General features: G+C 40.6%; 2 protein-coding genes across 4 annotated transcripts; both read left to right on the top strand.

The window, feature by feature from the left end:
- Positions 1-24,547: 24,547 nt before the first annotated feature.
- Positions 24,548-34,703, top strand: sall3b (spalt-like transcription factor 3b). The gene is made up of 4 exons (XM_041052535.1): positions 24,548-24,965; positions 29,405-32,383; positions 32,508-32,845; positions 33,862-34,703. Exons 1-4 carry the CDS (start codon positions 24,884-24,886, stop codon positions 34,252-34,254), a joined length of 3,792 nt encoding a protein of 1,263 aa, XP_040908469.1. The 5' UTR covers positions 24,548-24,883; the 3' UTR covers positions 34,255-34,703.
- A 1,247-nt stretch (positions 34,704-35,950) lies between these two features.
- On the top strand, positions 35,951-71,351 carry atp9b (ATPase phospholipid transporting 9B). Of its 3 annotated transcripts, XM_041053396.1 has the most exons (30): positions 35,956-36,035; positions 36,477-36,509; positions 40,119-40,292; positions 42,462-42,612; positions 43,670-43,783; positions 44,099-44,207; positions 44,863-44,921; positions 45,641-45,692; positions 46,860-46,954; positions 48,427-48,507; positions 50,287-50,362; positions 51,789-51,865; positions 54,677-54,837; positions 55,100-55,242; positions 56,528-56,640; positions 58,103-58,354; positions 62,052-62,213; positions 62,502-62,594; positions 63,771-63,854; positions 64,258-64,428; positions 64,510-64,608; positions 64,716-64,805; positions 65,162-65,306; positions 65,884-65,948; positions 66,200-66,355; positions 66,579-66,643; positions 66,791-66,899; positions 67,025-67,082; positions 68,264-68,467; positions 69,465-71,351. In XM_041053396.1, the coding sequence occupies exons 1-30, from the start codon at positions 35,956-35,958 to the stop codon at positions 69,599-69,601; spliced, it is 3,408 nt and encodes a 1,135-aa protein (XP_040909330.1). In that variant the 3' UTR covers positions 69,602-71,351. The 3 variants fall into 3 exon arrangements, with proteins under 3 accessions (XP_040909331.1, XP_040909330.1, XP_040909332.1); XM_041053397.1 differs by lacking the exon at positions 36,477-36,509 and having other exon boundaries at positions 35,951-36,035; XM_041053398.1 differs by lacking the exon at positions 35,956-36,035 and having other exon boundaries at positions 36,487-36,548.
- Positions 71,352-72,089: the final 738 nt, after the last annotated feature.

Genomic DNA, 72,089 nt, shown 5'->3' with positions numbered 1-72,089 from the left:
GTTCACACAAATTACAAAGCACAAATCCTCACACTTGACCTCGTAGTTGCTGCTGTTTTTCAGATTTCTGCCTGAGTTGAAATGACATAGATAATATGTGTTTATGTATATATACATATGTTTATGCATGTATGTATATATACATAGTCTCTTGTTCTAGACTTAAAATTGAAACAGCCTGTGAATTTGCTGTCAAGGCCCCTAAACTCACTGGAAGTTTTCCATTAAATCTATAATAACACTTGCTTTTCTATAAATTTTCATTCCTGTGTTATTTGGTCTGTATACTCAGTCCATTAACTTTTTTTTTGCGTACTTTTGAAAAGTTATTTCTATCATAGTTATTATTATCTTCACTTAGCACTGAGTTAGAATTAAAATGTTAACTTGATGTGTCACTTCTCCCTGTTCTCATTTCTCTGGTTTTGCATATAAAGCTTCACTAGGTGGCAGTGCACCTCTATGCAAATCATCTCCAGTTTCCCTCTGCTGTGTTTGTACTGAGCGGCTGAACAGATAAATCAATGAGGTTTTAGAGAGCCTCTGTGCATCCATTGCTCGTCGTCTTGTCCTCGATCCCTCGACGGAGCAGCAGCTTCACACAGACCCCCCGTCAATTACGCTGAGAGCTCTTTGAGTTAAAGTAAAACTAACGACGCTCATTTCCAGCAGCACACCTCAGCACTCTGTAGACCGTTTCCGTCATTTATCAGCGTTTTCCTCTGAATGTGTGGAGTGGGCTCAAAAGTTTAGGTTTTGGACAAGCAGAACTCTCATTTGGTTGTTTATTTGTTTGTTTCTTTTTTCTTTCTTACCTACATATTTACAGCTTATCTGTACATACAGGTCAGATGCTGGGCTGCGGACTAATCACTCTGATCACTTTTTCCATTATACTTAATTGATTTAATGTGTAGCACCAGATTTTCCCCCTCCTCTGCCTCATTTTGACAAATGAGTGTCAGAGGCCAGCAGCTCTCAGCAGCTGGGTGTGTTCCTATCAAAACCAACCGCGAAACGCAAGGACAACGCCTGCAGCACTTAGTGTCCTTTAATTGCCATTTACATAGTAGGCTAATCATTATTTTTTTATGTCCCCTATTACCCACTATCACCACTCTCTGCTCCCTCTCTGTCTCTCTGGGCTAAAACAATAAGCTGTTTGCAAGAAGAGATGCTCTGATGGTCGGCTCACAGATGGATGAAATGATACTGAGTGAAAGACAACAGCGTGTTTTAGAGGGACAGTGTCAGAGCAGCCAGTGCTTAGATAACAATTCCACTTTCATTGCTCAAAACGTAGGTGAACAGTGGATTCTGCATGCAAGCACTTTTATTAAAATCATATCTGCAATTTTCCTCTTATCACCACTCATTTCCTCTTTAGTTTCTTTCCCTTCATTTGGGATTTGGGATTTTGTTTTCTACTCCAGCCTAATTCTAGACTAAAGTGTAAAAATTTGAGAAAAGTAACTTCACTCAAACTCCTTTTCCAGAGCTTCCACCACACATCTTAGGATCTTCCTCTGGGTGTGAAGTTTTGACAGCCTGTGTGCTCTGAGTCATACTCACTCGTGTACTCAGAAACAGTACTGGAGTAAACGTATTTAGTTACTTTCCAGCACTGGTTAAAACTAAATGAAACTAAATTTCCTCTGCGTCTGGTCTGAGTTTGTATTTGGACTTTCAGCGCTGTTTGATCCTCACTTTAAACGTTGACAACCTGTGCTCTGTGCCAGACCTGACCCCGGGTTTATCTGCCTTTCCACGCATCACAGAGTAGTAATGACAAATCGGGCCGATGTTTGCTAATGATTAGTAGAGATTGTTTCAGATCACTTGTAAAAGCCGTGTTTAAAAGCTATATTTATTGTTCCATTTGCACATTTTGCGAGTGTGTTTGAGAGAGGACTAATCGTTATTAATTAGGGTCATTGTTCTTGTGTGTGTGTGGCGGTGGGGGGGTGAGAGTGTGTGTTTGCGTGTGCATGTCATTTGCTTTTATGTGTGTTTCTTTTGTATGCAGATGCATTTGTGTGTGTGTGTGTGTGTGTGCGCGCAGCCCTGAAGCCATACTCAGCAAGCTGTGACAAAGGTCCATTACCTTGTCTGATCACAATGGCCTGTGATCTATTAGCATCATCTAAAAGCTACATTAGGATGAAGTGGAGACACTCATAAACAGAGCGCTCTGATCAGGCCTTTTAATGGGTTCACTGGTTTTACATGGAACCTCTCTGGCTTATTCCCCCTGGTTTGTAGGTTAATGCATTTTCAAGTACCCACCAGACGACACTCAATTGACAATGAGGCGTATACATCAGCCATTTAATCCGAAACGAGTGAGGATCCACCAGTGAATTCAGTGGGAAAGCGAATAGCAGCTGTTGTTGTGGTATTGAGTTATTAATTCTGTATGTGCTGATGTGCAAACCCAATTAGGCAGTTGGAGAATAATGTGTGCACGTATACCTCTCTGTAAATACGGACACTGTACCACTTTATCCTTCATGTATTTTCAGTCAGTGACTCCCAGACTTTGTGGCTTGTGACTCAGTGCCACTATCTGTAGTTTTACAGCATCTTTTACTTTTTTGATGGCATATTTGTTTGATAGAAAAAAAAAATAGATGATTAAATTATATATGTTGTGATAGTCATTAATTTCAAATCCTTGGGTATCCACTGCAGGTGGATAGCAATGAGCGTTTCTGTTTGCCGGGGCGTCTTTTCTGGTTCTTCCACTAGGAGTCAGCAAGGCCAGAGAGCAAAACCTGGTTAAATCCCTAATCACAGGCTAAATTTGAACTGTTAAAAGTTCAACCAAAACTGTGTGGTTGCAGTTTAGCTGGCAGAGAGAGTCAGCAATTAATTCTAGGCTTGGTGGTTCAATCCCGTCTTCTGTCCACATGTGGAAGTGTCCCCAAAATATTCCGGATGTACATGAAGTGAAAGGAAATAAATGTGGATTGCTGTGGGCTAAAGTGTCTGGCAAGTAAATGGAAAGAAAAAGTGCTTAAATTGTTTTGTTTGAGACATTTTTTTTGGGCTAAAAATGTAAAATAACTTGGAGAAAAACTTACAGAAAAGCCTCCCACAGCCTCTCATTCATCTTCTGATTCTTTGGTTGGAAATGGAAAAAAAAAATTATGTCACTCAACAATTCAGTTTCAGTTTCCATTTACAACATTTATCCACATGATCCAGCTCCTGAGCTGCTGCGGCGCTCTTAGCGGGCCGTTTTACTGGAGCTGGTTTTGAATGGGCCTTTTTATGACACGTCAGGTGTAAACAACAGAATGAATGGTGGCTGAGTTCCATTTAGCTGCTTCATTTTCAGGGTCGTGGTGTCGTGCATGCTGGCTCACCGTCGCACACCGTGAACGTAAAGGCCGTCGTTAGTGTTGTTAGCAGCACCTCTGCTTTTCCTGCTATGTGAAAAAGGACTCGACATGATCAGTCTTCATGTAGGAGTTTGCATGAGCAACATTGTTTTACTGTCCAGAGAAAACTTTCTTTCTTCGTTAATTCAGATTTAAAGACTCACCCTTTGATACAGGATGAGATTTCTACCTGTCTGAAGCCTTATAGAGAAAACTTTATGTTCCTCTATCTGTAACTGTCTAACGCTGTCTGCCTGGTACTTGTATATTTGCGCTGAGCTGCTACATTGGCCAGATTTTTTTTCTTTCTTTCTTTCCTTTTTTTTTTTTTTGAAAAAGATGCTCTTGAATTCAATAAGACTCCCTGGTTAGGAAAAGAAAAAAGCTGAACTAAAATGAATAAATCATATTCACCTACTTCAAAGGTTTTATCATGTCATTTGTGGAGCTTTAGACCTGAATGTAAATGAGACCCACAGACTTATGCATGAGGTCTGACAGACATAAAAGAAATGTTATTGAGAGGGAACAACAGTGAAATCAATAGAGTGAACTTGAAACACGATGGAATACATTTGCAACAGTACGATAATTAGCGCACAGAGCTCATATCTGCAGCGTGAAATCCCTTCATTATTTTTTTTTTGCATGATTTCTGAGATCTTTTTCAAAACTATAATGGTCGGACGAGTCTTCAGATGAGAGATGAGATGAGTTCGGTTGCGCGGTGTATAAACGGTTGTGTTTTTGATATGCAGAGAGGGAGCATTGAGGCCTGCTCATGTTATAAGGGTCACAGCAGCAGCCTTATTGTGTGTGAAATTATCATAACCTCCTGCTACCTTTAGAGTCCTGGAAGATCAGGCTTTGAGCAGTTGCTAAGAGCTTCACTTTACAGGAAATGCAAATGGCCGTGTCTGCAAATTGGATTCTCGTAAAAATGAAGCAGGAAAAAAAAAAAGGTGTCAGAAAACCCGGACGACACCTCGACACGATAAACAAATAAAAGATGACAAGTCCGCAGTAATGAAAATAACGGCTCTGGCAACAATATCAACAGACATTTTGAAAATGTAAAACCCCGAGGACTTTATGTACGACTGCGTGCTTTCCATTAAGGCCTGTCTGAGCGGAAGAGAGGCCAGTGAGCGGCTGCCATATTCTGCTGATTGATATACTACAGTGAACCATATGGACACTGTGTTAATCGAATGAGGGAGACAGCTGCGAGATGATTTATGACTTTGTTGTGATTTGTAAGCCGTGGGTTGCATCAATGACATCATGAGCATTACTCAGCCCTTTGCCTGTGATGCCAGCACATTTCCTAATTGATGAAGAAAGACGACCCGCGGAGAGTGAAGATTCACAAAGGACAAGACAAAAAATACGGATCACTGAACTACATGGAGAACATGACACTCTCTCTGCTGTGGTTTTGTACCTTATTTTTCAGTTTGTCTTGATTTTAGATTTAGACTTTTTTTTAATCTGCCAGTCACCTGAAATATATAATTAACTTTCCTGTGTTTCGGTTATAAGTGCATGTGGTCATTTAAAAAAGAATAAAATGAAATGAAAGGGAAGGAAAAAAAGGAAGATGATGAAAAGTAAAGGAATGAGCAAAGAAGGGAAGGAAGTGAGAGAAACAAGGAAAGGAAAGGAGGGATCACATACATATCCACTGACCCTGAAAATGACGTTCTGGTGGTGTTGGTGTGACCCAGCTGTCAGGAGAAGCAGGTTTGTCCTGAACCCCTCCTCAACGTCCGTCTCCCACTGGGACGCCGTCACCTCAACTTTACCCTGCAGTGATCTGACGGCTGGAAGTGGACAAACCCCCTCCCCACTCCTTAACCTCCCTCTTTTAACCTCTTATTTATTTATCTGGTCAGCTGAAATGATGGATGGTGGCTGGGGCTTGAACCTTCTATACAGTTGTCTGACTGAGGGACTGGACGACCACTGGGTCAAATGGACGTGTCAGCGACAAACAGCAAGATTACATTTAAAGTGACGTTTTAAATGGCTCCTTTTTTCTAATTGGTTCACTCTTTAAAATGACTGCCACACAGACTCTCCATGTTAACAGTGTGAAGGATTTTACCTTCCACCTACAGCAAGTAAATCATCAGTAAACGAACACTGCTGATACTCGAGAAGGATGTTTACCTGCTCGTTTCACGTCTGAATATCTGCCAGGTAATATTTTACTAACACAGCTACTATCTGTTTTCATGGATCTACTCAGACATCACATCATAAGAAAAGAATTTACTGTACACGTGAGATGATCCTGCAGTGAACCGAGACGAAGGGCAGTTATGCTGTTACCACATACCAGCATTAAAGCCGCCTGCGCTCAGGCACTGACTCATCACCACCAGAGGCAGCAGATACAGTTGAATCACAAGTAGAAAACTCCTGGTTGTAATTCCACTGCACGACAGAAATAAACAACACCTCTGATTTCTTTAAGCAGATCCAAATGGGCCGTGCAGAGTCTGGAAAACATTTGCCGGCAGAAAAAAGACAAAGTGATGTTTATATGTTCAATGAAAGGACGTATGTTTCTACAGAGGCAACAGTAAGAGCCTCTCCATGGGTCTGACAGACTTTCAGTCAAACACACTACAGAAAACAACAACAAATCTCTTTGTTGATCCTTTTCAGGCCTGGGTCTTTATAAGCAGCAGATCAGAAACATGACAACAGCATCAGCAGCGGCAACATCTCCCACTGACAGCTCAGAGTTTCCCTGGAGGGAAATCCTCTTTGTCTGGGCGGTCCGAGCCCGCCGCGTCTTTCAACAGGATATCCCAACAGAAGGTGAGGTCAACTATGAGCAAACTCTGCACAATGGGATCTGGAGCTGGATTTGATGTTTCACAAAGCAGTGGACATATTCTTTGAAGATTTCACCTCCTCCCACCGTCAAGTCTGTGAGAGTTAATTAAACATTGGACAGCTTGGGGTCAAGCCTCGGCTCAAAGTGAAAAAAGAAAGAGACTTTTTGAAAAATCATCCCGTCATCTTGGCTTGATGTTGCATGAATTATTTGTTGTTATGAAGCGATTGCATAATGGAGACTTGAAGGCTGCAGCTCAGTGAAAGCACATCACCATCCACTTCTGCTGCAATGCTACGAACACTTTTTATTTGTTTTCATGTAAAAACACATTTAAGTGATGGTAAATGTCGAACAAGGCTTTTACCACTTACGCGTTAATTGACACTTCAAGGCTTGAATCCTTTCACTTCAGCTTGAGTCAGTTCATACTCTTCAGTTTACAGGTTTAAACTTCATTCAGTGCTTAAGCTGAAGCTTCAGCTTCTTTCAGCATTTCCATTTCAGCTGCTGATTCAACAGCTTTCACCTGCGAATTAATCCACTTTTTCAGAACTTCGACAAATTCAGTTAATCCCATTTCAAACGGTAAATTTTCAGCAACATTTTACAAACATTTTTTTCATGTTGCCATTCCAATTCAAAACCGAAATGAATATCAGTAAATGTTTGACTGTTTGAATCCGAGTTATTTTTCATTTCCCTCTTGAATGAGTTTGGCAGGGCGTTCGTAGAAGCTGAGCTGTTGGCTGCCCTTCCATGTCTTCTGTTGTTGTTTTCGGGAGGCCTCAATGGGATGGGTAGTTTGTGAAATGACGGGACATGCCAACAAATTGCATCACTTCTGGCTCAGCGGCCAAGGACAATGCCATGCCATATGCCAATCGGGGGGGTTATGGGTAGAGGGATGAATGGGTCTCATTTCCATGTGCTCCCTTCGAAGCTTGACCCCCCCCCCAACACTCACACCCACACCCCCTTCACCCAAAACCGCCCCACTCCAAACTCTCTGTTACCACCACACACAGCCCCAAAAAGCCCAGTCGGGAGGCTGCCTTGGCCAGTGGTGTGACACAGACATACGAGCTGACACGTCAGCCATTAGCCAAAACAAAACATCCAGAGATTCATTTCAATACACGAGCGGGCCTGAGGAGCGTCAGTGTCCCTGCTGATCTCTGTCTCTCTCTGCCTTCAGTTGACAGAGTCATCAGAGCCACACACACTGTAAACTGTGACTTTTCCCAGAGATGACATCCTCTTATTCAGCATCTCACCAGGAGATCACACCACACATCATAAGTTTTGTCTTGCAGCTCTAAATTTTATTCATTGAGATTCTTTCCTACTTTATGTCTGTTTTCGTATCAACTCTAGCAGCTTGTTTCTATTTAATATCTACTTCATAATTTGTTTTTACTTTCCACTCGGTCTCTAATTTTCTTTCTACTTTTTACATAGTATTTTTTTCTACTTTGAACTTTTTATCAGTTAGGAATCTACTTTGTATCAGTAGCTTATTTTTACTTTGTATTGATTTTACTCACAATCATTTTGTTTCTACTTTGTATAAACACGTAAACACTTTCTACTTTGTAGTTTGCTTCTCCTTTTTTGTATCTACTCGCTTCTTGTGTTGATTTTGCATCTTTTTACATATGCTCCTCTACTTTCTACTTAGTGTTTATTGGATTGCAAATAACTAAATTTGGCCGGTAGCATATTTTTTTAAGTGAACTAAAATGAAGCCATTGTTCTTTAAAATGACTAATTTGTTCTAATTTGTGAGCTTTGACTTATGGTTTGATGTGCTTTAAGATCAAATTTAATTGATTTCCTCGTTGTTATTGCTCTAGTTTATGGTTTTGGGCCACGCTGGTTCTGTTTTAACACATTTTGGAAAGTTCACTCTTAACTGTGTCTCTTTGCTGTGTCTTTGGGAGCATGGATTTAAATAGTGCGAGGTAGTTTGAGCAGGGAGTGAGGAGCAGTGATTTAGGAGCTGTTTTTGCGTTGACACGATACAAATGAGAATGGTACTAGAAGGTCAAGCAGCCTGTGCCATCGCCATAATTGTGCTAATTGAGACAATATGTGCGTGATAAATCACCTCAGCCTGGCTCTGGATCCTCTAATCGCTTTTATTTTGTAACCAAAAGAAAAAAAAAAAATCATTGCATTTACCACTTTTGGTTCAAAGTGTGCGTTTTCAGTGTTTTCATTGATGAAAGAGTTGAAGTTTTGTTGCTGACCATATGTTTTTAAAGAGCATATGCTCTGTGCTGCTGAGGGAGGGTGGAAACTGTGAAAGGGTTTTAACCTTCTACGTGGGGGGAAGTTGTGCAGTTAATACTCCAGCCACCTCTTCACTGGGCCTGTGCCAAGTGTTCCTCCAGCCTCGGCTCTACAAGGGTGGGGGGGGGACGAGACCCCACAGATGCTTTCTCTCGGTCCCCTCTACCTCACAGCCAGATGCCGAGAGGATAAACTCTGGTAGCTTCAGGACCACAGCATCAAGGTTGTGTCCAAAACCGGAGCCTGTGTTATTAGTCACTGAGAGGGTGTGATCTGTGATACCAGTTTGTGTGGCTGAACAACATCTGAAATCACAAAACAAAAAAGATATATAAAAATAATAATAATAATAAGGATATAATGTAGTATGAGGTAATTAACCAAAATGTAGAGATCACCAAAATGTTTTACTAAACTTTTACTCAGGTAGAAGAATGGTTACTGGTGTATAAACTGTAATTTAATATAGACCTTAACACAGAGGTGTTTAAGTTGTGAAGTAGCAATAAAGTTTGTTAGAAAAGAAAGAAAAATAGTCACAAATTTTGTAATGTTTTGTAGATATTATTTCAAATGTGGCAAAAGTTGACTTAAACCGCTTCAATCAAAAACGCCTTAAGTACTGTTTTTTAAATTCATCTATAAAAAAGAATAAAGACAGTGGACTGGCTCCAAACCACCAATTTATTTAAAGAGACAGTTCAAACGACTATGGATACAACAATTTTGATTTTGACCTGATGAAGATCTGACTCAAAAAGTCTATTCACATCATTTTGTGGTTTGGAGTCAGTGTGCAGGTGTCAGTATTCTCATTAAGGCTGTAGCCTTGCACCTGCATGTGATGTGCATGTTATTACGCTCCTGCATAAACAGAATTTGGTTAAGAAAGTAATTGGAAGCTTCCAGCTTTGCTAATTAGCAGTTTAGAGACGTCTGCCCAGAAATTTGCCGCTGTGTCCTGTTTGCAGAGACAACATGAACAAATAGAGAAACACGTCAAATTAAAAACGGCAAATACATTTTTTTAGGTATAGAGAAAGTGTTAGAATTGAAATACCATCCTCGTTGGTGGTTGAACTTTTTCCTTTTCTTGGCAGTTTTACGTGAACGTATGTTTCCTTTGGCTCAGAGCCTGTCCGAATGTAAAAGCGAAGAAATAATTAACAGTCGTCAGAAAAGCTGTCTCACGAATGAAGAAACAGCACACAAATGTGGGAACCCGTCATAATTATACATGCAGATTTATTCTATCAATCTTACATAATCTTTTTCTCTCTTGTTTTTTTTTTTTAGAGATAACTATGGGGAGGGAGGGAGGGAGGTAGTGGGGGAGATGGGGGGTGGGGGGAAGGGGACCTGTGGATGATTAGCTTCTTTTTGTCCTCTGTTTTTTCACTGCTTTATTTTCCCTGAGAAGATTAAATATTTCTGCTCGAGAAAATCTTTTTAAACTGCCACTGACTGCTGTCCTGGCCCCCTCTGTCACTGCCTGAGCACACAGGGTCCCCCTCCAAAAAACCCACAGTTCTCCCCCATTTTGTCATTCCAAAATGTGGTGAAAAAATGTAATCTTCTAACAAAGAATAGAAAAGGGAGGCTATAGAGGAATTTTTTTTTTTTTTCTGCAAGTGGCCTCTTTATTGGGTGGGGGATGGGAGACGGAGGGCTCCTTCACAGTATCCACACACAACAGGGCTCCAATCTGTCAAATAATTAGCCAGTGTGGAGGGACAAAGGTTTTTATTTGCCCGAATTTCATACATCACTGCTTGAATACATCATCACTGTATTGTGACGGGTCATGGGAACTTCTGCTTGGAGACAGAGAGACGGAGACAGAGACTGGGATGTCTAGAAAACTGATAATGAAAAGACTGAAACTGAATGAAGAATTTATAAGGGTTTATGCAGATGCCCCAGATATACTGTAGACATATGACGGGCATTTTTATGTTAATGAGAAATAGCCATAATTATACCATAAAATGTATATACACAAAGCTGAGAATAACGAGGTACATGAGAGTGGATAGAAGCACTGCACCTGAGCTGAAGCAATCCATTGATTGACTGATTGAAACCTTTATTTATAAAGGACAAACTCTCTGAGAGAAGATCCATTTTACACGTCTGTTTATATGAGTTATACAAAACTACAACGTTTTATAATGCAGGTCGCGTTTTTATAAAATAGTTCACAGTTCATTGAATTATAAATAATTTTTAGACAGCTGTATTAAAGCATGGTGACACCTTACAGTGTGAATATGGAGGCAACACCTGAGCTCATTTACACACTGTTGTTGAGAAAATCTAACACTGTTCGCTGCCAGGTGTGTCACAATATTAATCATATTGTCAAAACATTCAAAAACTCTCAATATGTGGACTCACTGCTGAAATGAATTCTAACACTTTCTCTGTTTTTGCAGATTTTGTTTTGAAGGCGCACAGTGACAGACACAACTGATTCAAGCTATAGTTTGTGTAATTCATCACAGAAACACGGTTTTACAAAGTGAAAATTCAAGTTCTGCCGCTTCGTTCTGCAGCGTTTATGTGAGGTGTCTGTCAAAATAATCCGTGTTCATCTGATATTTGGACAAGAGAGTTGGGGATTGAAATGTAATTGACCCCCTGGCGAAACTCTTCTCCTGTGGTCGCTGGAATCAGAAAAGAAAGGTTATCAGGTGCTTGATATTGTCTGCTTTTATAAAGTAACTGCTCTTTTCACCTTTGAGTTCCTGGGCGAGGGGAATAGACCTCTGTATGGCCATTGTTTGGCATGATTGCACCAGTCCATCACACATTTCTCTGAAGGATTAGATTGATCCACTGACTGAAGTTGGAGCTGAGTGTCTGTACCACAGTGAGCAACACAGGAACCAGGAGGGGTTTGTGGGCCTAAAGCTGTTTTTTTCCTTTTCTTTTATTCAGAACTAAAATTACTTACTGGTTTTAAGCAACTGGGAATTAGTCTGGAAGTGGTGATGATTTTTTGTGTTAAGGGACTTTAGTGTCTTTAGCCGTAAGGTTAAAAATGTTGACTCTATAACCCTGACAGATGATCCTATAACAGGGGTGAAGGTGCAAGGCTGAAAACGGTCAATGTCCAGAGACATTACAGGCCTGAAAACAAATACGTAAAATGAAAGAACAGAAATACTGAACAAAATTAGACATTGTTTAAAGATACAGCTGGTTTTCAAAAAAAATATTTTTATATTTGTGGATAGGATTTCACTATAAGATTTTACTTTTCAGTTTAACAAAAAAAAAAACCTTGAGTGGTTGCTTTTTTTTTGTGGATATTATACCAACACATATTATCAATACACAAAATGTGAAAAATGTTTACAGCAATACATGTTATGATTTTTTTTTGAGATAATGGGAGAATTTTTATACTATTACTTATGAAAAAGTAGTATTTTGAGCCCACACCTCTTCATCAGGTACAAAGGTATCGAAAGTGGCTTGAAACGTTGTGGTTTTTCTAATATTATAAAGCTGAATTTAAATAAAACGTACATAGAAATTTTACAGGAAACACTCTGTAGTGTTGCTGTGAATCTCACAGTTACTGTTTTGTACTCAGCACCTGGACAAGAAAGCGTGTGCGCATGTGATTTGCACACTGATAATATCAAACATGTCCCAGTTACCAACTATTTCACTATGTTCTGCAGGTTGAACTTATTTTTTATTTATTTAAAAACAAGATCTAACCACAGTCTTTTGGGGTTTGATTGCATTTTGAATGCAAAGCAAAAAAAAAAAAAAAAAAACAACAAAAAAATTCTGATTATTTACTATTTTTTTGTATTTTCTCCGAAAATGATTTAAATAATGACTAAGATGAAGAGCAGAAAGTGGACAAATGTCACCGTGAAATCAGAAAGTTAAACACACTCCTAATTGTCATGTGTGACTAGGTGACATTCTCAAATCTCGTCTTGGACTGAATGTTTTACTTTCCCCCTCGTCCTTTTTTCTCTCTCTCTCTCTCAGACTGTGATTTATACACACAACATGTTGCACAATGGGAGCCTTGTTTGCTAAATGGGATAGCCTTAATGGAGACTTATATTTCCAGGATTATATCTGTATTCAGTTGCAAATGATTTGGAGGAGGGGGGTGGGGGGGGGGGCGTTTCAATACTCTTCCTCTTTCTATGAATAATAGTATCATTTGAATTAAGTGGACACCTGGTGCAGTGGGTAAGGCTCTGAGGCGCGCTGTTGACCCGCTACCACTGCCAACTTCCCTTTTTCCCAGCCTGTCCTTATCCATCCCTCCGAGCCTCCGATTTCATTCTCCCTCCACAAAATGCCACACACTTGTAACTTTAGTCTCCCTTCGGCAAAAACTTGCTCTCCTCTGAAAGGCGAAGGGGCGGAAAAAAAAAAGAACTTTTAAGAGAGGAGGGAGAGAGGGGGAGGGAGGGAGAGAAATTCTTATCAATCTCCTCTTAGATTTGGGCGAAGTCATTTGAAAGTGCGGTGTAACGTTTCAGGGAAAACTTCCAATTAAATACTGTAAAAAAGATAAAATAACAGTATCCTGGACCTGTCCGTTGCTGGTATTAAAGCCCCCTTTTGTTGATTTATTGTACATTAGCCACTGAGCCATGCAAGGAAGGGGACATTTCAGAAGGGATTCTATTTGTATGCATCCTGCGTCTACTCCACACACAATCAGGCCTGTATTGCGTTTTGCAAATTTATACCAGGATGTAGGTTTAGAGTGTTCCCCCCAACACACACACACACACACACACACACACCAACCCCCTCCCCTGAAAGAAAAAGAAAGTTTTTCAAGTAAGTGTCTGCTTTCATGAGCACAAGTGATTTAGGCTCACAAACAAAGCTTTGTTTCTAAACTCACAGATGTACAGCCTCGCCGTAGCTTTGTCCTCTGCCCCTGAGAAGCATTCATAGATTTCTATTAGAGCACAACATTGGATTGTTTGGAAATACTTTTAGAGTGGACGTCCAATAATAACCCAAAGCTTTCCCAGGGCTGTATTTTTCCCCCAAGAGAGGGAACCAAAGGAAGTCTTTTCTGTCCATATATTTAATAAAAAGGAAGTAACCTGCTTTTTTTTTTTTAAAGTTCTTCTTTTCGTTCTTTCTTCTGCTTTGTAAAACGTCCTGAGAAACTAATGAGACTTTGAGTTGAAGTAATAATATTTGGCACTTTACATTTTGAATGAGATCCTGGGAGACAACACGGGATAATATGTACATTTCTAATTATTTCTACGTTGCTTATTTCTTGCACTTGCCGAGGTGGAAAGTACAATTTACTCAAGTACTTTAGTACTATTCTGAGAGACTTGTAATTGAGTATTGCCTATTCTGCTGCTTTTCCAAGGCAAAAATGGCAGCTTTTACTCCACTTATCCTTTAATGCGACGGCTGTAATGACAAGTTACGTTTCAGATTAAGATTCTACACAAAAACACACGATGAGCTCATGAAATACGAAACACCGTTAAAGATTAAACCAGTGGTTTCCCACCTTTTCTCTTCATGTTTCAGGTGTCTGGTCACTCTTGGTCAGTATAAGTGTGAAAGACACAGACAACAGATGAACCTCTTAGCTTCAATAAAGTCCTAATGTTTATCGTGTCTTTGAACAGGCAACTACAGCACAGACAAAAGACACACACACACACACACACACAGAAAGTTAGATGTTAGATGACAGAGGGACAATTATCCCTCTAATTCTCTTGTCGATACAGTTATGTCTTATGTGGTCGATGGACATGCAGTTGTTATCCCTGATCGATACCGAGACACTTCATAACACATCTGAGCGTGATAGAAGTTGATATCCTGCGTGACACCTCCTGATCCCCATTTAGCTATGATTGCAGGCGTTGGCATGAATCTGTTTGGCTGGTTATGGATTAGCTACTTTGGCCCTGAAGTGGCTGCAGTTGATGATGTGATTAAATCAATGATCATCTCTCCATAGGCTCTTTGATTTGTTCTCGTTTGGCTGCGCAGCAGAGCAGACCTGACTGTGGCAGCAGCAGAGGGACAAATTACACAGGTTGTACCTCAAAGGCGTGACGCATTCACTGTCCAAATGTAAGGCTGGACAGGAGACTATTTAACCAGTAAATAAAAAGGCATTGAAACATTAAGGATTTTTTAGCATGGTAGTTTAGCCTGAAAATTGCTATAGAAAGACTATGTATGATAAAATAATCCAAAGTTCACTCACAGGATTTTAAAATAGATTTTTCTACATTGGCCGGGATTTTATTTATTTATTTATTTTTAGGATTTCGGGGTTTTCTCTTTTTAAGACTTCTAGTGGAGGTTTGGGGGATTTTTTTTTTTGCGGACATTCAAATTATCTTGTGTGATTGCGAGTTGTGGGGAGAATCTTATGATGTGTTGTATTTCAAGGATTTTCTAGAATTTTGATTTGATTGTAGGTTGTGAGGGGATTTTGGGTTTTGGGGGATTTTTTAATTTTCAGGATTTTCAGAGATCAAGATAAATTATGTTTTAGATATTTTTTAAAGGACTTTAAGGGGGATGTTTAGGATTTTTGGGGTTTTGTATAATTTTTAGTGTTGCTGGATGGTTTTGTATGATTTGGGGAAATTCTGTTAAGGACTTTGAGGGATATTGAAAGAAATTTCAAATGTTTTTTGTCTTTCTTTGACTAATTTGTCTCAAACTAAAATTTCTTCTCTAACTCGTCCACTTCTTTTACCTACATCTCCTCTTTTGTGACCAGGGTTTAATAATGCAAATCAGTAATGTTGCTAAACCTTACTGATAATCTCAGGACAGCTGTTAAACTTTTCTTGTCCTCCACAGACGACCAGTGAGAACTGCTGCAGCTCCGTCCTCAGTTGTGTCTAGACTTCAGGAAATGCAAAACTGCATTTGTTTACAGCCACAAGGAGCTCAAAGCGGGTGGCGGTATAAAAGTGCAGCAGCCAGTGAGGATGGCAGAGAGCTGGAGAGGCTGCAGCGAGCAGGCCGGATATGAAAGAGGGTTTGTCTGCAGGCAGCCAGTGAGGCTCGGCCCAGGATGTGCTGTAAAACTGTTGTAAAGCAGATTGGACCCTTTTTTACTGTTTGCATCGCATGACATTTGTTTTTCTCTCTCCCCCCCTCCCCCTCATGTCCCCTCCCCTCGTCTCTCTCTCTTTGAATGGGCCGTTTGACGCACATGCTACCATTTTGTGCCACGGTTTGCTGCATCGTGGCTGCGAGAGAACAAAGGTGTGAGGCAGGTAAAAACCAAAACATTTACATGGTTTAAGTGAGGTCACTGTGAGAAAATCTGTCCTCTTCTTTTTCTTCTCTCTCCTTTTCGTTTCTCTGTAAACACCAGCCTAGTCAAAAAGTGACAGCAAACCTCGGCAGTATCACGATATTTGCCAGTTCCTTCGCCTCAGGACCAGACATAATACAAACATAACCCTGACGACAGCTTTTGTCAGCTGTCTGGCTGTCCGTCCATCAAGCAATCGATTATCCTTCAACAGGAGGTAACATAAATGACCCGTGATCATCTGGCTGAGAAACATATTCCCAACATCTGACCTGTCGCTAAAGGTTAATCAAATAAACCACCCTGGCCTCACGGAGCATGAGTGATTATCCGTAACTTGCTCCTCCTGTACTGCCTTTTATTGCATCATTAATACATGGGAAAGTCGGGCTGACAGTTGAGGATGACTGCAGCTTTAATAAACACTGCTTGGTGTGTTTACTTCCATTAACTTACCGTGGAAACGTTGTAAAATGCAACAAAAATCTCATCCTTTAAAAGACAGCACGAACATCACAAAGGTTTAACGAAGAAAAACTTAAATTACAAATTTATCGTCTATCTTCACTCAAATCCTGACAGCAAATATGACGATGGAGACGTTTATTCAGAAGCAGACAGGGAAACACTTCACTTCATCATCTGCTGTGATGGATGGGGATGCTGTAAGCTTTAGGATCACGTCAAGAAGAGATGTTAATATCAGAGGAAAGAGGATGAGAAAGATGGATGGAGGACAGCTGTTTACGTCTGCCACTGTCAGAGCCACCTCCTCAGTTTGTTTGGATGGAATTAAGGACGCTAACAAGAGCAGGAGAACGTGTCGTTATATCAAACTCTATGAAACAGAGGCTGCATTTTGTGTGTTTCATCAGAAGGCCGTGAAAAATGTAGATAGTGAAAGACTTATGGAAAGACGAGACTGTAAATCTGTTAAATGTGGACACTGGGAAAATATCGGGTTCAGATTTCTTTTCAGGGCCCGTTTTTGATTAGGTTAAAAAAATATTCCCATATTCAGTGTAAATGTTGTACAGATTTATATCCACTGAATTCATATCAGTCCAACTTTCTGATTATTATATGTACAAAGAAATATATAATGCAACCTACTAAAATAATTAAGAATGAAAAAATAACTAAACGTTTGAGAATGAATGTTTTTATCCACAGTTTTTTAGACCCAAAAATGGACATTCAGCACACATCTGCATTTCAGTTCTCCCTGTTTTGTGTTGCTAACAGGTTTAGCAGAATGTTGGGAATCTGGAGGCTCAGGTAATTATTGATTAATTGGTAACTGCCATACGTCAACCTGCAAAATTAAAGGACTGAAACAAATTTAAGCTTCAGCCTGCGATAACCGGCTGAGTCAGATGGCCGACGACCCAGAACCCAGATCAGCTCGAGGTTTCTTCCTCGCCACTGTGACCAAGTGCTTGGTCACAGTGAATGCTGGCTCCCTGTTAATATTATAACGAATACGGTCTAAATCTGCGCTCTATAAAAAGTGCCAGATTACTTCTGTTCTCTCTCTTCTGTTCCTCTGGTGCAATGTAAATAAAACTGACCAAACTTGAATAAAACGAATTAATTACCTTAATTGTAAGTAAATAAAGACATAAAACCTAATCATTGCGCATTAAAACACTGAGAGTATTGTAAGGTGAGTAAACTCCCTGTTACATTCACTCCTCTGGAGTGCACAATATCTAAACCATCTTTGTAATGTCCACCATGTCTGTAGCAAGCCTGGCTGTCTGCTGTGGCTTCGAAGAACAGAGTAAAATAGGAAACAGTCTTACCTAAAACTCTGAAAACCGGCTCCTGGTATTTCTGGGTTTGAATAATGTGGCCTCTCTCAGCAGGCCAGAGCCAGAATGGGAGACCAGCAGCAGTCAAACTGTAACCCTGGGAATGTGTGCCATCTTGCATGATAAATATCAGTGATTTGCTCCAGGCTTCAGCCTGTGACTCACAGGAAGTCACTGTTTGAGTCGGTTTACACAGATGGAGACCATTCTCAGTCAACATTCACATAAAAATCAGTCTGGGCCCTTTTGCTTCCTTTTTTTTTTTTTTCTCGCCTCCTTTTCATTGTGTGTAGACAGTGGCAGAGCTTTACTGTTTTACTGGGCGGGAGACAACACCTTTATTTGTTTGCAGGATCTTTGTGAGCTTCAAAGCTGAACTTCAAATTTCTCAAGGATCTGAAACTTCACACAGACATGAGTAAGTCTGACCTCGTCATTCATGTTTTCACACGAGTCAAAAGATTTTTTTTTTTATCCCATCTGTGAGTTACAATCCTGTGTAGTGATGCAGTCCTGAGGTTATCATGCACACAACTGGTTTCACGTTTTTCAGTATTGTGCTCCAACTCTGATGATGTGGCACCGTGAAACGTAGGCAGTCGTTACCAGCAGTCATTGGCCTTTTGCTGTAAGATTTGACTTTAGGATGAGGATTGGCTTTAAGATGAGTGTCCTGATCATTATTCTGTCCTACGACTGTCTCCTACCGAGAGCCACGCTGAAGGAGGAGGCTAAAAACTCTTCACATATGTTGCTTTAACGTGTCAGAGATGCCTGCAGGGCTCTTCTCTTACTGCTTCAGTATGTGTTTGTGCCAGTGATGGTTTCAGACCTGTGACAACACAAAATAAAAGTTTACTTAGATATAAAGAAGTATACATAGATTAGACTTTTATATTAATTTATGAATTACGTTAGAGGAATATTATTTTTAATAAATTAACATGTAAGCAGTTTAATGCTGGTGGTGGTGGAGGAGAAGTTCATTTCAGCATTTGTAGATGCTGTTTGGTAGTTTAATCTATAAAAAACGCATCATTATTTTAAGTTGATCATGCTTTTATATGTTAAGTCTTTACTAGCAAAGCAACTGGTAACTTTTGATCAGGTAAAAATTACAACAGATCCCCTGAAACGTAGTTAAGTAGACGCAGAAAATTGAAGCATTACATACTGATTGTATTTTTGGAATTTTTTTATTCTTAAATTGATTTTTTTAAAGGATTTTTAATTTTTGTTTTATATTTTTGGAAATATTTTTCTTCTGAGACCATTATCATTATCATTACATTAAGATTTGTTAATGTAAGTCAATTAGGATGAAACAGACCTATTTTTGTCATTAGTGGACTTCATGAAAAGACAAAGGTGTCTCTGATATTTTGTTTGTAGTTGACTCTTATTTGCATTTACATTAAATCTTGATCGTGGAAAAACTTTTGACCCAATGTACTAACTTGCTCTCAATTCTATACGGTGATTTCTGTTTGTCAGGTCAGAAGAGTCGATGTCTCTAAAAAAATAAGTTTGAATCTTGGATTTCTTTAAACTACGCTTTAACTCCAAAACAGAAAATCATCTAAATGGTTCCCAGATTAAGGGTTAGCTCGTTTGTCAGAGCTGATATGAAATGCTGCTTCTGCTGATGCTGGAACTGAAACAAGGGGCTACCTGTGGATAGTCTGCTTTGTTAGTCAGTCCTGAAAAGATTTCTTACTTTCACTTTGATCTGGATCAATCTATTCTTATTCAAAAACAATTGTGCTGTCTAATTGTTTCTGGGATAAGAAAGGGCACCCTGCTGGTACATTCAAGACTTTTCTCTTCTTCGTTTTAAGAAATCTAATCTAATGCCGAAAAAGTTTGGTCTCTCTCTTAATTTCAAATTAAATGCACTTGGCTAAGATTTCTCCAGTAAATTATTTGCTCCAAGATTTTCGGTCATAATAAGGTCTGGTGTATTTCATTTACAGAAGGGGACTACATTATGTTGTACTGTGAGATTTGCTTTGCCAGCCTCAGATGTTGTGTGCTCAAAGGTTGTAATTAACTACTGTTTTATTGCATCTATTGTTGTAATTGGCATGCAAGTTTGTGAGAAGGAATAATTTCCTTTTTTTTTTTCCTGAAATCTGCAGTTTTTTTCACCATTAGGTGGTTGTCATGCAAGCTAGCATGTCAACAAAGTCCAAAACATATCATTATGAAGCTTTTATGTGCAGGAAAACAACAGCTGTGGAGGTGTTTTAATCTGTGTTCCTGTTCCTCCCATGCTGCTATAAATGCAGAGATTATTTCAGCACCTTCCCAAAATTCATCAAAAGACAGAACTTAAGCTCTCACAAGGAAATATTTTCTTTTTTTCTCTTCTGTGCTCCAGCAAATATTTTCACTATACCATCCAGCACTTTAAAAAAATGTATTTATGTTTTGTCCATTTCTTTCTACCTCAGCCAATTTCCTCCTTTTTGATCCCAGTCCATTGGTATCATCAGCTTCCTCATTTACAGCTTGAAGGCGAACCTGACACCCGGGACGTCATGTGAAACCATGAAGGACAGGAGGCAATAAGCCAGAGAATAGCAGCAATCTTCAGGAAAGTTCTCTATTCACTCTCGCTCCCGTAGTTCTCTGTCCTCTTATCCAGCCTTGAAGATAAAGAAAAAAAAAATCAATACAGAAACACAGTGTTAGATAAAAGCAGAGAGGGGGAGAGAGCTGAGCCAAGTTGGGTGTAGTGAATTAAAGCGATCAGAAATTTCCCGGCCACTCAGCCTTCAGTCTACATAACCTACCAGCCCTGTCTCTGTGCTGTCTATCACTCTCCACTCTCCGTTCCTTTGTTCACTTTTGATTTCCTTTTGGTCTATTCTCCGTTTGCTTTGTGTTTTGGGATGAAGGACCTGCTCTCAATCAGCTGCAGTAACTGTTGAGTGAAAGTTTTGGATATTGCGAGGGTTGATTTGCCATTTTGGTCCAGACTGAAATATCTGACAAACTATTGGATGGATTGCCATGAAATTTTGTACAGACCTTCACAACCTCCAGAGGATGAATCCCTCAGACTTTGGTGACGCCCCCTGACTTTACTTCTCTTGATACAAGCAGGTCAAAGTTTTCACTCCATACAGGGAAATATCTCAACATCATCTGGCACAAAATTTTGTACAGACATTCATGGTTCTCAGATGAGACATCCCACTGACTTTGGTGATCCACGGACTGATCATCTGGCACCAACATGAAGTTGACATTTGTGGTTTTGATATAAGATATGATATGTTACAGTTTTTGGATGGATTGTAGAGAAGATTGGCACAGACCTTCATATTCCCTCTCGGGATAAACTCGTGACTTTTGTGATCCCCGACTTTTCATCGAGTGGCGGTAGACTTTTAGTGTTGTTTTACCTGTTTCTGGTACAAATATGTGTCTGCTCAGTTCTTTTTTTTTTTTTCTCACCCTCATCCCCTCGGTTTCTCCTCAGGTACCAGATCACATCGACATCTGATGAGCTGTAGCAGATATCGGGTCCTGTGAAGCTCTGCAGGGCGTATTTCAAAAGGGGTTGAGGTCATATTTCACTGTTTCAGGGCTGAGGCGCTGTCATGTATTAATTAAAATCCAAATACCCTGTATTGATTGTGTTATCAGGCTAGTGCAGCCCAGGCCTGCTGTATTGATCCGGTCTGTGATTTACGATCATTTTCAAGAAAAATCCTTTTGTGTGATTATATGAGGAAACAGAGTCTGAGTGGGTGTAATTCTTTTAGATCTATTTTGTGTTGTGCCGGTGGTGGAGGTCTAAACAGACTGCCACCCTGAAGCCCCTCAGAGGACAGATATTTCCAACTAAAAAATTGTTATGATCCCGCTGGTTTCATTGAAAAGTAAATCAAGTGAAGAGGCAAGCTCCACAGACTCATGAGTTTCAAAAAGAGGCTGCAGCCTGTGGCTTTCAACCCTCGTCTTCTAACTGTTGGATACTTCTAAACTTGGCATTTTAAATCGGCCCTACTTAGGTTTTGACTAAATCTCCTAAATATACTTTGAAGGGTCCGATCACCCAAATCTCAAAATGGAAAACACGTTTTCTCACTTATCATCGGTGGTATCAACTCATTCACGTAGTTTAGATTTTGCATGCCAAGGTTTTGAGAAATCCACCTCATAAAGTCGTACCGCAACCTCACCGGCATGTTTTCTATCTTTGGAAACTTTGCGATCTCCTCTAGCATTGAAACTAACTTCCCTCATCTGCCATGCAGACATTGACAAAACAGACCACCAATGGAAAGTTTACTCTTACACAGTAAATACCTTGGGTAGTCTCAAAGTCTTCACCAGTAGTCTTGTCATGTCTTTTGGTCTGACATATCTCTGCAGAGCTTTGCATTTTTCTCATGGCTGATTGCCGTCTGTCTGAGCAGCAGGTCAGGAGTCATTAGCTTGTCATATCTCCATCTGAGGCCTCGTGCTCCGTACAGCAGTGCTCGCATTCCTCTGCTGGCACTGGCTGACAGGACGCTGCTGTATCTGCTCCTCCATCCAGCTGCCAGTAAATCACAGACTGTACCGTAATCTTCATATGGACAGAAAGTGGTCGCAGGGAATCTTCTTAATTCTGCAAACTCAATTTTCATTTTTTTGCAGATGGTACTTCATCCTCTGTGAAAGACCAAGACAAAGATTTACACGTATTACCTGTAGTCACATTTATTTTTCAGCTTTTAGGTGATTTAAACACCAGTTAACCTGTGCAAATTTAATTTTTTAATGGAAAACAGATGTTGAAATAGTTTTCCAGAATAATGTTCACTGACCATGTCAACTTGTATTTTGAAATTTAGGCCTTCTGCGCCATTATGTTAAACTTTGTGGCCTGTACGGTCTCATACACACAAAATGCAGCCAGTTTATTGATTAATAAAATTAAATCAACATTATATGAGTCAATGTATACGTATGCTTATTTCACATCTGTGTTTATATTTTTGCAACACTCACTCACTTAAAAAAATCCCCTTCTTATTCATAGAAGCCTCATTCAGAATTTATGACCTCAGCATTTCTAAAATTCTGCAGAACAATGCTGCAAAACAATTGCTTCAAAATTAACAATACAGTTGAAATAACACTTCTGTGGAATAATGTAAATAAAAGTCAATAGTTCAAGCTCTTCATCATAGTATTTGTGATATGACTGCTCATTCAGATAAATATATTACTATGCAAAACACCTGCATGTCTTTTATTTTGAAATGTTGAATGTCTATGTTTGGTGTAATTTCATGTAGTCACTGACTTCCTGCAACATTTGGACAAGTTATATTTAGAATAATTTATTACTGATGATAATGATTTACTGAACTTAAATTGACCTTGTTTAGATACATTTTCATATTAAACAGTTCAGACCAATACCTTTGTTCCTCTAACAGATGTGAACAATAATTGAATTCAAGCAGTGCTTAATGCCGTGAGTGGAGTCTGTGTTGGTGTAGGCCGAGTTAGAATCTGGTAGAGATCATGGTCAAGTAGTTGCTCGTTTGATTTTGTGTGCTGACGCTGGTTACAAAGAATCAATATCGAATCAAGGAGGGTTGAGTTTCCAGATAAGCACTCTTGGCCACTCCGGCTATTCATCATAAGTCTGTAGAAACCTGATAGGTCAGAAGAAATTATATTCCAGCAGGAGTGGGGTCTCCTTATCTCTCCATAGCAGGGGAATAGGAGACATACCAATCAATACCAAGCTGTTGTGTAGTAGCCTACTTGCAATTATCAACAGCTGATTCTGTCCTCCCCCAGCTGCATCTTTTAATACCACATAATTACAAGTTTTGGAACAATGCCTGAAAAGGGATTACAGCTTTGGTGAAGTATGCTTCATTCTTCCCTCAGCTTTGAAATAGCTACAGTCTGTGGAAGGGGAGAATCAAGCAACAACATCAAAGGTTTTATTATACACTCCATGCTCTGATATTTGGCTTTCTTAACAATTTTGATGCAGCTGTGGGCACAAATTATAGTTTTGAGTGAAAAATATGACCTGTGTTTGGTGATTGTAATGTCAACCACCAAAACATGGACAAAAACTACAAAAATGGACGCCTAATTTTCTTTTTTAAAATTTCAGATCCCTATCCTACTTTAACTTTGCTCCTTTACATATAAAGTGAGTTCAGGTGGGTTTGTCCTCTACACATCTCTGAGCATCACTTAAAGGAAGAAGGCTTTTCCAGTATAGAGACATTTTTCTGTCTCTTATGGCGCCAAATTGTGGGAGGTCGTTAACAAATGAAGCAGGAGCTCCAACACCTCCTGTGGTATCCTGGCAGTAGCCTATCGCAGCCGGCTGAAGGGCATCTAATGATGAACCGGAGGCGGAGGCAACAAGGAGAGCGCCGGTTCCTCGGACAAACCAGGGAGTCTCACTTCCGAGATCGGACCTATCTGCGACCTGAGCGAGCTTTTTACGCACAAAGTTTGACTTTACGCACGTATTTAATCCGCCGAAATCTGATCCGTGAGGGGTTTCACCTTTTACGTAAGAATTACCTCTTCTAAACCGTCGGTTCTGGACTTAACGCAGTTTTGCTCAACACATAACCTCTCCTCCAGTGGAAGGATAACTGCTCCCGCTAGTGTTGCTCTGCTGTCTTAAGTGTGTGTGTGAGAGAGACAGAGACGAGAGATTCTACCGGGACATCCATCTATCCTCAGCCTGAGCAGACAGGTCAAACTGGAGCGTCTCTTTGGACACAAACTCATCCTGAGCACAGAAAGTCGATTTTAAGCTTAAACGGACTTTACCGAAATGCAGCGTTTGGCCACGAAGTTAAACCAAAGAGTGCTCCAAAACGCATGAGACACTCACGGGAGTTTAGGTCGGACTGAACCATGTTGGAAGTGCTCAGAGTTGTGCGTAAAAGCAGACGCACACCGGACAGGAAGTGAACTAATTATTATTAGACCCCATCCCTCATTTCCATATCTAGCGTGAGTTGGCTGGACCGCAGCCAATCACCCAGCGAAGGGCAGCAAGAGTCGTAAAAGCATTATCCTTCCTCCATCATAATTACACTGACATGCGCAATCTGCACACGGGCATCAACACCAGCCACCGTTCGCCTATTTCACCGACCCCGCTCCCTCTGACGGGTCCCATTCGCTGCTTGTAGATGGTCCGGCGAAAGGCAGCAGCGAGTCGCAGAGAGAGATCAACATGTCCCGCCGCAAGCAAGCCAAACCGCAGCACCTCAAGTCAGACGAAGAGGCAACACAGACCGGACTCCTCTGCAATAATGGTAGGTGTCCGGGAGGCTTTATACGACTTTTACTGGGTTTAACTTTGCTGTTAATGGATCACTGGTTAAAACAAGAGGAGCTCTCATTGAAGAAAAACTTCGTTTAAAGGGTTTTATCTGAAAGAGCATGTTTAAGTAGGAGTATGACAAAAATTGACGATGATGGTGGTTTTCTGAAAATGTCTAAAAATGGGGGACAAACTGTTCTGCAAATTAAGCAGACGGCAAACCGACTCAGGTTGCTGCACTTTCCTGTTTCCTAATTATTTTATTTTTATATTTTAACACTTTAGTTATCAAAGACGTCCACAAGTCAGAATCCTGCCGAATGAAACTTTTCGATCTAATAACACTTTAAAAAGTCTAAAGGAGTTCAACATGGGGATTTATTGGTACATATTTTATTACTTCGTTATCAAATTTCAGATTTATTAACTCTATATAAACAGCAAACAGTACTGACAAATCAGTGGCACCTTATGAATTAACCAAATCAAAACTATGATCAAATTTCAGTTTCGTCCATGTTCAACAGCTTTAGAGGGCGATGGGTAGAAACGGGGCCTGCTGTGAAGTACTGGGCCGACAAACTCCACCAAAATACGGAATAAACTCGTGGAAACATCCACCTGGTGATATATTTTAGGATTTGGATTTGGTTCTTCAGATTATATTTGAGGTTATTCTGCCTTTTGGTTCGAGGCCTTCCTGACAACTGTCTACTCTTAATTTCAAGGAGAAACACTGATCACAAGCCAGGAGTAAATAATGTGAAATGAAAATGTGGCCTCAGCGAAATTAGGAGGTTAATGTAATTATTTTTATGATTATGCTGTGTATTTACAGGTATCAGGACGTATGTATTTCAGTGTATTCAGTACAAATCATTTCATAAATATTAAAAAAAGGTATTGTAGATAGTGAAGATTTACTTTCCCAGTGTCCAGTCTTTCTTACGCTTCACACTTTGCCAGGAGTATATAGAAAAAATATTAATAATTATCAGCATTGCCCTTCGTATTTGCAACAAGATCTCACTTATTCAATCACATTACCAGGCTTTGTTATGATACACCAGAAGCCTTACATACATTCCAATATTTTAATATTTAATTAAACAGTTTCATTTTCTCCTCATGTATGTGCAGCACAGCCTGCATGTTATTTGAACCTTTTAATCAGCTCTAACAGCTGAGCACTAACTCATATCAGCACTAATATTTTAAACATAAATTAACCTTTGAACTGATGGATCAGATGAAAATGTTTATCCAAAAACAGACTGAATTTTAGATTTGAATTTGGCCTGCGCTCAATAAATTTGATGCAAACCCTTAAAAAAATGGGTTTACATCCTACCAGATGCCATTTGATAGTTTATAAATCTAAATTAATTTAAAGTATTCAAGTGTAATATGATTCAGTTCACATCTGTTCGTTTATTTATATTAATGTTGACTTTATTAATATTTTATGGCTCTATCCTCAGTTTTTTCTCTGTTGCAAAAGGCCTGTAAAAGATCAAGCCATTTTAACGCACTGATTAAAAACTTCACCAACACAGCTGTTGTTCCATGTTTTTAAAACATGTTATGTTACTATATTATTATCTGTGGCCGTGAAAAGGTGTTGAGTGTAGAAGAGGCTCTCCCCACTCAGGCCCTCCCACAGCTCTGCAGCCAGGCGGGTGGCTCTGCTGCTCTGTGATGGGCTTTGATTGAGCCTGCTGACTTAACCTTTGTGAGCCTCACCCTGCGAGGGGCAAGTGCTCCGTGTCTGGATCATAATACAATTAGTACATCTGAACCAGTGACCTCTGCAGCCCAAAGGTCACACAGAGAGGCAAAGAGGCACTAACGCTGGGCTGAGAGTCTGTTTGCTTTTCAGCTGCAGCGTCATGGTTTTTTTTTTTCTTTCTTTCTCCTCTCATCGCCAAACCACACAGCAAGAAACAGACATAAATCTGTTTTCTGCTCCTGACATAATGGATTGAGTGAGGGTGACATTTTTAAACAAATTTCTATCTGTATTATTATATTTGGACATATATTCAGAGCTTTAAATCAAATCTGATCCTTCCTTTGTTTTCATTGGAAATAAATCTTACAAAACATAATCCCGAGCTAAAACAGTGAAAGTGTTTTCGCTCCTGTGTTTGCTGAATCGCCTTGGTGATCTTCAGACCACCCACTTGGTGAGCCAAGGACTCCGATTATTTACTTGTGATGAGTTTGACTTTCAGAAAGGTTTTACCCACTCAACTCTCATTACAGTTTCTGAAACATGTTAAAATCAGTTTTTATTGTGTCAGACGTTAGATACTTTAGATCTGAAGCTTGTGATGTATTAGTTAACTTATTCCATCAATAATACAGACACAGCTCTGTGTGTTTGCCTGAGGATTTGTGGAGTGTATTCGTATAATTGTAAATATAACAGACGTCTCACTCTTTGTTTAGCTTGAGCACATCATTGGCACTAATTCTTTTAGGAGGTGAAACATGGTGATAATTGGGGTGTATTGACTACACTTGGAAACACAACCACACACACATACACAGAAACTACGTGCACATACACACATGCGGGTTTAAATTGCTTCGTATACACATTTATTGTGTTTAAAAACAAGGTGCAGCATGTATGTAGACCAGACACGCACACACACATGTGCACACACACACACACACCCTTTGGTGTCCTGTTTTATGATTCATGGTTATGTGGCAAAAGGTAAACAGTTTTTCATAAAATAAGTAAATTATTGTCAACAAAATGTTTGTAAATAAATCAAATTTCGTACACATACCGAAACCTCTTCATTTCCATCTTTCTAATTTTGGTCCTTTTTGAATTGTTATTCTTAAATTGGTGTGTGGAAGCCTGAGTGTGTGTAACAATAATTTACTATTGATTTCCCCAGATCTTTCCATCTGGTATTGCTGTCTGTTTCCTAATGGGGCAAAACCTGAACAGATGCAACACTGATTCTAAAGTCTAAAATCTTTTCACAAAGAACGTCAGACACCAGCTACTGAAAGAGGACAAAGGGAAACTGGGTGTCTATTCTGGAATTTTTGGAGATACAGCTAAATATAATAATTGATTTAATAAGTAATAGTGAAGTGACATTACAAAGCCACACAGGTTCAATATAAGAACAACAAATCTATGCATCTCATCCTATTCACATCAGGTTATTCTGAGTCTTTTAGTGGTTTCCTCTACTTTTATTTTCCTGTAAATTTAGAGCCCGGCTACATGTGAAACTGACAAACTTTGCACCCATGCCATAGTGTAGTAGACTCACCACCATGCTGTCTATTGAAGATGTGATATTATAGATCAGGGTCTATCATTAAGATAAATACATAATCGATTGCTTGTAGTTGTTTAAAATGTCAGAGTCTGAACACAATCACTAATTCAGTAATAATAAACTGTTTCAAGCTGATTGAAGTATGGCTGTGATTTACTGCATAAAATGAAAAATCACGCGAAAGTGTTCAAGAATCAAATGAGTGATTTTCAGATTAATCCACAGTATTTGAGCTGCCCGGGTGAAGTAAACTTCTAGTTGAGGACAAAATGTTGTACTTTCTGACGAGCCTGTGTTAAACCCACAATTGTTTTTGGCTAAAGATGAGACACATTGCTGAAATGTATGAATGCACAGAAAATCAATATGCTGTATGGAATTTCATTATCTGTCTGAATGCACAATTGAGAGGTCGGATAACTTCATCGAACTTCATTGATTTTTCTGAAAGATTGTTAACATCTGAAGGCAAGGGGTGAGAGTTGAAAACCTCCATCAACACTTTAAAGCGACACTTTTATTAGGCCTGTTTGTAAATTTTATGTTTTAAGTGGGATCACAAAATAGGAATTTAAACAACTGCGCTCGCAGTCTTAACATCTGTAAACATTTTAATAATTGGGAAAACTTTTGTTTTTCTATAATCTAACTTCAGATATAAATAGAGACAAATAAAGACGTAGTTATTACTTAACTGGGATTCCCCTTCAGTTTCTTCTTAACTAGCTTCATAGTTAGGAAAAACACATTTTCCACATCCTGTGACAGTGTTACGTAAATGTATTTACTCTAGTTGTATTTGGTGAAATACAGGAATCTGATATTTTCTTTTACTTCAAATAGTCTGTTTCTAGATGTGTTTTTCTTAATTTTATACAAACCATATTGTAATTCAGCTTGACATGTTTGTTATCTTGGGACACTTTGGGATGGAATTTGAAGTTCAGTGGGTTTGAACAATGCTTGTCCACACAACATTTGTTATTTGGAAAGATGGACTCAGCAGTGGGTATGTGGGTTCTAATTACAGCATGATAAAGGAAAATTGGTCCCTCTGGTGAAATATCAGGACAACAAATGATCAATTTTGTTTCTTAATCTTGTTTTATTTCCTTTTCAGGCATCATGGAAGGCATGGAGAGAGAGGAGACCAACGGGGTCTGCCACAGCAGTGAGGAAACACACATCTGTGACAAATGCTGTGCTGAGTTCTTCACTTGGACTGAACTGAGCGAACATCAGAAGGTCTGCACTGAGGATCCCTTGGTGCTGATAGTTAAGGACAATGAAGGGATGCCTGTCCCTGAGGAATCTCCTGTGGGACCCTCTCCGGTTCCTAGCATTGTGTCCAGTGACTCATCCGCAGCGGAGTCCACAGACGCCGCCTTTGAGCTGGGAGAGGCGCTGGTGAATGACAATGACAGTCTGGATAATTTAGAGGAAGGCAGGGAGCAGGATGAAGCCATGGAGCTCGAGCATTGCCCACAGGACAAATACACTACAACCTCTAGTCCTCAGCCTCCAGACTCAGCTGAGTCCACTTCCCCCAAGGTGTCAGCAGCTGGCAGCTACAGCATGCCGAGTACAAATGTGACGCTGGAGATCCTCCACAGCACCAGAGTGGCTGTAGCCCAGTTCTCCCAGGGGATCAGCGGCAGTGGTACAGGAGGGAAGGCAGCTTCAGCAGCCATCCCAGTGATCCTGGAGCACCTGCTGGCTCTGCAGCAGCAACAGGTCCACCAGCTGCAGCTCATTGAGCAGATCTGTAGCCAGGTAGCCATCATGAACAGACAACCAACACAAGCTGCGTTAAACCCAGTGTCTAGATCCCTGTCCCTGGCACCTAACCCTTTCCCCTCTCAAGGCGTCATCCCTCCTCCCATCCTGCCACTGTCAGGAACAATGCCCTCCACCGTTAATGGACAGGCTGCTGTTTCTCTGTCATCTGTGCTTGAAAAGTCACAAAACACCCCTTCACAAACTGCATGTGGGAAGTTTAGAGACATTACATGTACCTCAGCTTCCTCGGAAAATTCAACTCCATCTCTCTCCAGCAGCAGCCTCTCCACGTTACTGCCTGCTTACACAGGCTCACACACCAGCAGCATTAGCTGTACTCAGACACTGAGCTCCTCCAGCCCGCTGTCCCTGGGGCAGAGCAGCCTCCTCAGTTCATCCTCCAGCCTTCCATTTCTACCTCAGAGCCCACCCAGCAGCGTAATTTTCCCCAATCCCCTGGCTAGCATCGCCGCCACAGCTAATGCACTTGACCCTCTTGCAGCCCTGATGAAGCACAGGAAAGGGAAACTGCCTAACGTCTCCTTGTTTGAAACGAAGCCCAGCCCAGAGGAACCCTTCTTCAAGCATAAATGCAGGTTCTGTGCCAAAGTGTTTGGCAGCGACAGCGCTTTGCAGATCCACCTGCGCTCCCATACAGGAGAGCGGCCCTTCAAATGCAACATCTGCGGCAATCGCTTTTCCACAAAAGGGAACTTAAAGGTGCACTTCCAGAGGCATAAAGAGAAGTATCCTCATGTTCAGATGAACCCCTACCCGGTGCCAGAATATCTAGACAATGTGCCAACAAGTTCTGGGATTCCCTATGGAATGTCTGTCCCTCCTGAAAAACCTGTCTCCTCATGGCTGGATAGCAAACCTGTTGTAGCAACTCTGCCAGCCACCATGGGTCTTCCGCTTTCCTCCACTATTACCAGTATCGGAGGCTCAAATGACCCTGTAAGTGTAACACCATCCGTTAAGTCTCCCTACCAGCCAGCTCCTGGTGAATGTGTATCTTTGTCACCTAACCACAGTGGCAGTGAGGCTCATTTCTCTCCTGTTTCAGAGTCTCCACAGTCGAACCGTGAGACAGAAGCATCCAATGTACTGAAAACAGAGGGAGCACACCTGGCCCAGAGCTGCACCCTGAGACTGAGAGCCAATCCAGTCACAGAAGCAACCAACACTAGAATCCCCTCTGTGGCCACCACACCCGAACGTGTCACCTCAGCATCCCCGGTCCCCAACTCTCCACCGCTCTCACTCAACTCAGATGAGACTAAATTCCTATCAGGTGGCCTCCTGGATTCTATGCAAACATCTGAAACCTCAAAGCTTCAGCAGCTGGTGGAGAATATTGACAAAAAGATTACAGACCCCAACCAGTGCGTCCTCTGTCATCGAGTCCTCAGCTGTCAGAGTGCGCTCAAGATGCACTACCGCATTCACACCGGGGAGAGGCCCTTTAAATGCAAAGTGTGCGGCAGGGCTTTCACCACCAAAGGTAACCTGAAGACACACATTGGTGTTCACAGAGAAAATCCTCCAGTTCAGGTGCAACACTCGTGTCCTATTTGCCAGAAGAAGTTCACCAACGCTGTTGTCCTTCAGCAGCATATCCGTATGCACATGGTTGGACAGATTCCAGACTCAACCCTTGCGGACGGGCTGCAGGAGATGGACAGCGATATGTCTATCAACGAGAGGAACTTTGACAGTCTCAGTAGCAATGGCAATGACTTTATTGATGACATTTCAATGGAGGATGATAACGAGGAAGAGGAGGAGGACGTAGAACATATGAAAGAAGACATGAGTGCCTCTAAACCCTTGAACTCTGATTGTAATTCTCCTCTTAAGTCCTTTGCCGTTGTTTCGAGTTTAGCAGCTCTGGAGAACCAAATGAGGATGATCGACTCAACTGTAAGCCTAAACCACTCCTTCGGCATAAAACCCCTAACAAATGGTTTTAATGACAGCAGCCAATTCAATATTAAATGTGCTTTATCAGAGAAAAGGGTGGAGAATTCCAGTGTAAACAGCCCAAATGTGTCAGAATCCCCCAGTTCACCTCACGCATCTGCGTCTCCTATTCAAAGCAACTCAGAAGGCATGACGATCAAATCACCTGCAGTGAACAATAACAGGCCAGAATCCCAGGAGCCTTTGGCAGCCTCAGTGAAGAGAGAGCAATCTGAGTCTCCTACCTCTGCATCAGCAGCTGCAGCGGCTCAGGAGCGGAGAGGAATACAACCCAGCAAACTATGTGTGAAAGAAGAGACTCCTTACAGTATGTCGTTCCAACTCAGCAGAGACAGAGGTACATTTTCTTTTCAAATATATTTATTTTTTTGTGGAGGTTTCGTTTATCTTTAGAAAATGTGATTAATGTTGCGTTTAAGGGAATAAACCTTCACACGTGTTCACTTTGATTTCATCTGCAGGTCAAAGTATTCCCAGCCTTGCTACCAGCACATCGTCAGGCAACATAAAAACCGAGGTGAACGGTCACAGTCAACCAAACAACCCAAATGAAGGTCAGCACCCAGCGTTTAGCATCCACATCCCTGCGGCTTATCCATCAGTGGGCAGCCCAGGAATGACCTCCCTGCTCGGCCCTGCGCCTCCTCGACGAACAACGAAGCAGCACAACTGCAACGTCTGTGGGAAGAACTTCTCATCTGCCAGCGCTCTACAGATCCACGAGCGCACACACACTGGGGAGAAACCATTTGTCTGCACCATCTGCGGCAGAGCTTTCACCACTAAAGGCAATCTGAAGGTAGATAGTGGACTTTTTTTCCTCTTGTGTTGTCTAGATTCAAGCTCACATATGCTTTGTTGAGATATTTAGTGGTAAATAACAGCCATATGAAATATTAGATATTGACTAGTCATATGATGATGGAGGGTCTTCCAAAACAACAACTAAATAAAAAAAGTGAACAATTTATAAATCTTAAAATTAAAACTTGTGCTGTGACTACAGGTGTAGTGGGTCAAACTTTGCATTGTGCTGTGTAGTTCAGTATTTTAATACAATGCACCAGACATGGTAACAGCATAACAGCCTCTCTGAACTTGTAGAGAAGCAACATACTCACAGGATTTATCTTGCATAAATGCCAGGGAAAAGTCAAGAATGAAAAAAGAAAGTAAAGCCAGTTTGTAAAATAAAACATTTGTCAAACTTCCTATTAAAACACAGAGACTTGCAGTGTCCCATGGCAGAGGCAGAGGGAGACCCTGAAGACTTTCTTTTCTTTCTTTTTTTTTTTTTTTGCATCAATGCATTGGCAAAAAAGTCTGTTATTGACAACTTAATTTTCAAAATAAATCTATCCAAGGCTACAATTAACAATTCTTTTCCTTATTTATTGGTTTGCCAATATTTTTTGGATTAATCTATTGATCATCTTGTTTTTTTGTGTGTGTTTAAATTGTGATAACTGTCCATGAAAATTTAGTAGTACAGGGGGCAATTTTAAAATTGCTTGTTTAGTCCAACCAACAGGTCTGAAACAGAAAGTACCACATAAGACAACATATTTTTAATATAATATTTGAATATGAATTTTGACTTTATAAATGATTGACTCTTCAGAATCATTGCTGATTCATTTATAGTTGACAAACCAATTGATTAATCAACAGATAATTTCAGCCCTAAATCATTTATAAAACACACACTATTGTTTTAATGTAGGGCACTTGATACTCACTCAATTTACACTTAATATGTTTCCCTTTTAGAATAAGAGCTTCCACCAAATTTAATATCTTACGTATCATTTTCAGGTTCATATGGGGACTCATATGTGGAACAATGCACCAGCCAGGAGAGGCAGGCGGCTGTCAGTGGAGAACCCCATGGCCCTGCTGGGCGGAGAGGCCGCGAAGTTTGGGGAGATGTTTCAGAAGGACCTGGCAGCTCGAGCGATGAATGTAGATCCTGGATTTTGGAATCGCTACGCAACAGCTATCACCAACAGCCTGGCCATGAAGAACAATGAGATCTCAGTGATTCAGAACAGAGGCATCTCTCAGCTTCACCCTCTGACTGCCGGCATGGACAGAGTGAGCACTGCAGGAAGTCCAATAACCAGTCTAACCAAGTCGGGCATGGATCTGGGAAATAACAGACATTTTTCTATGCTGATTGATGACAGCAAAGAAATTGGAATCAATTGAATAAAGCTGAATGGTGATGAAATACTTATGCAAACTATTGTGGACGTTAAAGTATTTGTAAAACATCTTGTTTGTTCTTATGTATTATATATAGACTTAAAAAGAACTTTTTATCAATTGACAGAGAGTAGTAGGGTATTCACATTTTGCTATTTTACTTTGCAGTCATTTGTGAATGTTTTTTTCTATACATTAAAAATAAGTTGTTTAACTTGTACCTGAGAATTCCTACGGTGCTTAGACGTATGGTTGCTCTGAAGAAGGGAACATATGTTCAAATCAATAATGCAAAGAGTCTGCTATCTCCTCCGGACAGCTGCCCAATGCTGCTAGCTGGTGCAAAGCACAAAATATGTTCATAAATACCCACAATTACAGTCTGCAATGGTCTGTTGTCAATGTCACAGTGAGAAATTGTCATTCTTAAACAACAATTGGACCGAATAAAAAATCGAACAAATTGTCTGTATGCTGAGTTCGCTACCTCACTTTGTTTAAACAAGAGATTACTTGTCTCGGTGTCATTTCACACATTACTTCATACATATTACACCAGAGTTAAATGTTCAACATGGATGGAACTATTTCATGTCATATTACTTCATCTGCAGAAACAAACTTTGCAAACTTTTGCATTTTGTGAACAAGGATTTTTTTTCTCTCAAACAAATGACTTCTATATAATAAAACAGGAGGGATCAAGCATGTACTAATGTGCACAAAATGCATTCGTTAAAATGTTGTTTCTGTGTCTTTTATGCTCTTGTTGGGGGCTAAATCTGAACCCGTCTCAAGCTGCAGAATTTTCCAAAACAATGCATTCTAGATGTTAATAATAATAATAATAAGAGTTAAGTTTTGGTGCAATCAGCTTTGTGTGTATGTTTGTATGAGCACAAAGCTGTCTTTTTCTTTTTTTTAAAAAATCATCTCTTTCAAAACGTTATGACTTTATGACCTGCTGCCAATCTCCACCGAGAGGATGAATAGTTTTCAAAGAGCCAAATGAATTCCTTTATCAGGAGTACATCAGAAAGTGGACATTTTTCAGATTAATCAAGACTTCCTTGGAAATGGGTGTTGCAAATTATTTTGGGAGACACGCACATTAAAAAGTCATTAAGGCTACATATCTGGAATATTATCAGGTATTTAAATGAAAAATAAAGCAAGTAAAGACAAAGTCAGCTTTAGACTTGATAAGGAAAGTCTCAACTCAAAGGTTCACTTACTATCGCGGGCTTTATCAGCAAATAACTGCTCTAAATTGGTTTTCAACTATGTGAGGACAGTTGATGGTTTCTCGATGGCACCGTTTACAGCGTTTACGAGTTATATTCTTCATAAACGCTGTAAACGGTGCCTCACAGTCATTTGATCAGAAACTACAATAATGACAGTGATGAACGCATGCTGCCTTCGTGGGCTCTTGGGAAGCGCACACTCCACGATCAGTCGGGGCTAATTTTGTTCAAAAGGACCATTTGCTTCCTTGCTGAACTTTAGATATGAGGTACGTTGTCACAGAATTACTGGGGGAGAACGGAAAACACGCTCTCTGTGCTCACTAACCGTGAAGCTCGCACCACAGTGCGTCGTCTCTGGCCATGGCTTTCACATTTACGACATTTTCGTGCAGCAAGTGAATGCAGCATCAACGCTTTTTCAGTGTGACGTCTGGACGTGTACTGGCCAGCCAAGATGGCTGACAGCATCCCGTTAAATCCGGTGCGGAAGAACTCGAAGACAATCACATATTACAACTCAGCCAGGCGTTCAAGGTATGGAGGGGCCAGCTGGGCGGTTCCTTCGGTCGCGTATTGAAGGAGGCAGCCGTTTTTCTAAGATGTTTACTTTCGGCTGCCTCGCTTGCTCCCGGCTTCCGTGTCTGGGTTCGGGTCGTGGCTGTTAGCTTGTGTTGCTAGCACTGCTACTGACGCCTCCTTCGCATTTTCTCCCTTGACAACTGCTTCCTTTGCTCACACTGTCATCCATAAGGCTAAAGAAAATCCTTGTAATGTTTAATGTTCTTTTTCAGTAGTCCAGTACAACCAGCTTTACAAGCTCCCAATGTGCGTTAGCGACATATCTTTGTTGACCACAGCAGTAGCATTTAATTTAAAGTCACATGACGGCTCCTCTGCGTTATCCAAGTTCGTCACATGTTATAAAAGTGTTACTGCACACTGTAGTCATCAATCAACAGTTTGTTCATTTTTCAGACTGGACGAAGAGGAGCTTATAAAGCCCTCAAGGTGAGGACTGGACAGAAAATGAAGTAGGCGCATGACCAGGTACTTTTAGACTCAGTAGCAACTTTAGGCTGTTATTGTTTTATATAAGTAAATCTGTTTTGATTCTGATTTTGATTCTCGGCGTGACGATTAGGTTCAGAAACAACTCTTGATTTAATATAAAGAAAGGGAGAGGGGAGGGATGCATTATATGTTCAGGCTCTTGCTCCAGTTCACTCTGTGCCAAACCATTTACTCAGGTCCTCAAATGAAACATAACAGACAGTTAACTGATTCTGACTAACAGGAAAAGCAGAAAAAGGTTTGTGAGAGTGTGCAGATCTGTTTAACTGAAGTAAATGCATGAAGTTCGAAGTATGGTAAATATTGACATGACCAACATCGGTGGTGAACTGTTTTTTTTTTTTTTGCTAAAACAGAAGTTGGTGTGTGCGTTCTGGAATAGAAGGAGGGCACGTTGATGCTGTGTTGATGTTAACGTTTTAGCTCCAGTGCAGAATAGCTTTTCTGCTGCAATGCTACCACAAGAGAAAGCCATCATTATCCAGTGAGTGCAGAGTAGGGGCACAGAGCTTTTGGAATGAAGCAGACTGAGCTATTTCCTTCGCCCACTAGTGCTGACTGAAGTATTGTAAAGTGCTGCAGTGTGTGATGATCAGCAGGTCTAGTTTGTTAGGGCTGAAGTCCTTGCTCCACTCTGGTAACATTAGCCTGTTGGTGATGGGGTATGAACTGTTAACAAAGTACTTCACCTGTGTTTCGCAAAGCTAATTACTAAGTCTATAAATCCTATTTTTTTTTTTTTTTTGGGGGGGGGGGAATTAACTGTAAGATGGCTCTAGTATGTGCATACTGTACACCATCTAGATGCTGCACTGGCCCTTGCAGTTGAATTACACCTTTTTTTTCCCCCATCACCATATTGCCATTAATTGACATTATCACAGAAACAGATTTTTGGCATTTGTGAATCAGTTCAGAATCATAGAAGATGAAAATACTAATTCTAAAATGAATTGATTTTCTTTTTTACTTATTCATTTTCCATGCATTGCTGTCTACCAGAATTGGCTCTGTATATATGTAGCTCTTTTTGTTGTTGTGATAGTGTTTACCCACTCTCTGGCAAAATCAGATTCAAATGTAGATTATAAGGGGACCACCTCTGTCGCTGTGCATTCCCTTTCCTTGCTGTCACTGATGAAATTCCTTGCAGTTTCTTGAGCCTGTGGTTAACTTGCTGGGCCTCATTGTGGAGGTCAGACTGCACCTACAGAGCAGCGGTCCTGAAGTCGGTAGAGAATCACTGATGGAGCTTTTCCACTGACACTGTTGACAACTGCTGGCAATTGTGCCTGTGCTGCACTAGAGAGCCAACAAACCTTTTTTTTTACAAACCAACCCACGTTTTCACTGGATTAAGAGTTGAATTATTATGTAATCAGATGTGGGAGTTCCAAAGCAAGAAACACTGGGGCTATTAATGTACCTTGTTGGCAAGTTCCAACAGTGTGTAAACGAAACATAAAAAGCAAAAGTTGGTGGTTGCTGGTGATTCAAACCTTTCCTCAAGCACAGGGGTTACTGAGGTCAAAGCCTCAAGAGCTGATTAGCGGGTTTAGAAAAAAATCTAACAAAATTACTAGATCTGAAAGTCCTCTTAATCACTAGAGTATCATTATCTCTCCGGTTCTTAAACTAAGGTTGCAGGAGCTCTCAGCTGAAACAGAAAGGCAGGCTGCTCCAGCTTCTGCATGTTTTGCTTTGGCATATTGAGCTGCTCTGGGGGGGTCGTATCAGTGAGAACTAGTGTGGCTGGTTGATCTTAAGCTCATAATCCCGCTGTTGCTAGTTTTATGCTTGTTCTCATGTCCATGTTTTTTTTTTGTAGGTACAAGACAAGTCAGTGGAGTGACCTTTTCTGGATGCTTATAATCCAGAGTTTTCCAAATGTCGATTGTTTTTTTGGGGTAGTATTCCCAGATTGATTTGCCTCCATCCAAAAAAAGATTTCCTGTCTTCCTTTTAGAAGTCTGGAAGTGAAAGTTAAAGTGCAGACTGATTGAACGACCTTCTCAGAATGCTTAATTTGCATTTGCATCCAGTGGAATGAAACAAAATATAAATTTAATTATAATCAGAATTTGGTTTGTGAATGCAGAGATGTTTGCACTCAGCTTTCAAGTGTTGGGTGTTAAATCTCCTTGCCACAAATAACCAACCTGTGAGAAACACTGTATTTGCCCAGCAGTAATATGTTAATTCAGTTTTGTGCAAAATCTACAACCTGTGTACACGTCTGTTGTTCATTTAATTACTTTGTCTTTGTACATTAAATACTGTGGTGTTATTTTTATCATCAGTCCTCGGCTTTTTCAAATTCTCACACTGTGCAAATATTCAGCAAGTCTCCACACCTGCAGTTATCGTCCTCTCAGACTCTCGCTGCAGGCTTTACAAAAGCAAGAGTCATTTGTCTAAGAATAGAAAGTGATATGCTTAGAAAAGAAAATGTTCCCTCCCTAGTAGCCTATTTGTTTTTTCTCCATATGTCTATCTGGGTTTTTCATTCAGCAAGTGTTTTCTGGTAGTGGATGTGGTCAGGTATTGTAGATAGACACTACACTGAACACACTTAAATTGGTAGCATGCACTGAACGGTGACAGCACTGAACTGGATGTCGCTTTAGTCTATTTTTTAAACTCAGAGAAAACTGATGATTTTTTTTTGTGTGTTCTCAGAAATACTACAGGTGTGAATATGGCTGGTTTTTAAGCAGGGTATTGGCCTCGACCTTTCAGTAACCAATGGAACTGCCCTTCGTATAGTGAACCTGATATCCCTGTTGGTACCCAATACTCATTGTGGCCTACAGTAGGTTATATGTTACATTTAGTTGTGTTTGAATAGAAGAGTGTTCTTTTTAAATTTCAGGTGCCTCCTTCCTTGCCATAAAAAGTTTGTTGTGGTTTGATGGCTATGACCAGTTTAACATTTATATATAATTAGAATCTTCTCTTTAAGTGCTTTATTGTTCTGCTTTGTGCATTGTAAATCTCTGTACATGCATGTAGTACATGCAGCCTGGGTTTATAGTGACATCTAAGCTTTTCCTGTCAGGCTACAGAGGCTACCAATTCATTAGAGGGGCCTCATGAATAAGACATTATTTGCCTCTCAAGAGTGTTTCTTTATAATGTGAACAGGAGACCTACTCTACAGTGCTTAGTGATAGAGGAACTGAGCCAGCTGCTCTGACTAACTTAAATGTTGACTTTTCTTCAGTCCTTCTCTCAAAGTTGCACATCTGGTACTATGAATAGCATTCCCTCACTCTTGAATCGTAACAGTTAAGAATGTTTATTTATTTTTTTAAATATTGTTTTGTATTTTTGGACATCTAATCTTCACCCCAGAATTATGCTTGCTTTGCTGTCTATTCATTGGAAGGGAATACTGTCACCTAACATCTAACTTGTAATGCAGAAAGTGTTTCTGTATCTTACGCCAAGTAATGTCCTAATTCCAAAATAGTGGGTGCTTCTTAGCACTTACACTGCCTTTCCAGTCTCAGGTTGTTGACGTGTTCCTGTACTCTGTCCTCACAGATACTCTCTAGAAGATGAGCCCTCCAACCTGGATGAGATGCCTCTGATGATGTCGGAGGAAGGCTTTGAGAATGATGAGAGCGACTATCAGACGCTGCCCCGGGCCAGAGTCAATCAGAGGCAGAGAGGCCTCGGGTGGTTCCTCCTGGGAGGGTGGAAAGTCCTCTGTGGCAGGTATTTCTGCACCACAGCATTGCTGTTGTGGATAGTGGGTTTTTTTTTTTTTAAATCTGTGCATGATGACTCAATGAAGTGATGCATTAACCACATTCTAGTCCGATTACCTTTTTCTTTTATACAAACAAACTTGGATACAAGTATTCTTACAAAATGTGTATATGATTTATACTTTACAGCCTGTTTATAACAGATTTCTAGCAGAGAGTATCTGTTCAAGTTTTACTGTGGTGTTAGTGATAGCCCAAGAATGGTTACCAAGTCAGGTATTTTCAGAGAAAAGTACACTGATATCTACTGCTTTAACCTTAAATAAATTACTCTGCTGCGCTTCTAAGTCTGTTCATTTTCTGTCTTTACATTAGAGTTATTGCAGATCCATTTGGACCTTAACACACTCTGAAAGTTGTCAGCGTTTTGTCATTCAGTAAATGTATGTGTAGTGTATAATGTTAGTAAGTATGCTTGTGATGATCAGTTTGGATTTCAAACGCACCGGCAGCTGTGCGTGAAGTGAAAAGAGAGGATAAGGGCATATTTTTGGTCGAGTTCCTTGATACGCACCATCAGTCCAAAAAGATTTTCAGGTCGAACAGAACGGGGAGGGGGGTGGTGCTTATCCAGCTAATGATTAATTTGACAGGTTTTGCCCTCTAAAGATGCTCCTTTCTGGCAATGAGAGCAGTGTTTGTTTATACTAGAACAATAAAGTGTCACACTTATAAACAAATGTTTGTGCAGCACTTCAGTGCCCAAAAAGAAACGTTTACTGATGTGGGAATTTCATAGAATATTCTGCTTTTTGGTGTGGTTTTGTTGTTAGCGGTGCGTCTCCAGTTGCAGCCACATATTGATACCCCTCCCCACCCCCCCCACTAATGAACAAATCGGATTTTTCACAGCTGACCAGTTTGATGCTTTCCAGTAATTTTATGTGTGCTTAGTGTGGGATTATAAAACACAAATAATTCACACTGAATAAGCCCTGACTGTTCAAATGGCATATTATTTGAATAGCATTCATTTGCTCAAATAATCGCTCTTATGAATCTGGACTGGGAGTGCACAGAGACAGGGAACATCGGGGCCAATACAAACAAGACTTTTTACCAAAGTTGATTTATTTAGTTTTATGTTTTGCCAACTTGCTTAAAAAGTGGAAAAGCCAAGTCGATCAGCATGACGGTATACACTGACACTCTCCCCTCTTTCCCCCCCCCCAGGTGCCAGTTTAGGTCATGCTCACATCGAGCTTCTCTCATTGTAATTTTCCCCCACACTACACTGCTGTTTGCATTTGATATCAGATATGCTAGATAAGCTCCAATGTAGTCATTAGCAGGTTGATAGAAAGTCAAATACTTTTTAAAAAGTAAATGCCAGCCTACAATCTATCTCTTCTATAACCTCTTTTTAGAGTTTTGATAATATCTCATTAATAAAATGTTTTGTTTGTTTTTTTTTATTGGAAAGAGCTGAGGCTCCCATGTTAGAAATGTTCAACATGAGGTAAAACTAACAAGGAAACAAGGACAAATGTGTATCCTCTTATGTCTCACAGTGCAGCGTTATTCGCCTCTGAAAGTGTCTGACTCCCACAGCATCAGCAAGGGAATTCCCTCCTGGAGAGGCACTAACATTTTCAGACCGTACAAAGGGCTATATATATATATATATCTGTAAAATTGTGTCGAAAGAAGCCTTGAAGATCTAATTAACACTGACAAGACCAGGGATATAAATAACATCAGTACTGTAGGATGTAGCGGGGCACAGCTGTGGTGCTTAGTGGCCACAATTGATTTAACAGCTGAGAAAATGAATGAGGAATGAAGCTGTTGAATTGAGAAGTCTCGATATTTGTTAAGAACATGGCCTGTAGTAAGAGGTCATTATTTTCATATTGGCATAAATGTTACAAATGAGATGAAAACCCACCTGAAAAAACACTAATGCAAAAATCTATGTTGTGATTATGAAAATATAATTAGCAGCAAAATCATTTTTTCTTAACTTCAGTCGTCGGATGTGCTAGGTAATCAGTTGCTCTTTGGTTTTTCTTCCTTTTGAGGACTCTGTTTACTATATAAAATCACTTTGTTCTAAGCAACATTTGGTTGGTGTAATATGTTTTCACAAAATGCTATTGGTGTCCTCCTCCCTCAGCTGCTGCGACTGCCTGGCCCATGTGTGTCGGAGGAAGAAGGAGCTGAAGGCCAGGACGGTTTGGCTCGGCTGCCCGGAGAAATGTGAAGAGAAGTACCCCAAAAACGCCATCAAGAACCAGAAATACAACATCTTCACCTTTGTGCCTGGGGTGAGTCACCTATATAGACTTTGTAGCTGTGCCTGTTTTAACTTACCCATCTTATGTAACAACATTCATATTTTGATCGCTAATCTTTTCTGCAGTAGTTACGGCTTTTGTTGAGTCCATGTTCCTACCCTTATTAACTTTTACAGTCCCTGCAGTGACAGTTCATCCTTTCAGTTAAATTATGTTGATTGTCTCACAGATTGACCGCATGTAAAGCACAGAACCATGCACTGGATCTAATTGTTAACTACTCTGTCATTAAGTTAAGGGTTTACACTCTAGGGGACATTAGGGATCCATCAGAGTTACTTATTAAAAAGCAAATGGTTCCATGATTAAGAGGGCCACCTTTGGCCCAGGCCATAAAATGTCAACCGTCTGTTAGAGACGTAGATATTCTCATCGATGGTGAACAGGACGGCTCTGTTTTTCTCCCTCCACTTTGAATTATTAAATACACACAAATTGAGTTTAGCAGTGTGCATTTTTCCCTAAAGGTCAGGGGGTTCATTAACTGTAGAGCGTCATCCATTGATCCCATTGTCTCTGATAATCTGTGACTAAGACACTGGACTCTCATTATTGCAAACATTATTCAAAATTTGACCTTGGATGAATAAAATATTAAGGGCCCCCTGTTGATGGACAGCCCATTAGCTAAGTTACAGGTGGCACTTTGGTATGTGTGAGTTAAGGAAGTTGGCCTTTTGCTTCCTTCTTCATTTATTATTGTGGTTATCAGTCCTGTTTGTCTTGAACTATATGTTTATTCTGCAAAGTGTAGGCCGCAACCGACATGGTACCTGCGACGTGAAACCCTGAACGCCATTTGAAACAAAAGTTCTCAAACTGTCAGAGTTTCCATTAGGTTAATGTAAAGTTAACAGAATTAACATGTATCTTATTCCACCTCGGAACATGTACAGTAACCCATCCTGCCCGCTTTGTCGTCGCCGCATCCTCTTTGTCTTCTTTGGCAGCTGTCGTCGTCTTTGACTCACCTTGCTGACATGTTCACTCACCTCGCTGAATCATTGTCTCCTTACTCCCTTCTCAGGTTCTCTACCAGCAGTTCAAGTTCTTTCTCAATCTCTACTTTCTGGTGGTGGCCTGTTCCCAGTTTGTGCCATCGCTGAAAATTGGATATTTGTACACGTACTGGGCACCTCTGGTAAATCCTCTTCAGTTTTTTTTACTCATTAACTAATTTGTATGAAAATTAGTTTTTGGTCTTCTCAAAGAATGTTGGACTAAAAATCATAAAAAAATTCTTTTCATCCTTGGAGATAGTTAAATTAAACGGTTTCAAATTGTAGTAAGTATCAAGCTGTTAGTTTTCTATGGGAAAAATACATTTTTGCTCATATTTAACAAAAAGTATATTATGTTAATATATTCTGGTATAAATGAGGTTTTCTAAATAAGTATGCTGTGGTAGGTGTTTTTTTTTTTGTTTTGTTTTTTTAAATACTCTTTTGTTACTCAGGGATTTGTGTTAGCTGTTACGATGGCGCGAGAGGCCGTGGATGAAGTGCGGCGCTGCCAGCGGGACAAAGAGATGAACTCCCAACTCTACAGCAAGCTCACAGTGAGAGGTTAGTGAGGTGACTGAAGGATGGCTATCCGCTCTCCTCCTCGTGCCAGTAACTGTTTGCTGACATTATGATAATGGATATTCCAGTGCATAGTCAAGCTGCTCCCCATGCAATTTACAGACAGCAATCCACTGGATCTACACTTGTAACTGAAGTCATTCATCTCGCTGTAATTGCATTGATTTTTTTTTCCTCAGTCACTCAAGACTGTATGATCTAAGATCTGTCCCTTTGTTGGATGTGTGGTAAAATCCCCCTGTGTGATATTTGTGGCCACCGCTGAGGACGTAGCTTTCACAGCCCTCATGTGCTCAGGTACACAATCATATGTGCTTGTGAGCACAGTAGAAGAAGAAGAAGAAGAAGAAGAAGGAGGGTTGTGGCGGATCTTGAGGCAGTATAATTGACAGTGGCCCTCTGTGCCATTTTTTTTTCTGTGCCTCATACCAGAGATGAAAACAGAAGAGTATTACATTATCATGCTGCAGGTAATCAATCTGTCAGAAGGTGACAGAAAAAGAAGAGCTTTAACAAAAAGTGGGTTGAGGTTTTAAGAGTCAGCATGATTTTCTATGGCCAGAAATTAACACCTTCATTTTATTCCATCACAGTTCTTTTTTTAATTCACAGCACTTTTTTTTTTTCTTTTGTTTAGGTAAAATTCAAGTGAAGAGTTCAGACATACAAGTTGGAGACCTGATCATCGTTGACAAGGTAAAATTTTCTCTCTCCCGGTCGATGTCTTTCATTTAAAGGCACCAGTTTTAGGCAGGTAGCTCCAGGTTAAGCTTCATAATGAAAATAGTATTAACATCAATTTATTAAATAGGGAGTAGGCAGTTTAGAATTTATTACCTACATTCTCCAGTTGCCCAATCGTAGCCAAGTGCCATTAAAAGACAACATGTTTTAATTTATCTGAATGGGGCCCTATTTTTGAACTTAAACACCTCTATGCATTACTGGTATTAAAGTGTGCTGACTGCACTATCCCATTCTAATGTGAGTTACTCAGCACAAAAAAGTAAATGGGTTACTACTTCATATAGAGTATTTGCCTCTTCCACTAATTATTTTTGCAAAGGTTTTCAGCATAATTTTGCTCTCGTCGTGATGTGATTTTATCAATTGCACATTCTCCCCACCTGTTAAAGAAGAACAATGGAATTTTCAGTAGTTGACAAGCTGTTTTAAAGTAGACAGAATGACTGTCTTGAGTTTCAACTCAGCTGACATGACATCTAACTGCTGCTGGAAAGTGGACAAGTTAAATTTCCATTACTGCGTAAGACAGACTTTAAAAAACTGATTCTCCTTCACCCTCTGGTCAAGGTATTGACCTTGTTTAATTATTCAGGAAGATTCAAAGGGCTTTTGCCACAGTGCTCAATAACACACGGCCACTCCTTTTGTTTTTTTCTTTCTTTTTGTAGAACCAAAGGATTCCTGCAGACATGATATTCCTGAGAACATCAGAGAAAAATGGTGAGCAGGCAAAGTGTTTGTGCATTTCAGTGTGAAGAAGAGATGTGTTCATGCTCAGTAAAACTTTGTAAATAATTCTAGATGAAATGGTAATCCTAAAATAACATACTGTGTGTTAAACAGACAGGATGCTGTACAGTTGAACTTCATGTGTCCTGTGGCACTTTAACAAACTGTGCCAAGATCATTTCTGTGAGAAATGTGACTTTTCCCCACACTTCCTGTCCTTTGACATCATCTGATCGAGACGGCCTGTGATTCATATGATTTATGTCACATCGTTCAAGTGACTGATGATGCAAATTCCAATTAATCAATGAGCTGCGTCAGATCCTGCCTCTTTTCTGGGGGGCATCGGGAGGAAATGTTCTGAGGACATCATTTCCATCCATCTTTGATGTGTCAATATGCTTGGCGGGGATTTGTTGATGTCTTTATGCCTCTGACACACTCACAAACATACATAAATGCTCTTTCACACACACGGTCTCATATACTTTGTCTTTCTCTCTCTCTCTCTCTCTCTCTCACACACACACACACACACACACACACACACACACACATACTGCAGTAGTGTTATGTGAGAAGCTGAACTGCCATTTCAGCAGAAGGAGAGCATGAATCATCCTCCTTGTGTTAATGTTTTCCATCATAGTTAACCCTCTGGGGATGGTTTATAGCTGCCCTTTACCCTCTCTGTCAAATAGTTGCTCTCATCCATCAGTTTCATATGTAATATTACCTCAAATCAATACAGGTCACGACTGCTCAACATTTATCGGACCTCGTGGTGTCCGCAACAGCAACAGGCTCTGCTACAGGCTCTGCATTAATGTACTGCGCCGTTGGTGATGCATTTTGACATATGCCAGAAACAAGTAGATAAACAATGTAGGGACATTATTATTTTGTCATACAGTGTTTTATCAGGGTGCTGTATAATTAATGGGAAGCATGGGGACATGGTTTTTAAGTGGCTACCCTTGGATACCTGTTTATTTGCAGTGTTTATTTCAGAATTTACGTATTTGCCAAAGGCCTTGGATATACAGGAGTGTACAGTACTGCATGGTGACAATATGGCCTCACTTTCAGTGCAAGGGAGCAGTTCAAACCATGTAACAGGCTCAGCAGTCTTGATAGGACTTGTGTCCTTTTTTTCAGGTGCATGTTTCATCAGAACAGATCAGCTGGACGGAGAAACAGACTGGAAACTGAAAGTTGCTGTTGGCTGCACACAACGACTACCAGCCGTGGGGGTATGGATCCATTACAATGTGGTGAATCTCTGGTAACAGACAAACCGACTGTGAATAAGTGAATGGGTGTTCTGTTATCACTGAAAGCATTGCTCATCAAATGAAGTTGTCTGTGCTGTGATGGAAACCTAATCACTGATGACAGACAGCAGGAACAATCTGGACCTGACAGCAGCGTCCTTTAACTGGAGGCGATACTCAACACTTAAGATTTAAGTTGAGTTGATGGGGTTTTTTTTGTTGCCACTTAATGTGATCAGAGAATTAAAGTTTCAGCAAGTCATTTGGTGAAAGAGCCGTGGTATCCAGATTGGGTTTCAAGAAACCTGAAGATAGTAGAGAAGCATGGTTGGTCTTTGGTTTAGCCAGTCTTTACCGTGTTACAATATTATCACTTAATTTTTATAATACAGAAACGACTGATAGCTTGCCACAGTATCTGAGAGTTTCTCCCAAACTCAGTGTTTTTGTCAGCGGTCAAAATGAATCAGTTTAATGCACTTTTTAAATTGTTTTCACAACAATGACATATGAGTCTGCTGCGTGTGAATAATAAAGGACTAGGACTCATAACTATTCCATATATTGAGTAACAATTGATTTTAACAATTTCTGCAAAACTCTGAAGAAACTTCTATGAGTTTCTGCACCAGTTCCATCCATGAAACTATTTGCTTACTCCATGCGTCAAGACTCTTCAGAGTCTCTGAGCCTTCGCCTGTAAAATGCTGGAGCAACACTACTCTCCATTGGGGTTTCAGTAAAATAATCTTCCCTGCTCCTCTTTAACCGCTGTGCCCATGTTCTCACCAGGAGAACACTATCTGAGCATGACTGAGGGCTGCCTGGTCGCTGCAGAGGCAGCCTGCCTGCCTGCCTGCCTGAATAATTTAATGTTTACAATCAATTTTGTTCCACTATGGGGGGGAAAGACTGGTGTTAGGTGCTTGACAGGTTATAGGCTGCAGTCTTTCTTGTTGTGATGACTGAAACAGGCGATTGAAGATGGTTCGTTGTGTATTATTGTGTCTTCTTTGAGGTTCTGTTTCTGTTTTGTTCCAAACTGTTCATGCTGTTTCTGTCCTTTTACTTATAATAATGCCAGTGATTTATTTTAAAGTAAGTTGGTACATATGTCCACATAAATTCAGATTTTACAAAAAAACTTCATTAAAAAAATGTATTGCAGTTTACATTTGCATTTGACATCTTTTGGACTTCGGGCTAAGATAATTGAATCAAACTACTCTTTCTAAGGTCAGGTACTAATTTTTACGCTCAGCTACATTTATATCCTTTTATGCATTTGGCTAACACTCATCCTAAAGTGGTTTAAAATTATTGCAGCAGCTGAAACACCCAAAACAAGGATGAAACATTTGGTTAACTGAGACTTTGTTTGAGTCTACAATAGTTTATCAGACCTGAAGATTTTTAATCTCCTCTTTTTCTGTCGTGTCTCCTTGTTTCAGGACCTCTTCTCCATCAGCGCCTACGTCTACGCCCAGAAGCCTCAGCTGGACATCCACAGTTTTGAGGGGAACTTCACGAGGGTACAGCAGCTCGTTGACATATTTATAACCTGTAAAACAAATCTTAAACACATGCAGATTTTTCTATAGAAACTGGATTGACATAGAAGATGTGTATCACTGCCGTGTGTTGACAAGTGGCAACAATGAGAAGCTTGTGTGTCCATCCGGGCCCGTTGTTATCTCCAACAGGCATGCCTCTTACATCACAGGCAGGTTCTCGCAGCTCCAGCTCCATCCATCCCGTCTTGCTTGTTGCTCAGTGATTTTTTTTTTTTCTTTTTTCTTTTTTTTTTTTTTTTTTTTTTTATTAATAGCAGATTAGCGCAGCCCCCACAGAGAGGAGAGCTCCAGTACAAAGGGAGGCTTTGTGGCCCGTCTTCACTCTTGGCCACACACCAGGCTTAGTGAGCGAGCACTTCCTCCGCTCATTCATCCTCCGCGGCCTTCCTTTGCATAGCGTGTGCTTTTAGTCTGAGCAGGATGGGAAAAAAATGGGTTCCCACAGATCCGCAGCAAATGAACTTACCTATTTATGAGGGTTTCTTTTTTTCCTTTTTTTTTTCTTGAGGCGGATATTGTGGCTTTGTTTCTGTGGTCTTTATTGAGACCCTCTGCAGTTATGAACACCGTAGTATGATGCCAATGTCAGAGCGGTCAAGCATTCTGCAAACTGCCATTTATTTTTCATGCACCTCTTCCCATGTTTGAGTAGACTGACAGGATGTGGGTGCTTAGGTATCATAATTATCATATCAGTAAAGTTATTTGAGCTGAAACTGGAGCCTTGACTCTTCACTCCTGACTCATGGCACTTTCAGCATTCGTCTTTATTTAAGCGAGAAGGGGTAAAAACGGGGAGGGTGAAACAGGAGGCTCTCCAGGGGCTTATTTATCACTGAAATCTCATCTACAAGCACTCTCTATACTGTTTTAAAAGGAGCCTCTATCACCATGCCAAATCTAGTCAAAGTATTGATAAAGGGACTACTGTATCGCTACAGTCTGCACAACTGTGTCAGGTGCTTGTGAAAATTAATGGCACAGCAGAGCCCAGCCGTTCTGCTCAGGCTGCACGCTGCCTCAGCTGAGCTCAGATACCTCAGTGCTTTCCAGCTAAAGTATTTATTTAATATGAAGTCTTTTGCCAAAACAATGAATGAAATGGCAAAAGAAGTTATTTCACCGTGCTGTTTTTTCAGTTTTGTGTGAAAGTTCAAAAAGAGTTTAAAGCCCCAGTCACAGTATTTATACACAGCTGAAAACATTGGTCCTCAAATTAAACACATCAGACTTATCAGTTTTACAACAAATGTTAACAATAAGTCATTGCCGTATTATTTTTGAAACATTACGATAAACAAACACATAAAATAAAGTTAAATAAAGATGAATTGAATTCAGTCGTAAAGTGAATGCCAAAATCGGTTTCAGCTACAAATTTCTGTTGTTTTTTTTTTGTTTTTTTTTTTTGAGAATTTATTGTTTAACTGCATTGACTGTCTTACACAGTCTAAAAGCAAAATTCATGGCCTCCTACTCTTGGTTTTGTTTTTCTTATCTGCTCCAAGGCTTCACTGAACAATACTAATTAGAAGTTGACTAATTGTACAGAATAAATTCACAGGTGAGGTGTTTCTTCCTCAGTATTCACTGGCTGAAGCGTTACAGAGTTTCAGAAACACACTGACAGTGCTGACACATTTTAGTGTTTGAGACAAATCTCTACTGCTAAGATCAAACCAACACGTAAACTCACTCAGGGTTATACAAGGTTTTTGTTTTTTATTTTTCCTATAGGAAGACTCGGACCCACAGATCCATGAGAGTCTGAGCATTGAAAACACTCTTTGGGCGAGCACAGTTGTTGCATCTGGTAAGTGAATGGCAACTTTTATGTCCTTTCTTATCTTGAAATAAGATATAATGTTTTTCCGGATAATTCCTTGCAGTCACAGTGTGTAGGTTCCCACATTCCCACCATAGAATGACTGTCTGTGTTTATGCACGATTCTTCAGTTATACACAGATCATTCACGTCGTTCTGGCTCTCATCATTACAACCTGCAACTCCACTGAAAAAGTAAAGGCTAATAATAAAAAGGAGTCAGGGGCCCTTGTTGCATGTCAGCCCCATTCAGGGATCAGAATTAACACATTTCTATTCTTATTAATGTCTTTGATGGAAAAAGCACACTGATTCATATTTTATTTTGTTGATTTAAGTGATTGTGCTTGGTCTCGTACTCAAGTTGCGTTGCACAGAGGATCCATGGCGTTTAATCCTTGAAGGCGTTTGATTTTACTTGTTTGAAGAACTCTGAGAAAACCCACAGCTGAGGTAATCCTCTCTCGCTTCAACCAAGCAATTCCCCACAGAAACAGTTGTGTCAGTTGAGAGTGTTTGTGACGCTCCCAGTGATGGCCACGCCATTGATTTGCGGTGTTGCTCTCCCCTCTGGCCTGACCTTGACCAGAAGAAGAAACACACACTCTCGCACAAAAAGCCTGACTTAGACCCCTTACATCATCTCTTCTTGGGAATGTCGTTGTCCCTCTCAAGCCTCTCCTTGACAGACACTTCATTGCCCCTACAGTGGGGTTCTGGGCACTTGAACTGGCCCGGATCGCCGTGTATCCACTCTCTTATGGGCTCCAGTCCAGCTGTGACCAGAGAATTAGTTGCTCGCATATTCAAATTGAAGCCCCAGCGCATGCTGAGCCACGCACCATTTGTCACTTCGCTCAATATTTCTGAAGTTAGAAGTCAACGAGAGCAATTTATCACTTTTCTCCTCAGATCCCGTAACCACTGGTTGCTTTTCTCTTTCTCTCTCTGTCTGCACTTCAATTTCCTCGTTTTGTTTTCTGCCCATTTTTAACTTTATTGCCATTTTTATAGTTTGGGGGTTTCAGGGGCCGTATTTAGGTTTATTAGTGCCTTTGCTCTCCCATTAAGCTCATTTAATATTAATGACTCATTAATCCTTCGTAATAAGGCCACCGTAATGAATTGGCAAATAAAGATGGAAGCATATTGATCAGGTTTTATGAGGTTCCATAGGGTGGCTGAAGGCCCTGAGCGTCTAAGCGTATTAAACTCCTGTCTGTTGGCTTGAGTGGCAATGAGACAAAACTGCCTCAGCTCAGCCTTATTGTGTTTCCTCTCATGCAGTTCATCTTACTTGACCAAGATGAGTGTGTGCATGTATGTTTGCGTACGTGTGTGTGTGTGAGTGTGATGGTGGGGGTGAGGTTCAGTTAATGAGCAGCATTACTTTCTTTGTCTCTCTTCTTGGCAGGCACGGTGATAGGGGTGGTGATCTACACAGGCAAAGAGACCAGAAGCGTATTGAACACGTCCTATGCCAAGAACAAGGTGAATAGTTTTTAGTTTTTGCATTTCTGCAGGAAAGTCAGCAAGTTCTGCGATTTGTTCGAGAGGTTTTTAGTTGCTGATGCTTTAATTTTTTTCTCGATAAAATACTATGTTTATTTTTATCGTTATCAATTAGTCTGATGATTAATTTCTTGGTCAGTTAATAGTTTGGTGTATTTGAAAATTGCAGAAAATTTACTGAAGTTTAAGGTGACATCTTAAAATGTCTTGTATTTTCCCAGAGACATTCGTTTGTCCATCACAAAAAACAAAGAGAAGCAGCAAAAAAATGAATAGGTTTTTTATGTGTTTCTCTAGCACGAGTCATCCCTAGCATTAACAAACCCAAAAATACTAAAGACCTGCGAGGCCTCAACATAAACATACAGGTTTAGTAAAAAGCTGCAGAGGGTAAAACACACTCACAAAGTAACATCTGTTCCAAGTTCCCCTCATGCCATCTTTTTTCCCCTGCCTCTAATCACTAATCAATCACTATGGCAAGGTGGTTTTTTAACCTTGACTTTCTAGATAAAGTTGGACCTGTCAATGCTAAAGGTCAGTGCCAGTTGCTAATTAACCAAAAGGGAAATTAACTAACTGAGGATTTAAATGACATTTTCAGCAGAAAGTTAATCCCACAGAATCCCCATCGAGCGCTTTGTCCCCAGATTGAGGAGATTAATGAAAATTTGATTCTAAATATAAGATTTTACCTGGAACATGGTTTGGCTAGATAGGCACGGGTCAGCTGATAGGGGTGGTGGGCATTAGCAGGATCTCGGAGTCAGTGTTTTGGCTGTTGTGCTTCTGCCAGGCAATGACTTTTACACACAGAGTTATCACCTACAGCTGTCTGCACCTCTAAAGCTCTCTTTGGCACAGCACAGCCCCTTCGTACTGCGGCACAGTTTTGACACCGGTGTCTTTTATTAAGAACGCTGATGTGGCCGGTCGAACGGCAGGGGCCAGTGTTTTGTGTAAGCTCGCCAGCTGAGAGGAATTCAATATTTCAAGGAGATGATGTCAGAAGTGCCAATATGGAGACTGGAGATTGCAGGAGAAAGTCGATACAGTGCGGCTGGAGTCGCAAGAACGTTTTGGCCTCATATAATCTGTTGTGACACTGGCCAGGACAATGGCTGTGCCTGATCAATCTGATAGGACGTGAGACATAGACTCAGTCTTTGTCTCAGTATTGTTTGACAGACCTCTGTCTGAGTAAAGAGACAGAACAATGTCATTTGACAAGAGGCTGCTCTTCAATAAAGATTGTTTGTTTGAAGTACGCATCCAAGTCCCCAGTACTCTGCTCTCTTCACACATCTCTCAAACAGTGTTACTTTGAAAGAAATGGAAACTTAAAGTTGTTTGCTAAGACCTCAGAAATCAATTTCAGTTTATTTTCTTGACTTCCTCGATTTGCCGGTGTCACAGGCACTAAACAACACACTATTTACTGACTGAAGTCCTGATATTCTTTGGTTTTCACTCATGAATATTCATGTCCCGCAGCCGCAATTCTTCATCAGATTTCACACACATGCTAAAATACAAGCCACACAGGCAGATTGAATCATTCCTTTCACTTTTAATGGCTTGGAGATGAATGGAGTAAAATATGCACTTTTATTCATTGATAGCATCTTTAGGTTGAGGTAATTGAGTCCTTTTTTCCCCCCTTGACTGAATGAATAATGACTTCATCTGATCCCCGGCAAGGCCTGGAAAATTTAGACTAGCCATTGTTCAAGCAGAAGGGGATCCTTTGCTTTTCAGGCATGCACTGTGCTCTCTGTCTTAATTTTTCTTCATTTTAATCCACCCAAACCCCCTATTTTTCTCAATAGCTCAACCATGAACCATGTAGCGAGGCACTGGGGTGGGGAGATACCACCCTCTCGTTCCCCTTACCCTTCCCTTCTGCTACTGGGAGTTTAAGAGCAACTGATAAATCAGTCACACTGGTCTCCCAGCTCTCCCAGTCCTCAGGGGAATGTACTTGGTGGGGGTTTAGGCAGTGGAGGAATTTTGCTGCTTTTTATATGTGCTTGCCCCCTCCCCTCCTTTTCAGAGCAGTTCCTTTATTTGAGGGAGGAGAGATGTTATGTTCTGCTGTTTTTGTAAGCGTGGTGCGTCAGATGAAAGCCCTCTGTGTACAGGGCTTTGCTGTGAGCGCTGCCAGAAAGGGGAAGGGTGCTTCTTTATTTGACATCTTTTTCCCACATGCTCCATTGGCTGGGAGATACACTTGAAAAATAAGACAACTCTGACCCCCCCCTTTTTTTCGTCTTTTTTTTCCGGAGTACCATCTCAATATGGGAACTTTCTCCATTTTTGAGGCCTTTTGACTTTCTGTGCATTCAGGGACAATACTTCAGCATAACATGTTTGTAGTTTACCACAAAATGGTGCCACCAATAAACTCATTTATGCCATACACACAAGGTTTGCATGATAAAAGCCTGCAGCTAGGAATGTCTTTCACTGGCTTTGTTTTTCTCCCCGAGCAGCATATTGTGAGGTTTTGGGAGCAGATGGGAAAGTTACAAAGAGACCTCTCTACAATACGTTGTCAAAAAAGGAACGAGATGTTTATTCTTAATGTCCATTCTGGACTTTATATTGTTGTAAGTTTATGAATTGTGGAAACACAGCTGTCCTTGGGATACAGAGTGCTGAGTGGATCAACCACAATAAACACCCTCCTCAGATTTTACAATGTACAGATCGCTGGCTCTATCCAGCTTGGAGGAAATAAGTAGAACACTTATCTGCTTGTTTTGACCTCTGACCTCTCATCCCCCAAAGGTCGGCCTACTGGACCTGGAGCTGAACCGCCTCACCAAGGCCCTGTTTGTGGCCCAGGTGGTTCTGTCTGTTGTCATGGTAGCGCTGCAGGGGTTTGTGGGTCCTTGGTTCCGCAACCTTTTCCGATTCATAGTGCTTTTCTCTTACATCATCCCCATCAGGTACGTGATTTGATTTTTTAAAGTAATTCTTTTTTGTTGTTCTTTTTTGTTTTTTTTCTCGTGTTTGAAAATGGAAACAATCACTATCCCAGCTTTGAAACACAAGTTGTTTTAGCTTTTTAATATAAAGAAATATAGGAGGTTTTTTTTTAAATTAACATAATCGTCTCTCAATTCAGTGTTTATTGCAGTTTTTCTTCTCTTTTATTGTAATTTTTTTCTATTAAGGATTACAGCTTTTTTTTCTTACCCTGATGTGTAGCTTGCGTGTCAACCTGGACATGGGGAAGTCAGCCTACGGCTGGATGATCATGAAAGATGAAAACATCCCTGGCACCGTAGTGAGAACCAGCACCATCCCAGAAGAACTGGGTCGGCTGGTTTATCTGCTGACAGACAAGACAGGTAGGAGTCCAAACATGGTGAAGAAAGATGAGTTAAAGATTTAATTTGTTGGTATTTATATTAAAAGTAAAACAAAACAATGTACTAAACCCAACAAAATGCACAACAAATCACACAGCTTCTGAGACCGTCATTATTGTAAGGGAAAGAACAGAACCAAGGATTGAAGTTTCCATTTAGGCCTCCTTCAGCTTCCCTCATTTCACTATCATGACCTGATTCTCTAATAACAAATAGCTGCTCTTTACTAATGCTAGACAGTGTGCCAGAGTGATAAACTCCTGTGGTGGTCCTAACATGCTTCTCTGTCTTACCACACTGATCTAGGTAGGAATAGATTAGCTTTACAGCCGATTTATCCAGGTTGATAGTTAAAGCACATGGAAAGAAGAACAAACAATCAATCCATTAGAATTGGTTAACCCTGTGGCTCTAATGTTTCTGGAAGTTAGATGCCCTCTAATCAGCTTTACGCTCTATCAGCACACATTCTGGCAACTGGCATCCATTAAACAAAGCCATTGCCCTCATTTTCAAAGTTTTTTTTTTTTTTTTTTTCTGCTTTTAGTGTCTGAACATTCACTCAGTCTTTTTGTATGCAATGTTGTGTCTTGTTTGTTAATTAGAGAGGACATGCAGTCCATATTGGTAATGAGATTAGGTCAGTGAGAAGGCAGTCACACCACCCTGCAGGTCCCATGATGCATTGTAGGCAGTCCTCTGAGGACAAACACTGTGCTTCCTGTGTGTGCGTGTGTCTTTGTGCTGTGTATAAGATAAATGAATATCTTTTATTTTTTGCTATGAAGTAGTGGCAGTATGATTAACACTCCTCTGATGGATTTTACCCATGAACAGTCTCAAACAGCTGAGATCTTTCATAGAAATACTTCATATTACTCCCCACGTTTTCAAAGCTTTGTGAGACAGAGCAGACGATGCCAACTTATTGTTTTACTTGGATTTATCTTAATTTCTCATTAGTCAGAAAGCGTTTGAGAGAAACAGAAGTAGGAATCCAAATGTTATTGTAGAATTTTACCAGCCAGTGTGGCAGACTGGCTTTATACGGTACATATATCCTTGAAAGACGATCTTTTTCAGCTTTTCTCCGCTAGGCCAAGAAATTTGCCATTACAGTATCGATTGATATTAGACGGAGGGGAAGGAGCAGGAATTGGTATTGGTTTGGGCTGCACTGTTGATGCGCCTCAAACATTTGGCCATTAAGCACCTTTACAAAAATAAGAGAAATCATGAAGTGAAAATGGTTTTCTGATTGCAGGCACTCTGACACAGAATGAAATGATCTTCAAGCGCCTGCACCTGGGAACAGTGTCCTATGGCACTGACACCATGGATGAGATACAGAGTCACATAGTTCAGTCATACGCACAGGTGAGCTGTCTTACTATCCACGATCCAGTATTTAACACTTGACAGAACTGAGCAGAGTAAAGCAAACTTGCCACTTTCAGTATGAAAAGGATTTGTGTCCAGAATGGGAGTGGACGCATTAGAGCACAAATATGTACAATATTTCACTCTATGTTTTTCCTGCTTATTCCCACCTCTCCCTGTAAATCAGTTTAATCAATTTTTATATTTAGCTAAGGACAAGTTTTCCAGGAAAGAAACCCATATTGTTCATTCATCATGCAGAGTCCCTGAGCGACTCCCTGTACTGTAAGTAAGTGTTTTCCTCACTGGGTGGCTCAGATCTGGCTGCAGTCTTGACAGAATGATATTGTTCGCTCAGTTCGCTCAGTTCTCAGCCAGCTCCAAACAGCTGGTCGACACTGAAGCCATCTGCCCCACACACTTATGTGTAATCTCAGCTAATGAAAAATGACTAGTCTTTTTAGCGCTGCGAAGCCGTAGCAGGGCAGAGCAGCAGTGTATTTGTCCAGCTGATATGTGTTATGCTATAGTTTTTTTTTTTTTTTTTTTTCCAAAATGTCACAGTAAAATGTAAGATTAGAAGTTTGTGAGCACACAGAAAGGTTTAATTTAAATCTTAACATTTGAATCAACATCAATTCATGCAAATCTTCCATTTTTTTTTAACATATACATGATATTGCATAAACCTAAGTATTTAAAAACATTAGTATACAAGTGCTCTTTTTTTTTTCTAATAAAACAACTTTCGGTTATTCTTCTTTTCCTGTGCGGTGCACGTACACTACACTGAAATTGTCAGAATGACCTAATGATCTCTCTATAGATCACTCTGTCGCTCTTGATGACAGTTGTCATCTTGTGTCCTCACTGTACTCCCCGTCGCCCTTCCTTTCCTGCCTGGCAGCACTGAAGGTTAATAATAAGCCAAAATCAAATGCTTCAGTAGAGCACATCGCCCCTGTCAGACGCAGCTGGAACAGTGGGCTGCCTGCCTGCTCGATAGTCACCACCCAGTTAAATTGATGGTTGGATGTCAAAACAGCGGAACACATAAAAGGCCCTCAAACCAGATATGACACGATAAAGATAGTGATACGCCACTTCCCCCGTGTCAGAGTGAATGGGCTGCAAGTGTGTGGGATTAGATGTAGAAGTCTGTCACCTGCAGGGATCCTATAGTGAGGAAACAACTGGTCAGGCCCCAAGATTTGAAATAGAAAGTCTACATCTAAAGAGGGTATATTCAGCTAAATCTGGTTAAGGAAAGTTTGTAGTTTCTTTACACACCTTTAACTGATCATCAATAAAACTTGCTGCTTGTAGATTTGGGACACAACCCTCCTAAATAATTAGTCTAACTGCGCTCAGGTTAAATATACGGGGACTGAAACAGCGTGCTTTTAAGTCACAGATCATTAATAGAACCCAGTGCTCACACTGTTTGCTGCTGTTTCAGGTGACTTCCCAGCCTTCCAGCAGTAGCACCAGTGGCTCGACTCCATCGCGGAAGACCCAGACGTCTGGCCCGAAGGTTCGTAAGAGTGTCAGCAGCCGCATCCACGAGGCTGTGAAGGCCATCGCCTTGTGCCACAACGTCACGCCCGTCTACGAGTCACATGCCGGCGTAAATGGAGAGACAGAGTCGGCCGAGGCCGACCAGGACTTCAGCGATGATAACCGCACCTACCAGGCCTCCAGCCCTGACGAGGTAGATATGAGATACAGTGAACTTTTATTTTTTAGCACTTCCAGCTTGAATAGAAAACAGCAGTTAAAAGGAAAATGGACCAAAAAAAAAAGTTGGCCCCAGAGTCCAGAATATAGATCAGCTGGCGACTCATAACAAGCTGGTTAAATGGTGTTCAGTGGGTTCAGTGCCCTTAAACAAAGGATTGAGACCCAAACTATGTGCTACACTTAACAAAACCTGTGTTTCGGCACTCGGTGACAGATCTGTTGGGGAACATGTTACTATATATACATATGTAAATATGCTGAAAGAGAAATTTTTCTTTTTACTTGCTATCTGACATATTTCAAGGGGTTTCAGATCAGTTTTCTTGAGAATTTTCCCTCTCTGATCAGTTTTGCACTTTGCATATCACTCTGATACAGCAGTTCTTTTCTCAGCCATCGTGTTTTTCGGTTACGATGTTTTCAAACCAGAGAGACAAACTGTGAACCACCACATGGAGGCCCCTCCTCTGCAGTTTCCTCTCTGTCTTAATGTTTTACTGGTGATCCTAAATAACCCTGGTTTGTCATAATAGTCATTTCATGGACAGAAAGTCAGAGGTCATGAACTCCTGGTGGAGGTTAAGCTATTTAATCGTCTGTATTTGCTTCCTCAGAATTTACTGCTCCAACTGAGGGAAGAATGCAGCATAAAAATGATCCCCAAAGGCATTTCCATAGCTTTCTTTCCTCTGGCTGTTTCTCCGTGTAACGCAAGAGTTGGAGCTTTTATGACTGAGGTTCCTCAAGACTTTTAGCATAAATGTTTCTAATGCTTCTATCAGATTTATCAATAAAGAAATTCAAGGCAAATGTTTATGATAATCAAATACTGGGAACACAGGGAAAGATTTTGATCAGGAAACGTTTCAGTCAGTATTTGTGGTTAAGCATATATTGAAGGAGAGTTCATCTTCCCATACCCGCCCAGTTCAAGACTGCTGACATGTTTATCACCCATAACATGTGAGGCTCCATAAAGCCTTTGTGAGACTTGCATACTTTTTGTCAAACCCCATCCAAGTCTAGCAGTCAAAATGAAGATAAAAAGGTGGCGAGAGATAAATCTCCGTTTTCCATTTTGCCTGCCTGTCCTCCTCCCCCAAGTTGATGTATATATTTATTTATATCTCTGCTCACTCTTCTCTGCCGCCCCCCCCCCTTTCATTGTCTCACACTGCTTGGATTGATCAATACTTAATTTTCTCTCAGAGACGATGAGAGGTGGAGGTCTGTGATTGTTGGTGGAGCTCTCCCTTCCCCTTCTACTACATTCTTTGTTCTTTCTCTATCCTTTTATTTCCCTCTCTCTCTCTCCTCATCGCTCTCTGCTCAGTCTCATTGACTGCTGCATCAGATCTTGGCCACTGCACCTCTGTTAGTGATAGTTTGTTTGGCCCTGGCTCTCTCCTCAGCCTCTCTAATGTAATGAGCCATCATTAAGGAGATGAAGTAGCCCGGCCGCTGAGGTCAGAACAGGGGTCATCTGACAGCGGAGTCGAACGGAGTCCTCCTATAACCTTTGACCCTCGTAATATCAGACAAGAGCATTTGACTGTAGCCTTTAATGACTGCCATGTCCAGGGAAGTGGGTGCTTTATCATTTTCAATTGGATGTAACTGGCAGCCTCAGTGAGTATATCAGACATATGCTATGTACCATGAGGGAGAATGACAGTATCTTAAAAAGTCATATAAAGTGTAATTTCTTCAGGCCTGACATTTACCCTCTGAAGTGATTGCCAGGCATTCAGGAGGAATCAGCATACGATTGCCCAAAATAACAAAACGACGCCATGTTTTAATCATTCATAGTTGGGGTGATACTGACCCACTGCGGTAACAGCTCAACTTTCTGTAGTGGCAAGTTTGATGTAGCCTTCAAGGTAAGGGTTAAAAAGGATTTGAAGTTCACTTTGTTTGTCTGTCTAAAACTGTTGATTTAGTTTAATCTTCGAACATATGGGAAAAATACCCATTTAAAAAAAAAAAGGTAAATAATAACATAAGACTATATTTCACAATAAAAACAATTTTGAAAGTTTTCAGAATGAGTGCCAAGATTTTCTGCATATTCCAAAGTGCCATTCCAGTTGGCCCTTGTGTTCTCCTGTTGTCATGGTCTCTTCCTTCTCATGTTGTTTTTAGCTGCCTTCTCTTGTTTATTTTTCTGCTGTACACAGAAATTATGTGCTTCCACAAAAATGTAAACTTGCTGTCTGTCAGTGATGGAGGTATGTTTGCACACCGTTTGTCACAAGATGTTCAAACAGCAAATACTTAGCCTTCCACCCTCAGGTTTCTGCTTTTCTTTTGCTTTTTCTCTTCAAGTGTTGTCACATTGGTCGTTTGTGGTGCTTGGAGGTTTATGCTAGACCCTTTTCATTCCTCACCCAGAAGATTTAGATTGTTTTGCTGTTTGTAATGAGTAATTCGGCGTGGACTCTTACAAGAAACTGCATCACGGATGAAGAGATTATAGCATCAAAGATAGAATCACTGCTTCAAACTGTGTAACTCTTGTATTGCCACTGACATTATAGAAGAAGAATTTAACTGTTAAGGGTCCATTTTCATCATGACATGCTTTAGCCGCTGTTAATTTTAAAGGCAGTGCTGCCACTGTGATTTACATGATCACTGGAACGTTGTGAACACAGTCGAAATGATTGATCAGGTTGTTCAAGCCAATCTGCCGTTGTCGTAAAGTGGTCAGCAGCAGTCTTTTCTATTACTGTTGTGACGCATGATTCATGTGCCGTTTGTATTAATGTTGACAAAGCTTTAAATAGTAGAGCTGATAAAGTAGATTGAAGAGCTAGGTTTAGGATCCTCTGCACATGGCGTGTGCGTAGCCACACACACACACACACACACACCAGCATAATGACACACAGATGTGTGTTAAGTAAATATAGACAGCCCTTTTTACGGAGCTCAAAGGGGGAGCAGGAGAAATGATGTGGTATTACCAGGACGTTCCAATTTGTAGGTCAGAGTATAATAACAACCTTTGAGTGAGCAAATTGAAAATGAACCCATTGAGAATTGAGTCGTGTGCAGCTGAACGCTCACTCGGGGGCCGCAGTTCCTGCTGAGGAGAAAAAGAGGAAAGAGAAACAGAAAAACACTTATCTGGAGCTGAATGAGAAGAGCTCAGCAGCTTTGGAGATACCGTAACTAACTCTCTCATGCCTTGTCTTTCCACAGAAAGTGAAATTAGGTTAAATCAGCTTATGGTCTTCATGTCTACTCAGCTTTTTTTTTTTTAATTATATTTCTTCCTTATTCCTCATTAAACTGTTTTTTTTTTTTTGGTATGTGGAAGAGACTCATTTATGTTTTCCAAAATCCTATCATATTTTTGTCAGTATCAAGAAATGTACCATTGTATCATAAAATTACTTTAACCGTAATGTAAGATTAATTATCCGAGACGCCAGAATACTGCATAAAAATGGATTTAATCTGCGGCAGATGTGTTATATCTCTCCAGTCCTTTTCCTTTTGTGTTGTTTCAGTACAAGCTACAGAAGATACACTTTTGCGATCTGAAATCCATCACACTTTTTGTTTTTTTTTAAATCAGAGTTTTCAGGAGGGGCCAACATGTCATAGTTTATGGACATCTACAGTTGTGTGAGCCTGTTGTATTTGTATGTTTTCCTCAGGTGGCGCTGGTGCGGTGGACAGAGAGCGTCGGCCTGACCCTGGTGAACAGAGACCTGACCTCCCTGCAGCTGAAGACGCCTTCAGGACAGATTCTGTCCTTCTACATCCTGCAGATCTTTCCCTTCACCTCAGAGAGCAAAAGGATGGGCATCATTGTCAGGGTGCGGACCTTATGCATAACAGTATTATCTGTGGATGCTGCTTTCTGTGTGGTCTGTTTGTCACTGAATCATGTGTTTTAGTCACCATTTAGGTCAGGCCTCAGCATTTTCTGTTTTTTATTTTATTTACCTTTTAGTGTCAAGCCCATTATCACTGTTGTGAAGTAACTAGCACAGAAACTAGAAACGCATGATGATTTGTGTAGCAGTGTATTGTTCTGCTGTTTCTGCAGCAGTGGATTTAATAGCACAGGAAATGCTCTAATTGTCATTTGTGTTTTGATTTAGGAGGAGTCAACGGGAGACATTACTTTCTACATGAAGGGTGCTGATGTTGCCATGGCGAGCATCGTCCAGTATAATGATTGGTTGGAAGAAGAGGTAACAGCTTAAAGTCAGATATTTGAACCCTTACTGCCAGTTTGTGCATCAGCAATCGTGTTTCCTCTTAAACTCATTTGACAGCTTCACAATAAATGACCCAGTGTTTTGCCAAGTGCATTAAGGCTTTTAATGTGAAGCAGCAGCAGTAGGAAGTGTTTGGTTTGTATTAGTAGTAACTTCACAGAGCTCTGATACAGCTGAGGGAGTGAACAGAAAATGATTCGATGAAATTAAAAACAGAAACACGAATCTCTCATGCATGTTGAGGCAGGAATGGTGTAGAACAATGAGAACTATTATATATAGAATGTAAATACACTGAAAGGCCATTGCTAAAAGATATATTTGCTAAATGGCGTATAAACAGGGACTGTTTCATGGAAATCTTTTAGCAAGACCATGAGTCCTTTTTTTTCCCTCCCTTAAAATGAGCCACTTTGGACAAAAGTGTTAGCAAAATGAAAAACTGAAAACTTTGGTAACATGTACTAGCATGAACAACAGATAAATGGAAAAATAGCGGTTATTTTTTGTCCAATAACCTCTTCTAATCAGGACATTCATTGAGAAATCAACAGGCTGAGCCTACACCAGTTTAGTGGTCGAAGGTCTTGTGTGCATATGTTCATAATTATATTGGCATTATTGAGTCATTTAGCACCGGGGGCAGCTTTTGATTTAATTAGTGACCTAGATAAAGTTGAAGTAATTACAGTATGTCATATTCTTGAACAATGGTGCTAACGATGTCCTGTTGGCTGTAATATTCCGCTGTCGGATCAGCCGGCGCTACAGTTACTCTGCTTGTCAATAACCAATCAACAGGGCAGATTCGCCCCATTGGTGTTTCATATCAAAAATAAACCGCCATCCATGCCTTTGTTTTACTGTGTCCTCTGAGTTTCACCAGAGGCGATGTTATTCAATATTGATTCCTTTTGGTGTTGGTAACAATATGCTGCTATTGACTTTACTGTACATGGTGTACTTATACAGCAGCTGCTCTAATAGAATAGATGCTCTGCCCTATATTTGATTGAAGACATAATTAAACATACGTGAATATTTATTTTAAATAACCCCGATCCTTAAATTCAGCTGAGAAATAAAGCATTCCAAAGAAATGCTTGAAGTTTAAAGTGCTCACTAACATCGTCCTCTCCTTTCTGTCAGTGTGGGAACATGGCCAGAGAAGGCCTGAGGACGCTGGTGGTGGCGAAGAAGTCTCTGTCTGAGGAGCAGTATCAAGACTTTGAGGTGTGAATGAACCCAAATGTACAAACCTTTCATCCTGCTCTACGTACTGTCTGCTCATATTCCTTCAATAAATCTCTTTTGTTTACTTTTCTGAATTGCACCTAGAGCTGGGTGACATATGAGTAGAATATCAACATCGGACTGTGTTTTGTCTGGGATTTTTTTTATTCCTCATTTCATACACTTGCTTAAATTCTCTCATCCTTAAAGGGGAACTCTTCCGTATCAAGGTCTCACTAAGTTTGCAACTCTTGGGACGTCCATATGTGAATATGCTGTGTGAAATGGACAGCCCATTTTTCTTATTTTGCTTGTTTCCTCTGCTTAAGTTGCAAATAGGTTTTATCTTTTAGCGTCAGCAAATTCCCTATTTTGAAACACTTTCTCCTCCCTCTCTGTGCAGAATCGCTACAACCAGGCAAAGCTGAGCATCCATGACCGAGCCCTGAAGGTCGCAGCAGTGGTGGAGAGCTTAGAGAGGGAGATGGAGCTCCTGTGTCTGACCGGTGTGGAAGACCAGCTACAAGCAGATGTCAGGCCCACACTGGAGCTGCTCAGGAACGCTGGCATCAAGGTCAGCATGGAAAATAACGATGACAAACAAACACAAATCTTCAGTCTACCTGTATGCTGATCTTGGTTTCTTCTTTCTTAGATTTGGATGTTGACGGGGGACAAGCTTGAGACGGCCACATGCATCGCCAAAAGCTCACATTTGGTCTCCAGAAACCAAGACATCCACGTCTTCAAGCCAGTACGCTGTTTTACTTGGCCTCTTGTCTGTTTTACTGGTCCCCAGTGCTTTATCATAACGCGCCTGAATATTCTTGTGGCTAATTGTATTGTGTGGCTCTTGAGCAGGTCTCAAACAGAGGAGAGGCCCATCTGGAGCTCAATGCCTTCAGAAGGAAACATGACTGTGCTCTGGTCATCTCTGGAGACTCCTTAGAGGTACTACAACACAACACAGCACACAGTGACGTTTCCTTTTACAACAGATGATGCTGAGGATGCAGCCAAACAGGCGATGAGAGAATAAATAGTACTCCTCAGCCAAAACTAACACTTTGGAGTTCAACCAAGGCCTTTAGTAAAAAAAGAAAATAGAAAAGAAATTTTTTTTTATAACAGCATCGCAGGAGTTTTATGTTTTTGTTTGAAGGGAAACTGATAATTGTTTTATTTTATATTAGTATAAAATATTTGACAAGTTGTAGTCTGATTGATATATAGCAAGAAAACACATAAATACACCTGTAAGAGTCCAGTAAACTATGTTTTGTGTCCTTTTCTTCGTGGTGTTGCAGGTGTGTTTGAGGTATTACGAGCATGAGTTTGTGGAGCTGGCGTGTCAGTGTCCAGCGGTGGTCTGCTGTCGCTGCTCCCCGACCCAGAAGGCCCAGATTGTCACACTCCTCCAGCAGCACACAGCCAACAGAACCTGTGCCATAGGTGAGTCTTGACAGATGTGTGGAGGCAGCATTACAAGCCCGGGCGGTTGTTGGCCTGGGAAACTCTTTCAGTGGGAAAAATGTCTGTGTTGATGGAGCTCAGTCCTTTAGGGAGCACAGTATTAGACAAGGTGTAAAACAATCCATTGGACAAATTAATTAAACAACCAGTCCAGTGGATTGTTCAGTAGTCTGTTTGACGGCTTGAGGAAGGTGAACTGGTCATTACTTTGAAACTGCTCCAGGGCAAGACACTTAATAGACCAACTACTGTTCTGTCATATCCCAGATGCGTTTATTTAACTGCAAAATGTTGAGCATGGTGCTGAAAAAGCATCCAATCAAGATGTACAAGCACTCACTACGAAGACAGACACCAGAGCAAAGAGTATAAATACTTCTTTACACTTCTACTTTTACTTCTTTCATCCACAAGATGGCAGCCAAAGCTCAGTAAGAGAAGCACCTACTGTACCGCTGTCACTGTCTCTTACTTTCATGTCCTAAAACATACACTGTAAAATAATATGCAGCTCTTTTTATATGTGTTTTTTTTTTTTTTTTCTATTTTGGGGCAGGTGATGGAGGGAATGATGTTAGCATGATCCAGGCAGCACACTGTGGTATTGGAATCGAAGGAAAGGTAAAACACATAAGTGACCACAGACCTTTTTCATAATGACCTCAGGATTAGGCCCTATTACCTGATTCAGTCAGAGGGACACTGATATAGTCTAAACATAATAAGCCCTCAGTTAAGTTACTAATGAAACAGTCTGTACTTGTTCTGCTACAGCAAATTTGTGGTGTAATGATATTTTCTCTGAAGGTCAGATGTCATGTACAACTCAGCAGAGGCATTGTGTCTTTGTACATGTTTGTTTCTCCGGACAGGAAGGGAAGCAAGCCTCCCTGGCCGCAGACTTCTCCATCACTCAGTTTAAGCACATTGGTCGCCTGCTCATGGTTCATGGCAGGAACAGTTACAAGCGCTCGGCAGCACTGGGTCAGTTTGTCATGCACAGAGGCATGATCATCTCCACCATGCAGGTAAAACACGGACAAAGCTTGTTTTGTTGAATGTAGGTAAAATTAGATTGTGTATCAGTTCATGATGTAACACAATGTTTTCAGAATTTTTAAGATTTTTTTTATAACCATGTCTTTTAAAGTCATGTTCTTAATGTCTGCTCTTAATTAAATATCCACACTGTGGACAGTAAAATTCATAACTCACTAACTTTATGACACCGTTTCTGTTTCCTATCCTCAGGCTGTCTTCTCTTCCATATTCTTCTTTGCCTCTGTGCCCTTGTACCAGGGTTTCCTCATGGTGGGGTATGTGCCTTTTCCAAAAACAATCATCATCACAGTGTCACAGCCTCACAGCGACGCGTGTGTGGATATCTTTGATAATGTAAACATGGTGTTTTGTTTCCCATCCTCTCCATCTCATTTCTCTGCTCGCCACTCTGTCCTGTGCAGGTATGCCACTATCTACACCATGTTTCCGGTGTTCTCCCTGGTTCTGGACCAAGATGTGAAGCCGGAGATGGCTCTGCTCTACCCAGAGCTTTATAAAGACCTCACAAAGGTATAGTTTCCCTTTCAAAATTTACGTGCTTCCTTTATCCTTTTTGGTTTATTCCCCTAATGGCTGTTAGCTTCTCATACCGTGTGAGTACAGTTGCACTCATTGATGATGTTTTTCTCTTTCAGGGACGGTCATTATCTTTCAAGACTTTCCTCATCTGGGTTTTGATCAGTGTGTATCAAGGTAAGGTGCACACACTCTTTCTGAAAGTTATATTTGACCATCATTTGCAAATGAAAACATTAGTTAAATCAAAATAACTTGAGGGGTTTTAACCGAGACAATTACAACATGGCAGTATCTTTAAAGTACGACCGGTCTGACATTGGCAACTGTCAAAGCAACTCTTCAACCACCATTTCATCATTTCTACTGTGTCTAATACCAAGGTCCCTGGGCCCCTTCAAACTCTCAGATAGTCAGTTTCTCAGTATCTTAGGTTTCCAACCACCATCCGCTTTTACATGCAGGCTTTTGTCTGTCCAGTAAATCGATATTTCTGTAATCGCTAAGCCATGCAGCGTGTGAGAAAGATCTATGTTCCTGCTCAAGCGTGACTTCCTGACAGCTCGAGGTTTTTAATTAAAGGCCAATACCGGGTCTGTGGAAAAAAAAAAAAAAGTGAAGACGATATGAGAGGACAACGGTACAGGAGGAAAATATTAAGTACCAATCTAACTTAATTTATTTCAGAGTTTGACTCGCTGGAATGCACTGTATGAAGACTGTATGAAAAAGTAATTATGTGATCAGTTATAGGCTGTTAAGCTCAATTTGCGTAGCGTTATGATAAAATGAGAGGCTATCAGGATACAGTAGGCACCAAGAGATGAGTGAGTGTCTGAACATTTAAAGACGTTTACCAGACTGAGACACACTAGAGCACATTGTGCATCTTTTATTCTCTTAAATAATGTTATTGAATCAGCCCTTATCTCCAGACACATCAGTCCTCAACTCAGTGTCCCAGTCAGTCAGTTCCACCCAGTGGGTGAAACTATGACGTGGGTCAGATTCTGTTTTCTCAAAGGTTACTTTGGATCAAGACCAGTCCAACATGGAAGATAACTATTAAAATTTAACAGTTAGAATAAAGTGTTTTTAAGTATTTTTGTACACTTGAGTGTATCTGATGGTCACTTCTGAGCTACTAGATAAAAACAGACTAAAACAAACATGAGCTATTTGATGCATAGCTACCGTTGACAAAGGAAAAAAAAAATCCAGCAGGGAAATTCTTGTCCCGACCCAGAACCAACCCGTGACATTGATCCACTTCAGATATTTCCACTTTCTAAAGCGCAGAAACTTCATTGGCTGGATTAAATGTCATTGGGTTGATTTGTTTCCTTTGGCGCCACCAGGTGGCATCCTCATGTACGGCGCGCTGGTGCTGTTCGAGTCGGAGTTCGTACACGTGGTCGCCATCTCCTTCACAGCACTCATCCTGACGGAGCTGCTGATGGTGGCGCTGACGATTCGTACCTGGCACTGGCTCATGGTGGTGGCCGAGTTCTTCAGTCTTGGCTGCTACCTCGCCTCGCTCGCCTTCCTCAACGAGTATTTTGGTAGGTACTGCTCTTTGTTTTTTTTTCTCAGAGGTTTTGTATATATGATCTTTTATCTTTGACATGCTCTCCAACATGAGCCGGAAACAAATATGAACAATGTTGCTCAAGATCAGATTACATTTGTTTATTAATGAGTTAATTGTTTTGTCCATAAGTAGAGAAAAGGTTCACATTTTCCCAGAACCCAAGGTTAGGTCTTCACGTTTGTGTGATTGTGTGACTCAGAAAAGCAGCAGATCCTCATTTTGAGAATCTGAAATGAGGCGATGTTTGGTATTACTGCTTGAAAAATGGACTAAGACTTTCTGACCTTCTCTCATGTTTATTTACTCCAACCACCAGTGAACCTTCAGTGCAGTGGAAGGATAACTTTACTTTTTGGTTTGTTAGGTCCAGGATTGAATTGACTGAGCACTTCAAGGGGCCTCAGGCTTCTCCACTGCACCTGCTTTCTGTTGACTTTGATGTAATGCTACCTGGCACCTAGGTGTTGTGCGGTAGTTCAGCCTTCAGCTCCGTGCTTTTATTGCTTCCCTCCTCTTCTTCTCTCTGTCCCTCTGTGTTTCTCTCTTCACTGCCAAATGTTTTTTCGTGCTGCACTCACTCTGTTTCTGCTGCACTCCCTTTGCTTCTGTATGTGGCCAACAGGCATAGGCAGGGTCTCCTTTGGAGCTTTTCTTGGTAGGTGTGCAGCCTGTACATTAAATCCATTCCCCGATCCATCTCTCTGCATCTCTCTCTCTACACTCTGTATGTTTCAGTGATATTTATTGTGTCGTCGCTGCCTGTTTCATTTGAGTGTTTTAAAGTCAAACTCACTGCAGGTCTTTGTCGTCTCATGCCATTTATTCCACGGTTTAGTTCTCATTTTAACTCATGTTGTGACAAATTGTTGTTTTTAACTCTTATGATCATGTGATGCTGACTCAATCACAACAACACCAACAGCGCGACATGTGTGACTAAGCGGGTGTTTCTCTGTTTGTTCTCCCAGACTTGTCGTTCATCACGACTTGGCCTTTCCTGTGGAAGGTGTCGGCCATCACGCTGGTTAGCTGTCTTCCTCTCTACATTATCAAATACCTGAAGCGCAAGTTTTCGCCACCGAGCTACTCCAAACTATCCTCATGAGCCAAACTTGCAATACCCGCATTTGTTTTGTAGTTTCGTGCTTCTCTGAACCTTCTATTTTCAGCACTTTTTTTACTCACTGATCCTCAGTGATGGACGGGTGACCTGCTGTGGTCACGGAACCACTGGCACAATCGAGAATGGAAAGAATATTAAATAAATGTTCTTTGGATTTATTTCACTGAGACTTGGAATTACTTGAAAAGACGGAGCACATGGTAAAAGACTACAGAAGGATGGATTTTGCCACTAATGAGAAGAAAGTGAAATGGCGTAAGTGACTGGACTTAGAAGGCCTGACACACTTGACCCTGTTTTGTCAGAAAGGGTCATTCTGCCTTCTTTTGTTTTAAAGCATTCATCAACAGATCAGTGTCATTTTATACTGATGCATTTCTGTCAATCTTTAGATTTTTATAAATGGAGTTCAGATTTTTTTAAGTGTTGTTTTTTTTATTATAGGTATTAATTGCAGTTGCTGGCCTGCATCCTCAAACAGTGTTGAGTAGGGATTAAAAAAATAATAATTTAATGTTTTCCTATGTTACTGTAAATAAAGCCTTTACATGCAGCTTTGATTACTGCAGCTGTCAATGTAAACCTCACTGCATTTAACTCTTGTACAAATGTGCATTAACCAAAAATAAGATCATTTACAACGACTTTCAGAGAGAAAATGCTGAGCATTTGTCCAGGATTTGTCCAGACCTCCTGGGACTGGCTTCACGCTGAACTTCTGTGCATTTGCTGCTGCGTGTCCTTTACACTGAACGACACCATCAGGCTGTCATCTCTGTAGTTTAAAACCAGCACTCCAAAGCAGCATTAAATGTTGTACTGTCTGCATATTTGGCCTTGATAAAGTCTGTCGGTGGCCACCAGTCCTCCTGCCGGGTCATGGCAGCTCGCTTTGTGCCTCACCGTGATGTATGTTAATGTACCGAAGCCGCATCTCACAGCACCGGATGTTAAACAATCAGTCCGAGAGTGTGGTTAGTGTTTTTGGTTTGTTACCTGTTGAGCTGCATCTGAACTTCGGGAGCTCGAATCCTGCTGCTCTTCTCGGACATTTTTCATGATGGTACAACTACTTTAAAAGTCACAACGAAGGGCCGTGAAACACACTGATGGCTGTGCAATTTTAGGCCTTTATTGACAATATGACTCCCGTGGGCATTTGCGTGACTTTGGCCTGTGGTGGACATTGACATTCAGCTCTTTTTAAGAGAGAATGAGTTTTATCATTCACTCCATGTACTCTTAAGTGTTAAGCACGTGTTAAGCACAGTGGGAGAAAGTTAAACTGATGTGTTAAATGTATGTAGTTTAGCTATGTTTATTAGTCAGGTTGTCATTTTTTTTTCCTGAATCATAATTGAGTTAAACTCAGGTTGATAATTCCTAAACACAGCTGTATTATTTTGTTGAAATTGTGGCAACCATACTGCGAAATGTAGCTATACTATAAGAAAAAAAGACGAATAGTGGATGTAGTTATTTGGGAAAGACTTGGTGTGACTGCAACACTTTAATGCAAATTGCATTAAGGGTTTGAATTGGTGATTTACATTCTTACAAGAAGCAATTCCAAACGTTGATTCTTATGTTTTCTGCTGACATCTCCGTTATGTGTCTGTGTTGTTGTATAAATTGTTCTTTCTTGTGAACTTGCTTTCCATGTCCCACACTGAAATTTCTAACTGTTATTTATAATATAGTTATTGGTTAATGAGTAATAAAAACAAAAGACAGATGCCAAAAACTTTGCAGTTTCTGTATTTTCTGGCACAAATGGAAGACTGTCGGGATTTTAACCAATCCTGAAATTCATCATATGGCCACTAGATGGAGGGAGAGACTAGTTACTGACAGAGTCAGGATGCAAGTGTGTATAAAGGAGCATTGCTCCAAGTTTTGTCAATGAAGCTGCAAACAAAACATGAAGCATACTCCTGAGTGTACCAAAAATCATATATCTCATCAGCTGCAGCATTATTATTAAGTTTAAGAAACCTTAGATACTGTAAATTAAAATGTTTGGGTTTACCAGGTTAAAGCAAAAAATGTTTTGTACCATTTTAAAACCAGCAAAACATAATGTTTGGGATTCAGTTTCAGGAGTGTCGAGCTAAGATATGCAGCCATAACAAGGAGTTACAGACAAATGACATAACATGCACAAAAAAATGACTCTAAGCTGTGAAATACTTGTTTGCATTTAGGACTGTTGCATATTAACAGCTGCTAAATCAAAATAAAAAAATGAAGCCTTGCTGTATGTAGAGAGAGTCATAGTAAGAAAATAATTTTTAAATGAGCCCAGCCGTATGGCAATTACAGTTTGTGCTTCTAAATGTGAGATAGTATAGGGGAAGATTTAACGTAAACTGTAAGAACGATATCTTTTACCGTGTAATCTAATGCAGCCATTGAGCGAACAGACAATGTGTTATCAATTTCTCCCCACAGAGGAGGAAGTATTTTGTGG

This window comes from Toxotes jaculatrix, chromosome 13 (assembly GCF_017976425.1).
Source record: "Toxotes jaculatrix isolate fToxJac2 chromosome 13, fToxJac2.pri, whole genome shotgun sequence".
Classification (NCBI taxonomy): Eukaryota; Metazoa; Chordata; class Actinopteri; family Toxotidae; genus Toxotes; species Toxotes jaculatrix.
This window is presented reverse-complemented; position numbering and strand designations above follow the sequence as displayed.

Bases quoted from the DNA above. Each gene is read 5' to 3' on its own strand.
- sall3b (XM_041052535.1), top strand. From the start codon at position 24,884: ATGTCCCGCCGCAAGCAAGCCAAACCGCAGCACCTCAAGTCAGACGAA. The intron at 24,966-29,404 runs GTAGGTGTCCGG...TTTCCTTTTCAG, and splicing joins CGGACTCCTCTGCAATAATG to GCATCATGGAAGGCATGGAG. The intron at 32,384-32,507 runs GTACATTTTCTT...TTTCATCTGCAG, and splicing joins CCAACTCAGCAGAGACAGAG to GTCAAAGTATTCCCAGCCTT.
- atp9b (XM_041053396.1), top strand. From the start codon at position 35,956: ATGGCTGACAGCATCCCGTTAAATCCGGTGCGGAAGAACTCGAAGACA. The intron at 43,784-44,098 runs GTAAATCCTCTT...TTTGTTACTCAG, and splicing joins ACACGTACTGGGCACCTCTG to GGATTTGTGTTAGCTGTTAC. The intron at 65,307-65,883 runs GTGAGTCTTGAC...ATTTTGGGGCAG, and splicing joins CAACAGAACCTGTGCCATAG to GTGATGGAGGGAATGATGTT.